Source organism: Mobula birostris, chromosome 1 (genome assembly GCF_030028105.1).
Source record: "Mobula birostris isolate sMobBir1 chromosome 1, sMobBir1.hap1, whole genome shotgun sequence".
Taxonomy (NCBI): Eukaryota; Metazoa; Chordata; class Chondrichthyes; order Myliobatiformes; family Myliobatidae; genus Mobula; species Mobula birostris.
The window spans coordinates 192,416,850-192,488,938 of NC_092370.1; positions in this window are offsets into that span (position 1 = coordinate 192,416,850).

The window sequence follows — 72,089 nt, forward strand, 5'->3', positions numbered from 1 at the left end:
TGTACTCCTAAGTGTCCTACTGTTCTCTGTGTAAGACCTGCCCTGGGTTGGTCCTCCCAATTTGCCCCACCTCATACTTCTCTATACTAAATTCTATCTACCATTTTATAGCTCATTTTTCCAGTTTTAATAGTCTTCTTCACTATTCACTACACACACAAACTTGGTGCCATCCACAAATTTGCTGATCCAGTTTACCCCACTATCATCCAATTGATACAGATGACAAACAGCAATGGATGCAACACCATTCCCTGTGGTACACCACTAATCACAGGCAGGGAGGGTCTCTGGCTTCTCCTCTGAACCAATGTCTAATCCAATTTACTTCTTCATCTTGAATGTCAAGTGACTGAACCTTCTTAAGCTACTGCCCATGCAGGACCTTGTCATATGCCTTGCTAATATTCATGTAGACAATGCCACGTTCATGTACAACTGCCTTTTAATCTGACAGGAACATACATACTGTACTCTCAGCATTTCAATTGTGAAGGCCTTCCATTTACCAAGTGCACCTTTGCCAGAAAGCAAATTATCCCAATCCACAATTGACAGATCCATTCTGATACCATCTAAATTGGCCTTTCTCTAATTTAGAATTTCAACCCAAGAACCAGAACCATCCTTTTCTGTTATTTCTTTGAATCTCTGAATTTCTATGATCACTAGATGCAAAGTGTTCCTCTATACCTTCCATCATCTGTCCTGTCTCTTCCCTAATAGATGTAGTATTGCACTGTCCCTAGTTGGGACTTCTATGCAGCTTCTCCTCGGAAGGACCTTCCCCCTGCCCCAGCAGTATCCATAGAGGTATTGAGAGAAATGGCCACAGAGGTATTCTGCACTGGCTACCTTTTCCCTTTCCCTCTCCTGACAGACACCCAGCTACTTGCCTCCTGCTTCCTAGGGCTAAAAATTTCCCTCTAGCTCCTAGTTATCCCCTCCTCATTCTCCCATATGAGCTGAAGGTCATCGAGCTGCAGCACCAGTTCCTTAACACAGTTTCCCCAAGGATCTGCAGTTCAATGCATTTCGTGCAGATGTAATTATAAGAGAGACTAGAGGTCTCCCAAAATTTCCACATCTCACTCAAGGGACATGCCAATAATTGGAAACATGCCAATAACTATGGACCATTTCTCATTGCATTAACTATGTACTATCAGACTTTTTTTAAAAAAATCACTGGAAACTTACTTAGAGCCTGCGTCTATACTTGCCCAAGCCTGCTGAGCTAAAACTGGGCTACCCTAGCACTGCCCTGCTCCGACAATGGCTACTCCACTGACACCTCATTTCTTTTTATTGGCTCAAGCAGTGACTCAGACCCGACGAGACTTGTAGTCAAATGGCTTCCATCCTGCAATATATCGCTTTCTCACTCGCTACTTCAGTGACTCACTCCCGACGAGACTTGTAGCCAAATGGCTCCCATCCTGCAATATATCGCTTTCTCACTCGCTACTTCAGTGACTCACTCCCGACGAGACTTGTAGTCAAATAGCTTCCATCCTGCAATATATCGCTGTCTCACTTGCTACTTCAGTGACTCACTCCCGACGAGACTTGCAGTTTCCAAATAGCCCCCACCCTGCAAAAGGTTGCTGTCTCACTTGCTACTTGAAACAGTGACTGGCTCCCGATGGGGCTTGCAGTTTTCAGATGGCTCCCACCCTGCAAGATGTCACTTTCTCACTTGCTACTTCAAACAGTCATAAGTTAAGAATGACAGACAGATAATACTATTTCATAACTTCATCTATTAAGAATGACAGACAAATAATACTAGAGGCTATCACAGTGATGGTATAGAGGTTTATATAATCACAAGAGGCATAGATAAGATGAACAGTGACAGTGTTTTTTTCCCATGGCATTGGAACCTAAAACTAGAGAACAGTTGTTTGAGATGTGAGGAGAAAGATTTAATGATGACCTAAGGGGCAGGTTTCTTCACACAGAGGGTGGTGTGTATGTGGAACAAGCTACCAATATAAATTGTAGACATGAATACATTGGCAATAAGTAAAAAACATTTAGACAGGTCTGTGAATAGGAAAGCTTCAGAGACAATGGAGCCTAATAGTGAGTTCTTTGTTTGCATTTTCAGAAACAGCTATATTTCCATCTTTAATATCTCTATTTCTCCCTTTCAGGGAGAGAGAGAGCCTGTGGTATGTTGAATACTGGGTGAAAGAGTAGTTTTGGGGGTACTGCAAGTCTGTGTCTTTGGTGTTGCTTTGCTGCTCAGTGGTGGGTGACAATGTTTTTTTTTGTTGGTGGGGGAGGGGGGATTGTTGCTTTGCTGCTGCTCACATGTGGGAGGGGGGAGCTGGAGGGGGCTGTGGGGTTCTAACATCTAACGTTCATTCATTCTTTGGGGAAACTCCTCTTTTTTCGTGGATGGTTGTGAAGAAAAAGCATTTCAGAATGTATATTTTATACATTTCTCTGACATTAAACGTATCTTTGAAGCCTTTGAATGATATGGAACAAAGGTGTGGCAGGACTTGTTTTGATTGGCATCTTGGTTAGCACTGATAAGTTGGGTTGAAAAGTCGATTTCCCCACTGCATAATTCTATGACTCTGTGAGTGTCAAGTATTTCTTAAACGGCGATAGTAAATACATCTGGCCACCTCTGAAATCTGGCTAAAGAATGGCTGCCATTGGGAGCTGAACGTGCAGGGATATATGGTGTACCAGAAAGTTAGGTTAGTAGGCAAAGGGGGCGGTGTAGCCCTGTGTATAAGAAATAATATTAAATCATTAGAAAGAGATGACATAGGATTGGAAGGTGTAGAGTCTCTATTAGTTCATTTAAGAAATGGCAAGGGTAAAAAGACCCTAATGGCAGTTGTATACAGGCCTCTAAACAGCAGCCGGGATGTGGATTACAAATTACAGCAGGAGATAGAAATGACATGTAAGAAAGGCAATATCATGATAAATTTGGGGATTTTAACATGAAAGTGGATTGGGAAAACCAGGTCAGTATTGGACCTCAAGAGCGAGAATTTGTAGAATGTCTAAGGGATGGCTTTTTAGAACAGCTTGTTGTTGAGCCCACTAGGGGATTGGCTGTGCTGGATTGGATGTTGTGGAATGATCCAGGGGTATTAAGAGAGTGTAAGGTTAAGGAACCCTTAGGGAACAGTGATCAGAATGTTGTATAATCAAGTTCACATTGAAATTTGAGAAAGAAAAAATAAGATCCAATGTGTTGGCATTTCAGTGGAATAAAGGAAATTACAATGGCATGAGGGAGGAACTGACTGAAGTTGATTGAAAAGGGTCATTTGCAGGAAGTACAGCAGAACAGCAATCGCTGGAGTTTCTGCGAAAAATGAGGGAAGTGCAAGACAGATATATTCCAAATAAGAAGAAATTTTCAAAGGGAAGAAGGACACTACCATGGCTGACAAGTGAAGTCACAGCCAAAGTAAAAGCGAAAGAGAGGGCATACAAGGAAGCCAGAGCTAGTGGGAAGATACAGGATTCGGAAGATTTTAAAAACTTGCAGAAGGAAACTAAGAAGGTCATTGGGAAGGAAAAGATGAATTATGAAAGGAAGCTGGTGACTAATATCAAGGAAGATAATAAAAGCTTTTTTCAGTATATAAGGGGTAAAAGAGAGTCGCGAGTAGATATAGGACCAATGCATAATGACGCTGAAGATATTGTAATGCGAGATGAAGAGATGGCAGAGGAAGTTGATGCGTATTTTGCAACAGTCTTCACAGTGGAGGACACCTGTAGTATACCAGATATTCAAGAGTGTCAGGGAAGTGAAGTTTGTGCAGTGAAAATTACGACTAAGAAAGTGCTCAGGAAGCTTAATGGTCTGAGGGTGGATAAATCTCCTGGATCTGATGGAATACACCTTTGAGTTCTAAAGGAAGTAGCTGGAGAGATCATGGAGGCATTAACAATGTTCTTTCAAGAATCAATAGTTTCTGGCATTGTACCGGATGACTGGAAAATTGTAAATGTTACTCTGTTATTTAAGAAGGGTGGGAGGCAGCAGAAAGGAAACTATCGACCTGTTAGCCTGACATCAGAAGTTAGGAAGTTGTTGGAATCAGTTGTTAGGGATGAGATTAGGAGGTACCGGGAGGCACATGACAAGATAGGCCAAAGCCTGCGTGGTTTCCTGAAAGGAAAATCCCGCCTGACAAACCTAGTGCAATTTTTTGAGGAAATTACAAGCAGGGTAGACAAAGGAGATGCAGTAGATGTGGTGGACTTGTATTTTCAGTGGCTTTGACAAGGTGCCGCACATGAGGCTGTTTAACAAGATAAGAGCCCATGGAATTACAGCAAAGTTACTAGCATGGGTGGAGCATTGGCAGGTCAGCAGAAAACAGAGAGTGGGAGTAAAGGGATCCTATTCTGGCTGGCTGCCGGTTACCACTGGAGTTCCATGGGGGTTGGTGTTGGGACCACTGTTTTTTACGATGTATATCATTTGGACTATGGGATTAATGGATTTGCAGCTACATTTGCCGATGATAGAAAGATAGGTGTAGGAGTGGGTAGTGTTGAGGAAACAGAGAGCCTGCAGAGGGACTTAGATAGTTTAGGGGAATTAGATTAGATTAGATTATGAGGACACTCAGTCTTCGTTTATTGTCATTTAGAAATGCATGCATTAAGAAATGATACAATGCTCCTCCAGAGTGATATCACAAAAAAAAGGACAAGCCAAAGACTAACATTGACAAGACCACATAATTATAACATATAGTTACAACAGTGCAAAGCAATACTATAATTTGATAGAGAGCAGTCCATGGGCACGGTAAAAAAAGTCTCAAAGTACTGATCGACTCCCAATATCCCGATAGCAGGCAGCAAAAGGGAGAAACTCTCCCTGCCATAGACCTCCGAGTGCCGACAACTGCCAATGCATTGGAAGCACCCGACCACAACCGACTCTGTGTCCATCCGAAAACTTCGAGCCTCTGACCAGCCCTCCGACACCGAGCACCAAGCACCACCCTCTGCCGAGCACTTCGACCGCACGCCACCAGCCGAGCTACAAGCAAAGCCGAGGACTCAGGACCTTCTTCTCCGGAGATTCTAGATCACACAGTAGCAGCGGCAGCGAAGGAGGCATTTTAGAAGTTCCTCCAGATGTTCCTCCGTACTGTCACATCTGTCTCCATCAAATCAGGATTGTGCATGGCACCCTACTTGACAAATAACAGACATCATTCACTGGAGTGGTCGCTGCGTCGCACCGCCATCTTCTCCTCCTCCATGGAAATGGGCAAAGAAGTGACAAATGAAATATAATGTTAGAAAGTGTATGGTCGTGCACGTTGGTGGAAGAAATAAATGGGCAGACTATTATTCAGATGGGGAAAGAGTTCAAAATGCAGGGATGCAAAGGGACTTCGGAGTCCTTGTGCAAGACCCTAAAAGTTAACCTCCAGGTTGAGTCGGTTATGAAGAAGGTGAACGCAATGTTGGCATTCATTTCTAGAGGTATAGAATATAAGATCAGGGATGTGATGTTGAGGCCCTATAAGGCACTCATGAGACCACACTTAGAGTATTATGTGCAGTTTTGGGCTTCATATTTTAGAAAGGATATACTGACGTTGGAGACGGTTCAGTGAAGATTCACAAGAATGATTCCAGGAGTGAAAGAGTTATTGTATGAAGAATGTCTGGGAGCTCTTGGGCTGTATTCTCTGGAGTTCAGAAGAATGAATGGGGATCACATAGAAACATTCTGAATGTTAAGAGGCCTGAACAGATTAGATATGGCTAAGTTATTTTCCATGGCAGGGGATTCTAGGACAAGAGGGCACAACTTTAGGATTGAAGGACGTCCATTTAGAACTGAGATGCGGAGAAATTACTTTAGTCAGAGGGTGGTAAATCTGTGGAATTTATTGCCACGAGTGGCTGTGGAGGCTAACTCTTTGGGTGTGTTTAAGGCAGAGATAGATAGGTTCTTCATTAGCCAGGGCATGAAAGGGTATGGGGTAAAGGCAGGAGAGTGGGGATGACTGGAAGAATTGGATCAGACCATGATTGAATGGTGCAGCAGACTCAATGGCCGAATGGCCTACTTCTGCTTCCATACCTTATGGTTATAATGTCTAAATAGCCAATAGTATGCTCCTGTCAATGGGGAAAGAAATAACAGGTAATACTGCAAAATAAATTTCCGATTTACTCTCATGTGATTTGTGCTGCCACCTAAGAAAAGCTTTATCTTCAGAATTTTTGGTGCAAATTATTTGTAGATAGTGATTTAAATGTTCAACATTCCTGACTGTCTGTGTAGATCTGTGTGCTAATATACTGTAACTAGAACTCAAACAACTGAGCCATCTTGCTGGAGGAACTCAGCAGGCCAGGCGGCCTCTTGGAAAAGAGTACAGTTGATGTTTTGGGCTGAAGCCCTTCGGCAGGACACTGATAGCCGTCTGTACTCTTTTCCTGGATGCTGCCTGACCTGCTGAGATCCTCCAGCACCTTGTGTGTGCTGCTCGGATTTCCAGCATCTGCAGATTATCTCTTGTCTGTAACTGAACCATCTTGTCAGACTCCAGTAAACAATGAATAGATGACATAACAATTGTCAGTATAGATAAAGAAAGTCAGATATGGTGATAGATTGTGAGCACAGTCATCTACTGTGATCAATTAATTTGATCACAGGGATGTTTGACATTCAGCTGAGGTAATTGCACCCAAATATCCCAAACTACTGTGGCTCATTGAAACCCAATATATTCAGATAATGGAGACACAAGAGACTAGAATCAGGAGCAAAATGTAAACTGTTGAAGAAGTCAACAGGTCAGCAGGATCTGTAGAGGCAAATGGACAGTTGCCATTTTGGTTCAAGATCCTGTGTTAGGACTGAGAGGGCACTACCTCAGCTGAATGTCAAACATGCTTTTGCCTTGGTGGATGCCGGTTGACCTACTGACTTCTTCCAACAATTTGTTTTCGTGCCCTGGTACTTCTCACTGTTTTTCAGGCTACAAAGGTTAAGGTAGCTTTGACAACAAATCTGAAGTAAGGACAGGGCAACCAGACACCAGCATGGGCCCGAGCACTCTCCTTACTGGCACCTACTTTGATTTTGTTACAAACACAATGGACTGTAGGATTCTTTGAATTATCATCCTTGCCCCAGCTTCCCCATGGCCAGATAAGAAGGATTCTGAGATAAAATTAATGCTTCTGTGTACAGTTGCTACTGAAGGTAGATGGAAGAAGAAATGTGTCCATTTTCCTGAATTGGGGACTGGGAAAAGATAGTTCTCTGAAAGGAAGCATAAATATTTGAACTGTAAAAAAATTAATCTGCTTTATTTGCTGGAAATTCAAGCAACACACATCAAGATTGCTGGTGAACGCAGCAGCCCAGGCAGCGGCTCTAGGAAGAGGTACAGTCGACGTTTCAGGCCGAGACCCTTCGTCAGGACTAACTCCTCATATTTGCGAATCTGCTTTATTTGTTTGCAGTGATGAATTTAGGAGCTTGATGATCAGATTTCATGAATCGGCAAACAGCAGATCCTAATATTAAATTTCCTGCTTTTTCTACTTTCAGATATTTAACATTTTCGCAGCATGACCACACTGTAAAGACAAATTTTGATGTACTGAGCATGTGCTGTTCCTTCAATCTCCTTTTATACAGTGGGGTTTGTGGCATTGCCAAGCACAAACACTGCCACCACCACCAGTAACCCCCTCCACTCCACACCCATCCTCTGACCACCACTACCAACGCTCCAAACAACCGATGCAACTAGTCTTACCACCGTCACCACCACACTCCCCATCACCTTAATCCCTCCCCCATTACAAACCCCACCCACACTGACATTCATATCCCCACACCCCACCACCACAACCTTGCCAACCTCCACCACCACTGATCCTCCTCCCCATCACCAAAACTATCCTTTATTGTAGGAATCTGAAGGGGGAATTTGCAGGTGGGTGTTCCCATTAACTTAGTTAAGAGTGTGAATTTGTTAGCTTCTTTTGAAGATTGTTTGGCAAAAACAATTGTAAAAAGAGTAATTATTTTCATAGGTAGTTGAGATTCTAATAAATTCAGCTGCTTTACTTTAGCTGAATGTTGTTGACCTTCTTAATTGGAGCTCCCCTAGGCAAGTCGACCATATTAGTGCATGTTTAGATTTCAAGGTCTTTTTTTCAGGCTGGTGATAATATAGACAGCTTCAGATCATTGAGCATCATAGAGACCAATGGGGCAATCACACATATCTTGCCTCAATTTATGAGATCAAAGGAATGATGAATAAACAGAAGAAAGTACATGAGTAAAATGGGTAAATTAAAGGTTAGATAAGGTACAGAAAGAGAAATTAGTTGGGAAAATACTGACTGCATTAATAGAGAAAGGAAAATGAGATAGAAAGAAAAATAAAGTAAATAAAATCTCTTAAATAATTCTTCACCTGAAAGAACAAATTTCCACATTTTCAGCTGTTTATATTTTAAGGAAGGAGTGAATTTATTAACATCATTAAACAGATATCCAATAGCCCTGATCAAAACACACAGGATGCTGAAGAAACTCAACAAGTCAGGCAACATCCATGGAAGGAAATGAACAGTTGCCTTTTGCAGACATCCCACCCTGCAAAAACTCATTTCAGGGAGGTAGCACCATCAATCTGTGGGAGACTTCCAGAACTTCCTGAAGAGGTGGGATGTCTGCAATAGAGTAGCTCCTTAGCAGCTAGCCAACTAGTTTAAATAACATCAACTATGCTAATGAACAAATGACACCTGTTAAACTCACCTCAACATGTCTTTTACAGTCTTAACCCACCATGGGCAATAGAAAAGTTGCAAACAGTGCAGCGAGCAACACTGTCATTATTTTTGACCCCTACTAGGGAGGGGTACACTTTAGGGTAGTCTGGGGTGACATATGTTTCATATTTTCTTTTTTTGGAACACTCTGCCATGGTGCGCTCTCTCTCTCTCTCTCTTTCGCGTGCGCGCTTGCTCTCTCTCTCTCTCTCTCGTGGTCGCTCTCGCGCTCGCTCTCTCGCTCTCTCTCTCTCTCTCTCGCTTGTTCTCAAAAAAATTGATTTCTTGGATATTGTATATAATTTGCGGGTATCAGGGAGCTACTATCAATATGTGGGAGACTCCCAGAACTTCCTGGAGAGGTGGGATGTCTGCTTTTGGGATGAGACTCTTCACCAGGACTGAATGAGTCCTGATGAAAGGTCTTGGCCTGAAACGTTTATTTCCCTGCATAGATGCTGCCTCAGTTGTTGAGTTCTTCTATCTTACTTTTTGTGTGTTGCTTTGAATTTCCAGAACTTGCAAAATCTCTTGTATTTATGCATTGTAAACAATAGGGTGATTAAGACACAATGCTGCGATCAAGAAACTATCTGCAGGCTTGTGTATATTAGCACCATACAACAATTCAGAATGCATGGATTATTTCCTCATAGTAAATTACTGGCTAAGTTACACCACTCAATGTTTGCAATATTAGTTTGTCAGCAAAATTCAACCAATGATATGTTTATGCCCCCATAACTCCTCAAACAGTATGGATGAATGCTGTGATATAACTAATTAGATTAAAGTACTACTATTAAGGGATTGATCTGAATGGTTTTAATTTATATTTCAGTAAGCTGTTTTGCTATGAACTTGTTCACAGTTGTATAAACTCTATTCAGAATTAGCTAGGAATGAAACACTTAAAAAATTGAGTGCAATAAATATATTGCAATGTTATTTAGCTGAATTCATTGTAGATTATATCGCTTTGTGCTTTAATGGATATTTAAATTTACCTAAGTGGTGTTTGGAAATGTAGCAATAAAAAGAGAAAATACTGGAAGCAGATGGCAGATCAGTCGAAATGAAGAGAGAATAAACATATTCAAATTTTAGTTGTGAATCAACAAAGTAATAGTTTTGAAAATGGTGACATATTTAATGTCTGTAATTTCTATTAATGTTTTATTCAGGGTATTGCAGAATGTTAAGGAGAAACATGAGGGACTTGGTTGAAAGAGTACAAATAACAATAAAAAATGTTGGAATTTCTGGTAATGATTAAGTGCCATTGTTACTTAATTGTCTCACCTATCCTTCCTTACTTGGTCTGGTACCAGAGGGCCTTCTTCTCAGCTTGGCACATATATGAGAGGAGATTGGGAGAGTTGAAAGAGAGTGCAAAAGACATAAGATAGTTACCAATTTCTCTCCCATCCATCTCTCTTGCTCACATTTTATAGGTCTGCTGTCAGCACTATGGTTGTAAGCTTCTTGAAGTTCCCCTAAATGTCCTGAGAGGCCAAAGAAAGGGTAAAATGATTCTGTTGGATTCTTTCTGAAGACACCATGTTTGTCATTGATCTAAACATTCATTGCATTCTAAATGACCTTTCAAGCTCAGTGTTGTGTAATGCTAGTTAAATACTTGCTTTCCTTAAACGCAGGCTCTGGAGAGAAATGTTCATCATTACACATAAGAATACCTCTGACCTCTGCTGTAGTGGTCTAAGCTAAAGCTTGGAAGGTTGAGGCAGACATGTTTATTTGCTCATCACACACAAAATGCTGAAGGAACTCAGCAGGCCAAGCAACATCTATGGAAATGAGTACAGTCAATGATTTGGGCCGAAATCCTTTGGCAGGAAGACATCTTTTCCATAGATGCTGCCTGGCCTGCTGAGTTCCTCCAGTATTTTGTGTGTGTGTTGCTCGGATTTCCAACATCTACAGATTTTCTCTTGTTTGATGTTTTATTTGCTGACAGAGGGTGACTTCAGTAGGTCTGGCCCATGGTATATTGATACAGACTACTAGATGCCAACCTCTCCAATAACACATCACATTGTATTGACCACATTGCTTCCATCTATCTGTATATATAGTGCTAAGGTATCTGGGGTTCCTTACTTTACCGAAACCACCCTGCTTCTCCATCTCTTGTTTCTGATCATTGCCCAGGAAATAATTCTGACAAATACCCATCGAGTATTCAGGCACAATCTTTGTGCGTATCTGAGAGGTGGGTGTTTAGGCTCTGCTCTTTCAGACATCCCACCTCTCCCGGAAGATCCGGGAGCCTCCCACATATTGATAGCGGCTCCCTGATGCCCGGAAATTATATATAATATCCCGCAAATCGATTTTTTTGAGAGTGAGAGGAAGAGGGAGAGCGAGGGAGAGGGAGAGGGAGAGTAAGAGCGAGTATCCTGATTGGTCTCTCATCGTGCTAAGTAGACCTATCAGTTTTCTCTGTGGGCGGGCTTCACAGTCAAGCTCAAAAATAATGACAGTGTTGCTCGCTGCACTGTTTGCAACAGTGACTTTTCTATTGCCCATGGTGGGTTAAAATGTAAAAGACATGTTGAGATGAGTTTAACAGGTGTCATTCGTTCATTAGCGTAGCTAACGTTATTTAAACTAGCTGGCTGGCTGCTAAGGAGCTACTCTATTGATGTCCTACATGATGAGGCCAAACTCCCTGTAGACTTGCTTAAAGTTGTAATAGAATAAACATGATAGCATAATATATGTACATATTTTAATGTCACATTTTCTGCATACATACACCCTTGGAGGTTGACCGGGGGTGGGGGGGATATGGTGTTGCAGGGGGCGGGGATGCTACCTCCCTGAAATGAATTTTTGCAGGGTGGGATGTCTGCTCTCTGCTTGAGAGCATCAACGACTGTGTGCATTTGAGTTACATGGGGGCATTCACAGTGAGCTTTCAGTGTTGAATGCATGCTGGCAGGCAGCTCCTCAGCTTTTGTGAGGTGATATTTGGGGGTGTGGGCAGTTGGAACTCGCATGCCTCCAGAACCTAAGTAACAGGAATATGGGGTGGGGGCAAAAGTTGAAAAATCAACAGAGTGTGAGATTCTTTCGGACCATGAGGAGGTGTATTGGTCTTCCTCAAACCACCACATGATATGGTTCATGTTAGGTTTTTGGAGCAGTCTGCTGTGGTTCTTTAGGTGATTTCTCCTCTTGTTGCTTGCATTTGAATATATGGGTTTTCCCTGTCCCAGCATTCTTGTCTATCAACCCTCTTTTCAGTAAAGTACCGGTAAACCGTTAACTTTTCCTTGGCTGCTGCCTTCAGTTTCCTGCTCCCAACCTCTGTCTCTGTCTACCGGTTTCTTGGCACTCTCAGCCCACCTCAGCTGGGGTGACACATACACACACAGAACTGCTGGTGGAAGTCCCCAGGTTATCCACCATCTTTGGAGGAGAATAAGCAGTTGACGTTCGCGCTGGAACCCTTCACCAGGGCAACTGGCTAGCTCTTTGCAACTGATGCCTGGGATCTGACATCTCACTGGGCTTGGTCTGCTGCATTAAGGGTGCTTTGCATGTACATTGCCTGCGATTAAAATTGAGACCTTAGTTCTCAAGTAGAAAAGGGCTAATGGAAAAGAAGCACAGTGATGTGGCTGTCACGTAAGCTGTAATATTCCCTCTTAAATAAACTGCGTTTATAGAAGCTTGTCAAATTTGTACAGGAATACCCTCTGGCATTCTCCAGTCTGTGAAATCTCAGAGCATGTGCTCTACAAATTAATAGAAGAGTTGACATGGATCTCTCCAGCTCTGACTGCATGACTTGGCATGCTTTTTTTTTCCCTCGGCTAACTAACTTGCTGAGCACTGGTCCAAACAGTTCTTTACTGAAGTGACATTTTTAATGACTGACAGGACATATATTTTCTTGGAATATGTGCCCATATATTTAACCATGATCTGGATCTACTAAGATGGAATATTTGATCTTTCAAGTCTGGTTTCTCTGCTGTCATTTACAAGTCCTCTGCACTGCGGCAAGCTGCACAGTGCAAAATCTCTTCATGGATTTTCTTTTATTTTGCCATGATTTCCAAAATTATTTCTGGAAGTGGGCATCTACACTATCTCAGTGAAACTTCTTTCGAAGACCACCAGGAAATTGCTTTCATATTTCTAGAGTGCTATTGAATTCCATATGGCTTAACCAATCAGGATGTTCCTTCATGATCAGATCAGCTGTAGATTTTGGTTTGAAAGGCCGTGGGTTAAAGTCCTATTCCAGGAACTGGACTGTGCAATCTAGGCTGACACTACCGTGCTGTAAAGAAGAAGGACTGCGTTTGTGCCTGTGCACAACTACATATCAATTAAATAAAAGCACACACACGGGAGATGGCTTTAACTGGCGTATTCAGGTGAGGCAGAGGGAGAGAGAATAGTGCACATGGGTAGACATTAGCACAATGCACAGACAGCAAATCAATATGTAGTGCTATAGGGTTGGTCATTGCTTTAAAAGAACTAGATCCATATATTACACTTTCTCCCCCTTTAGATTAATGCAACATAAAACTGTATGTGTACAAAACATTAAATTTCCCTTTAATAAACCCATATTCCAAATAAACAGTAACAGTCCGTAACTAATCTCACAGCTTTAAAGGTTCAGTCCTTTGGATGGCGCACTGTTTCTTTCAGGATAGCATCTCTGAACCCATGGTATGGCATCAGATTTGGCAGATGCAAACACGAGGAAATCTGCAGATGCTGGAATTTCAAGCAACACACAGAAAAGTTGCTGGTGAGCGCAGCAGGCCAGGCAGCATCTCTAGGAAGAGGTACAGTTGATGGTTCGGGCCGAGACCCTTCATCAGGACTAACTGAAAGGAAGAAGAGCTAGTAAGAGATTTGGAAGTGGGAGGGGGAGGGGGAGATCCAAAATGATAGGAGAAGACAGGAGGGGGAGGGATGGAGCCAAGAGCTGGACAGGTGATTGGCAAAAGGGATATGAGAGGATCATGAGACAGGAGGCCTAGGGAGAAAGAAAAGGGGGAGGAGGGAAACCAGAGGATGGGCAAGGCGTATAGTGAGGGGGACAGAGGAAGAAAAAGGAGAGAAAGAAAAAAAGAATGTGTGTATATAAATAAATAATGGAGGGGGTACGAGGGGGAGGTGGGGCATTAGCAAAAGTTTGAGAAGTCAGTGTTCATGCCATCAGGTTGGAGGCTACCCAGACGGAATATAAGGTGTTGTTCCTGCAATGTATGGATCTAATTCTTTTAAAGCAATGACCAACCCTGTAGCACTACATATTGATTTGCTGTCTGTGCATTGTGCTATCGTCTACCCATGTGCATTGTTCTTTCTCCCTCTGCCTCACCTGAATACACCAGTTATAAGGATTTGGCAGATGGCTTGTCTAAGACAACATTCTCGGTTTCCCGTGTCTCGTTGCTCCAGTGACATCATCTCTGAGGAGATAAGTCTAGTGACTGTGACGTGTCCGTCTTGTTGGATGCAGTCGACTCAGGTGTGTTCTTCAGTTGAGCATCCTGTATCTGGTCCACATGATATCTCCATGTCTGATCTCCACATCAGTGTTCCAGTTCTTGTAGCTATCCTACTGGATGTCCAATTTTCTTCTCAGTGATCACGCAATAAGACTTCCTGTCCAACCTTGAAACTCCTTGCTGCTTCACTTGGCAACTAGCTGAACTGTTTATTCTAAACTTCCCTCTGCAGGTCTGGTTTCAGGAGGTCTATGCGAGATTTCAGATTTCTGCTCATGAACAGCATTGCAAGTGTTTGATTTGTCTTTTCATAAACAGAGTTCCGATACACAAAAAGGAAGTTGTCCACCTTGTGCTGTAGAGAAATGTTCTCCTTGTCCATCACTTTAATGGACTGCTTGAAGTCTTGGATAAACCATTTTGCTAACCAATTTGTTACTGGGTGGCGAGGAGCTGACTAATGACATTTGTCTTCATGAATGGTCGGATTTCTTCTGACATGTATTGTGGTCTGTTGTCACTTACAATTTGTTCTGGTAAACCATTTCTGGCGATGATGGTCTTCAGGACAGAGTCTTTATTGAGGTGGTTGACGTCATTGGTATAACCACCAGCCACTTTGAATGAGTATCCACAGCAATCAGAAACATGGAGTCCATGAATGGCCTAGCAAAGTCAATATGTACTCTTTGTCATGGTGAAGATGGTCACTCTCATGGGTGTAACGGTGCCTTTGGAGGAGCATATGGAACTTTCTGGCATTCCGAACAGCTTTTGCACGGGTATTCAATCTGTTTATCTATTCCTAGCCACTACATGTAGCACTGGGAGAGACTCTTCAGCTTGACTGTACCCAGGTGTCCTTCAGGCAGATTCTATAACACTCTGGTGCACAGTATAGATTAGCAGATTAGATTAGATTTAGATTATGAGGACACGCAGTCCTCTTTTATTGTCATTTAGTAATGCATGCATTAAGAAATGATACAATGTTTCTCCAGTAAGATATCACAGAAACACAAGACAAACCAAGATTAAAAAACTGACAAAAACCACATAATTATAACATATAATTACAACAGTGCAAAGCAATACCGTAATTTGATGAAGAACAGACCATGGGCACGGTTAAAAAAAAGTCTCAAAGTCCCTCGAAAGTCCCATCATCTCACGTAGAGGACAAGGAAGAAAAACTTTCACTGCCATGAGCTTCCAGCGCCGCAAACTTGCCGATGCAGCATCGTGGAAGCACATAACCACAGCCGACTCTTGAGTCCGTCCGAAATCTTCGAGCCTCCGATCAGCCCCCCGACACTGAGCACCAAGCACCATTTCTGCGGAGTGCTTCGACCCCGGCTCCGGCCACAGGCAACAGGCAAAGCCAAGGATTTGGGGCCTTTCCCTCCGGAGATCCTCGATCGCACAGTTGCAGCGGCAGCGAAGTGGGCATTTCAGAAGTTTCTCCAGATGTTCCTCCGTGCTTCTCACATCTGTCTCCTTCAAATCAGGATTGTGCACGGCCCCTATTTAACAAATATGATATAATTTCGGAGCGGCCGCATATGCTGCGTAGCGCCGCCATCTTCTCCTCCCCTCCTTTAGAGGGAACCACAACACGAGATCCACACATCAGCATTCTTCGACATACCAACAGTTGGTCTCATCTCACTGAGAAGACCGGAAACATAGGGTTACCATAAGCTGGTCGTCCTTGTGTGGTGATTTCATAGACCTTTGACAATGACGGGTCATTCCTTGTCTCCCTTTACATTTCAGTATTTGATACCAGCAACTGGTCCATCAATGAGGTGTGGAACATTTCAGCTGGGTCCCAGTATGAAGACTTTTCTTCTTCAGTTGCCAATCGTGGAAGACCCGAGAAGTCATCGCCATTGCTGCATTGTTTGGTACCCTTGGACTCTATTCCATAGGAATGGGCTCCTAGGTATAATACAAATCATAAGAATTCTGGGTGTTTATGAAGAAAAATGACATCAGACATTCCATTCCCACTTTGCTCCTGTCTGTAACAGTGCATTCAATGGGTGCAGCCCTGTAGTAATGTTTGGGAGAAATCAGTGGTGGTAATTTACAAGGCCCAAGTATGTCCTAAGTTGTGACACATTTTCTGGTTTGGGTACCTGTAGCAATGCTTCAGTCTTCTATTGTGACTTCTGTAAGCCATGATTGTTAATGACATACATGAGATTCCATTCTTGAAAAACTCTCATCTCTTTCCCTTTGCACGCAGACCATACTCACTCAGCCTGGTAAGCCCCTTCCTAAGGTTCTGGAGGTGCTCTTCATCATTCTTGTCAGTCACAATGATGTCATCTAGGTAACATTGTGTTCCTGGGATATCTTGGAGCACTTGGTCAATTGATCTTTACCAAATTATTGGAGCTGATGCCATGCCAAAGATGAGACAATTATACTGGAACAGTACCTTGTGAGTGTCGATTGTGAGGAACTTCCTGCTTGACTCCTCAATCTCCATTTGCAGGTAGGTTTGTGGCAAGTCAATCTTTGAAAACCTCTCCCCACCAGCCAAAGATGTAAAAATGTCTTCTATTTCTGGACAGTATGCAGCACTAGGATGATGCTCAACCTGAAATGCTCACATGTGCGAATGGCTCCAGGCTTTCCTTGCTTGATCACTGGGACAATGGGCATGGCCCAATTGGTCCACTCAACCTCAGAGAGATTTCAAGATGCCTCCAAGTTCTGCAGTTCTGCATCCACTTTAGGACATAGTGAGTAAGGTATTGGAAGTGCTTTATGAGAACTTGGTGTTGCAGCTTTATCCAGTTCAGTTCTGGCCTTCATGCCTTTGATACCAATCCCCTTCTCAAATATATCCTCATTAGCAGCTGTGCCAGTCTCTGGTTAGTGCTACCATTTGGGCTGCTGTTGCCTGTTGATGTCATGCTGATAGCTTTGACTGAGTGCCAGTGTCGTTGGATTTTTCTCAACCATTCACATCTGAATAGTGCTGGCCTCCACTTCTCAACATACAAAGCTCTAACTGTTGTGTTTTGCTTCCATTCTTCACATTTACTTTCAGTTTGCCTTTTTTTGCCTGTGTAAGTCTATAGCACCACTGAGGTCTTCTCTAATGGTATCTTACAAAACAGTCTGCTATACTCAGCCTCTGGAATTGTGGACAAAGCTGATCCTGTATCCAGTTCCATTTTCAGTTTTACACCAGACACATTTGTCGTGATCCAGGTGAACTTATTAACTGCATTAGTTATACTATGTAGTCCTAGCCATGACAGTTCACCTTTGTCAGACCCTTTGCTGTCCAATTCTGTTTTGCATTTGGTAACTTTACGCATTTGCTTACTTTTTTGTTTGAGACTTCTCACTCGGTTGTGCTTTTCGTCTGCCTTGTACTCTCTCTCTATGTGACCTTGTCTGTGACACTTTCTGTTACCTCCTCATGATCTGTTCTGGAGGCTCTCACCATGTGGTTCTTCATGATGAGGAGCAGGCCTCATCTGACAGCCTGAAGCCTTAACCTCCAGACTCCCATGACAGTCTCTCACAGCTTGCTGTTGTCAAAGATACTGGTATTTAGGGCATCTAATGCATTTTAAAATGAAAGAAAATATCAATTATTTTAATAAGAACATAAGAACATAAGAAATAGGAGCAGGAGTAGGCCATCTGGCTTATTGAGCCTGCCCTTCCATTCAATAAGATCAAGGCTGATCTGTCCGTAAACTCAGCTCCATCTACCTGTCTTTTCTCCATAACCCTTAATTCCCCTACTATGTAAAAATCTATCTAACTGTTTATTAAGTAGATTTAGTGAAGAAGCCTCGACTGCTTCCCTGGGCAGAGAATTCCACAGATTCACCACTCTCTGGGAAAAACAGTTTTTCTTCATCTCCGTCCTAAATCTTCTCCCCTGAATCTTGAGGCAATGTCCCCTAGTTCTAGTCTCACCTACCAATGGAAATGATTGTTCATGGACTAAACTGTGAAGTATTAAAATCATAAGTATAAAATAAGAAGAAGAAAGCAAAAGAAAACATATCAAAAAGCAGATAGGGTGGTTAAGAAGGTATAAAGATTGTTGGCCTTCATTGGTCAAGGGATTGTGTCCAAGAGCCATGAGGTGATGTTTCAGCTCTGTAAACCTCTGGTTAGACCACACTTGGAGTATTGTGTTCAGTTCTGGTGGCCTCATCATAGGAACAATGCAGACATTTAAAAGTGGGTGCAGAGGAGCTTTACCAGGATGCTGCCTGCATTAGAAGATAGGTAGAACAAGCTAGGGCTATTCTTGTTGTGTCTTGCAAACACATATCAAATAATTAAAAGCACACACATAGGGCATGGCTTTAGCTGCTCTATTTTACATTGCAGCTAAAGACAGAGAACAATGCCCATGCGTAGACAACAGGTCATACATTGTGCTAAGGGGAGTCATTGCTTGAAAAGAAATAGAACCATACATTACACTCCTTCCCCCTTTAGGTGAATGTAATATAAAACTGTATATGCAGAAAACATTCAATTTCCATTTCACAATCTATATTCAAATAAACATGGTTTCACAATAACAATCCATAACTAACTTCACAGTTCTAAAGGTTCAGTCATTTGGGTACTGCTCTGCTTCTTTCAGGATAGTGGCTCTGGACCTGTGGAGAGGCATCAGAATTGGCCAGTGTCTTGACTCTGACAATGTTCTCAGTTGCTGGTGTCATGTTGCTGTGAGTGACATGATCATCACTGATAGGTAAGTCCAGTGACTGTAATGTATCTATCCTGTTGGATGCAGTCAACTCAGGTGCATTCTTCAGTTGAACATCCAGTATCTGGTCCACATGACATCACCATGTAGGATCTTCAACATCCACTGTGTACATCAGTGGTCCAGTTCATGTAGCTAACCTATCGGGGATCCACCTGTCTTCTCAGTAGTCACACGCTAGGACATCCTGTCCAATCTCAAAGCTCCTTGCTGATTCATTTGGAAACTGGATGAACTGTTTATTCTGTACAGGTCTGGTTTCAGGAGGTGTAAGCGACATCTCAGATTCCTGCTCATGAACGGCATTACTGGTGTTTGATTTGTCATCACATGAACAGAGTTCCGATACACAAAAGGGAAATTGTCCACCTAGAAAAATGTGACAGTCCCTGGTTAGAGCTACCATTTGGGCAGCAGTTGCCTGTTGATGCCACTTTGATTAAATGCCAATCTAGTTAGATTTTTCTCAAACATTCATGTCCAAAAAGTACTGTTCCTCCACTTCTCAATATATAAAGTTCTAAATGCTGTGTTTAGCCTCCATACATCACATTCTTGCACAGGAGTGCCCCTCATCAAGTGCTGTTATACACAGAAGTTTTCTGTTTTACTCCATGCATAGAAATTGTTTTACTTTTTGGGACTGACATATACTGTTATAAGCTGATCTAGAGAGCTACAGAACATGTCAATTACTTAAACTCAAACCCCAGTACTCTAACATGTCCAATTAAGGATTAAGGAGAAAAAATATTTCTTCAATCATTCATTTTTGGAACTGAATGTGGCTGACAAGGCAACCACTTTTTTTCCAGTGCTAATTATCCCTGCAAAGCATTGTTGAGCCACCGGTCTGAACAGCTTTAGTCCCTCTGTTGGGCAAGATTTAGACCTGGAGATGATATGTCAGGATGTTGTGTGATTTGGAGGTGAAAATTCAGGTTCCAGTGTCTCCATGCATCTGTTGCCTCTGTCCTTGAACGTAGATGGAACGGATTGACACAGAGTCCAGATTCACCTTCTGAACAAACTTTCTCTTTAATACAAGGTGACATCAAATAAGTCACTTGCTCTAGAATAAATGCTCCCTGATACAAATTCTTCATTTTTCTTACACTATTGCTTATCTACTTTTCCCCCACTATGTCTACCCAATATGCACTGTTTATACATAAAGTGGGCCAGGCCTTTGGCACTGACAAGCTTCAGTAATTCTGGTCCATGTGAGCTGTGTACAGATTTGATTTTGCCTTGCATTGCATTGTATTTGCACAGTGGCTGGATTCTGTCCTGGAGTTTATGAAGCCAACATTAGGCTAGGAGCCAGGCATAATTTAATCATAGTTCACCTTGGTGCTGTCCAAGTTGCATGCCATCTTGGACAATGTCTTCCATCCACTACATAATGGACTGGTTGAGCACAGGAGTACATTCAGCCAGAGACTCATTCCACCGAGATGCAACACTGAGTGTCATAGGAAGTCATTCCTGCCTGTGGCCATCAAACTTTACAACTCCTCCCTTGGAGGGTCAGACACCCTGAGACAATAGGCTGGTCCTGGACCTATTTCCTGGCATAATTTACATATTACTATTTAATTATTTATGGTTTTATTATTATTTAATTATTTATGGTGCAACTGTAACAAAAACCAATTTCCCTCGGGATCAATAAAGTATGACTATGACTATGACTATGACTGTGACTATGACTATGACTATGACTTTAGACTACAGTTTGTGGCTCAGGTTATTTGAACCTATTACATACAGCCTTTTACTACCTGGTACCAAGCCTGTAAGGGCTCCCTCTGTCTCTAATCTACATGTTCATCCTCCTATATCTCTCCACTGTGCTACTGAGCCAAGAATTTACTATTCCCTACATAGATATCTGGTGGTAGAGGTGACAGGTGGAAGCATTTGGAGATGCTTGAGTGAGGTAACTACAATCCTTTTCCTCTGCAGTGCATACTGAGCCTCTGTGCATTGGTGGTGGTGGGAGATGACCAGTTCAGGAGATTGCTAGCGTGACAATCAAGTGGGTTACTTTGTCTTTGTGTTAAGCGTTTGGAGAATTGTTAGAGCTGCACTCATCCAAGTAAGAGGAGAGCATTCCATCTTGATTTGTTTGTGTTTTGTGGATGGTAGATAAACTTTGGAGTGCCAGGAGATGAGTGATGCTGCAGGATGCTCAGCATCTGACTCTCTGATGGCCACAATATTTACATAGCAGGTCCAGTTGAATCTATAGTCAGGAGTAAGCCCCACCAATCCTCTATCCACAGGATATTGATGGTGGAAATTCTGTGACGGTAATGCCGTTAAATGTTATGTGAGTGATAAAGTTCTCTTTTGTTGTCTAGCTAGTAGTTTTGTATATTAAACATTACCTGCCATTGATCAGTTTATGCCTGAATTTTGTTTAGGTCTTGCAGCACACAAACATTGTCTACTTCATTTCCTGAGGTATTGAACTTTCCACTTGATCACCAGCAAACATCCCACTTCAGAAAGAATACTGCAGGAGATCATCGATGAGGCTGGAAAAAAGTGGATTGACTTACAACATGGCCAAAAGATCTCTGTCTCAGAGGATGACATCAGGTTGTCTTTCAGGACGGTGAACCCTCGCAAGGTGCAGGTATCGATGGAGTACCTGATAACTTGTGCCAACTAACTGGTGAATATATTCAAAGACATTTTCTACCTCTTACTGCTATTGTGGGAAATTCCCACCTGCTGCAAAGGAGCAATAATTTTACTAGTGCCCAAGAAGAAAAGTGTGAAGTGCCTTAAGGACTGTTGTCCAGTAGCACTCACGTCTATGGTGATGAAATGCTTTGAGAAGTTGGTCATGGCTAGAATCAACTCCCGCCTCAGCAAGAACCAGGACCCACTGCAGTTTGCCTGTTGCCACAATAGGTCTACAGCAGATGTAATCTCAATGGCTCTCCACGTGGTCTTTGATCACCTGGACAATGCATGCAAGCACCTATGTCAGGATGTTGTTCCTTGACTATAGCACCAGCATTCCTACAGTCCTGATTGGAAAGATATGGAACCTGAGTCTTTGTACCTCCCTCTGCAATTGGATCCTTGACTTTCTAACCTGTGTGGATTGGTAATAACATCTCCTCCTTGCTGACGATCAATACTGGTGCACATCAGGGATGCGTGCTTAGCCCATTGCTCTATTCTCTCTTCACCCATCTCTGCGTGGCTGAAAACAGCTCAGATGCCATCTATAAATTTGTTGATGATGCGACCATTGTTGACAAAACTTCAGATGGAGACTAGAGGGTGTACAGAAGCGAGATATACCAGCTAGTTGAGTGGTTTCTCTGCAACAACGTTGTACTCAACATTAGTAAGACAAAAGAGTTGATTATAGACTACAGGAAGGGTAAGACAAGGGAACAGAAGTGGGGAGACTGAGGAATTTCAAGTCCCTGGGTGTCAATATCTCTGAGGATCTAACCTGTCTCAACATATTAATGCAGCTATAAAGAAAACAGTGGCTCTACTTCTTCAGGAGTTTGAGATTTGGTTTATCACCTAAAACACTCGAAAACTTCTACAGATGTCATTAGAGAGCATTCTGGCTGGCTACATCACTGTCTGGGATGGGGGGGAGGGGCTGCTGCACAGGATTGAAAGAAACTACAGAAAGTTGCAAGAGTAGTCAGCTCCATCATTGGTACTAGCCTCCATAGTATCCAAGACATCTGCAAGGAGCAGTGCCTCAGAAAGGTGATGCCTATTATTAAGGACCCCTATCACCCAGGGCATGCCCTGTTCCCATTGTTATTGTCAGGAAGGAGGTGCATAAGCCTGAAGACACACACTCAGTGTTTTAGGAACAGATTTTTCCCCTCTGCCATCCAGTTCCTAAATGGACATTGAACCAGTGAACACTACCTCACTTTTTAAAAATATTATTTCTGTTTTTGCACTGTTATTTTTAATTGAACTATTTAGTATAGTTCAATTAATTACTGTAATTAATTATTATTTGTCTATCTTTATTATGTACTGTATTGTACTGCTGCCACTGTTAATGGATATCACAGCATATGCTGATGTTGAACCTGATTCTGATGAACCCCTGCAATGTTATTTTGAGGCCAGAATGAATAACATCTGAGAACCATAAAGACCGTCCTTTGAGTGATGTGGCAACCAGCCATTGGAGTGTTTTTTCCTTGATGCCCATTGTCTACAGCTCTTGATGTCATATTTGATCAAATGCTGCCTTGATGTGAAGAGCAGCAACTGTCACCTCACCTCCAGAGTTCAGATCTCTGGAACTATATTTGGACCAATCCTGTGATGTAGTCTTGGTGCAACCCAAACTTGAAATTTTTTTATTAGATAATCAGTGACTAAGTACCTCTTAAGACCATAGTTGATGAGAACTTCCATCTTTTGACAATGGTTGAAAGGTAGATTAATTCAGCAGTCATTAGTTTAGACCATAAGACACAGCAGCAGAATTAAGCCATTCAGTTCATCGAGTCTGCTGTGCCATTCAATCATAGCTGATTTATTTTTCCTCCCCTATCTTTTCCCTTGTAACCTTTGCCCCCCTTACTAATCAAGTACCTATCGAACTCCACTTTAAATATACCTTAAATATATAGCAGTTGTGCTTGATTTGTCCTGCTTTGGTGAACAAATAGACAGGGTCTGATTCAGTTTTGACCTCAAGGCTTTGTGTGTGGGAAGTCATGTCCAAGAAATTTGTTGGACATCTTCGAGGAAGAAACTAACAGGGTAAATGAGGATAGGACAGCAGATGTTGTATTTTAGTAAGACTTTTGATGAGGCCCCTCATTCCAGTGGCTAATCTGGAAGGTTAGATCATAGGTGATCCAGGGATAAATAACAGATTGGATTCTTAATTGGTTCAGTGTGAGGAAAGTAAATGGTGATGATTGGACAGAAGACCCGCACTCAGTGTTGCGTCTCGGAGGATGGTGGGACCTTTGCAATTTATAATTTATATAAACATTTTGAACACAGAAACTAATAAAGTGGCAGCTGAGTGTACATTTGTGGTCTTCTGCTGCTGTAGCCCATCCACTTCAAGGCAGCATCCTGGTAAATCTCCTCTGCACTTTCTCTCTGAAGCTTTGACAGCTTTCCTATAGTTTGGCAACCACAACTGAACACAATACTTCAAGTGTGGTCCCACCAGTTTCATAGAGCTGCAGCATTACCTTACCTTGCCATGCAGCTCTTGAACTCAGTCTTCTGAGTAATGGAGGCCAACACATCATACACCTCCTTAACAACCTTATCAACTTGTGCAGTAATTTTGAGAATATATGGATGTGGACCCTAAAATTCCCCTATTCCTCCACATTGCTAAGAAAGCTTGTACTTTGCTTTCATGATGATCTTCCAAAGTGTATGCTTCACACTTTGAACTCCATCTGCCACTTCTCCACCCAGCTCTACATCCTTTCTATATTCCACTGTAACCTACAATTGTCTTCTACACTATCTACAGCACTACAAACCTTACTAACCTGCCCTTTCACTTCCTCCCCCAATTTATTTATAAAAATCATGACGATCAGGTGTCCCAGAACTTATCCCTGCAGAATACCACTAATCACTGACCTCCAGAAATCTACATCTACAACTCCATCTACAACTGCCCTCTGATTTCTATGGGCAGAATCTTCCAATTCCAAATCCACACAGCCAAGTTTCCATGGATCCCATGCCTCTTGGCTTTCAGGATGAGCCTCCCATGGGGAACCTTGTCAATGGCTTACGAAAATCTGCCTTTATCAAATTGCTTTGTCACATACTTGAAAAACATCTGATGTATGACCTGCCCCTCACAAAGCCATGATGATTACCCCCAATATGACTATACTTTCCAAAGTTCATAAATCCTGTCCTTAAGAGTCATTTCCCACCACTGATAAAAGACTCACTGGTCTGATTCCTAGGATTATCTCGATTATCTTGCTTGAACAATGCCACAATATTTGTCATCCTCAAATTCTTTGGTACTACTCCTGTGTCCAGGAATGATGCAAATATAACAGTCAATGGCCCAGAAATCTCCTCCTTGCTTCCCATAGTAACCTGTGGAATATTCCAACTGACCCCAGGGTCTTGTCTGTCCTAATTGTTTTCAGAAACTCTAACACTGCCTCTTTCTTAACCTCAGCATACTCCAGTATATTAGCCTATTTACATTGAACTCATATTCATTGAACTCCCTCTTCTTCATGTGCACTGAAGCAGAGTATTTATTAAAAACATCCCCCCTATCTCCTTCGACTGCAGTTCCTCTTCTATCTCTTATTGGCCCTACACTTTCTCTAGGCATCCTCATGTTCTTCACATATGCGTAAAATGTCTCAGGTTTTCCTTAATTCTACTTACCAAGGCCTTCTCATGTCCCATTCTGGTTCTCCTAATTCCATTCTTACTCCAAGAGGACTACAAACTTATCGTTGAGCTTGGAGACTTGCGTGCCTCAATGACCTGGAGAGCTATGTTGGTTGGAGTCAGGGCTTTATGCTTTGGCTCCTGGTAGGGTCACCCATACCAAATAGGTTGAAGGTTAAAGGCGGATCACAGGGCCTCCAGGTTCGGAGGTTCAGCTCAGGGCTAACAACCCTGACTGGTAAAACAAAATTGTGAGGGAAACAGCAATGAAGAATCCTTCTACAGCTGAGTGTGACAGTATTCCTGAGTCTCCACCCGGGACCTGCATGACTGACAATAGTGAAAACCAAAAGGAAGCTACTGACATGACGAAGGAACTCCTGAACACTGCCAGAGATGGAGGACCTTTGTTGCTGCCCTAAATGCCAGTGGTGTAATGGGCAGAAAGTAAGTCCATCTTAAACTCCTTCCTGGCTATCTTGGTACTATAGGATTGGAGGATGGCAAATGTACCATTGGTCCAGAAATTTAATAGGGATAAACTTGGCAATCATAGGCCAGTGAGTTTTACATTAGTAATGGCCTCTTTTGTCACCATGTTTCCTTCACACTACCATCGTTTCCCTGTGTCAATGGGACAAATCTATCTAGAACCACACGCAAGTTATTCCTAACCAACCTCCACGTTTATGCTATGCATTTCCCTGAGAACATCTGTTCCTAATTTATACTCCCAACTTCCTACCTCATGCCATCTTACATATCCCCCTCCCAATTGAATACTTTCCCATACAGTCTGCTCCTATCTAAATGATGGTTATGCTGTTCAGGGAGTTGCTCAGAATCAGAATCAGAATCAGGTTTATTATCAATGGCATGTGACGTGTAATGTGTTAACTCTGAAGTTCTCAACCACAGAGAGGACAACCAGTGTCTTGTGCCACTCCAGAAGGGTCTATCTTTATCTCATCCTGTCCACGTACTCTGCCAGGAATCCTTCCTGAACACACTAACTAATTCTGCCCCATCTAAACTTTTAGCAGAAGGAGTTGCCTATCATTATGAGGGAAGTCGAAATCACCCATGATATCAACCCTGTTATTTTTGCACCTTTCAAAATTATGAATGCTTATCTGCTCCTCAATGTCCCGGTATCTATAGGGGGCCCATAGAACAACAGAATCTGAATCAGGTTAAATATCACCAGCGTATGTTGTGAAATTCATTGATTTTGCAGCAGCAGTACAATGCAAAGTATAATAATAGGGTGATTGCTCTCTTTTTGTTCCTGAATTCCAGCCACACAGACTCAATAAATGGATCTCTCTGCAAAGCCAACGGGTCTGTTTGCATATTATATGACTGTGACTTTATGAATCAAAATCATATTTGTCCAGTTTACCTTATCGCCAGGTACAGTATATTCCTCTGTTGGATGTGGATGGGAACTACTTGGGTCTAAAATGAAAGCTCATATTAACAAGAGGGACTTCCTCCTATTGAAGGTACTTCCATGGCATTTTAGGTCTTTTCCCCTTTCATTCTAAAGGAGCAATCAGCATGGTAAGGTTGGTGATTTGTAGGGGGTCATGCAGCAGCGATGCTCCCTTGCGCACAAGATGTGAGAATTCAGGTGTGGGACATGAAATTATGTTCACATCTTATGCAAAATAAATTACTCAGAACATATGATTAATATCTATACCACAACAACATGAACATCATGAAATTTTAGACCTCTTGAATTTTGCTTAATCCCAAAGCAGTCATTTTGGGGCTTTTCAGTTGAAGTGAAATATTGGAAATTACACTTACTGACTGGCCTCAAAGTCGTCATTACCTTGCAAATATAAAATTGAAAATATGCTGAATGCAAATACATTAAGCATACCTCATTGCATATGTGCATAAGTTATAAAGAACTCAGACAGTTCTCTGAATCACATTAAGAAGATTTCATTTATATCAATGAAGAAATGTTCTTATTCCTTCAATTCAAATTCTCTGATTCTGGTGATGCGAAGAAAATGGGGTTAAAATTTACAATAGTACATTTGGTGATTTAATAAGACCTGACTGTACATGTATTAATTAGTTAGTGAACACATGGCTAAGGAAGAAGTGTTATCACCAAGGCATTGCCGATTGTAATCAGTGATCACTCCATAACCGAATAATGAAAAATCAAACAGTGACTTCTGTAGTTAAAAAAAAATCACAGCAAGCAACATAACTCAGCTTCTATCATCACTAAAAGAGCAGAAACAGGTCTGACTTAAAATAATTTTGGAGATATACTGTTATTCAGTATGAAGAAGAAAACATGGCAAAGATGAAAACAGATCAGTGACTGCCCTTGGTTGTTTTTTCTTACAATTGAAATTAGTTGAAGAAAATCCAAAAGATCTTTAAAGGTGTGGAAACACCCATTACCAGTCTTCCATTCTACTCTGAAGAAGTGAGGCGTCATGCTGAGGTAATATGGATGAGTCTTTGCTCTCAATGCTCTCAGTGGTTCCATCATTTTCATTTGGGAGTTGTTTAGCATCACACCGCTGAAGGCTAACTAGAGGTGGTCCTCAGGTAAACAATGGCTTCCACTACTGTCTGAATTTCAATTATGGCTATTGCCAGAAAGGAACTCTCACCAGAAAATATACTGTAAACTTACGCTATGATTCTGGCATAGCTCAAGGTTGAGATGGAAAAATTACAGATATAACTTCTACCCACAAAACTCAGTGAAATTGATGTACCATAGTTGTATTGTCCTCAAATCAATCTTGCATTCTACAGGAAGTAACGTATTATAGCAGTGCTATTTCCACATATTAAAAGGCCATTTTTCTCAGTGATGCTCCTTTCATGTAAACCAGAATTGAAACCACTCAGCATCAAGTATTTTGTTTTGAATCAAAGATCAAAGTTTCAGTAACTAGAAATGGCTCCTCTATCTAGCATATTTATCCAAAATCCATTAACTTCATGTTACTTATGTGATTATGGATTACTTATAGATATCTATTTGAAAAATAACATTATCTGGAATTTTGAGGATACAGACTGATACAATTCAGTTACTCTTTCAAGTGGATGATTAAATCTGACAGAAGTTAACACTTCCTGAATTTCTTTCAGCCACATCCTTACTGAAGAGACAGCCTTGTTTCAGGTAAATGGATGATCTGCCAATAGGGAGGCTTCTGGAAGCTCTTATGTCGCCTTGACTTATCTTTCTTCTCAAGGAATTATTGATGAAATGGCTGAGGCAGTGAAGATCCAGGATTACAAAAAAACATTCAGCTTCAGGGAAGTTGTTTTTTTTTTCCCTTTGAGCTATTTATAGCACAACTGGGAAGAGATTTAGCAGAGAGCACATTTACCATTTTCCTACCGATTGTGAAGAGAAAAATGATCCCCATTTATCTGCTAAAAAGGAATTACTATAATTTCTTTCTCAAGCACCTCTGGGTCTGTAACAATGATAAATTTGTGATTTTCGTTGATTTGGATTATCTTGTTATGGTAACAATTCTGCATAATTGCAAACTGGTGTTTTATCAAGACTTGCTTTATTGGTTAACGTTGATTGATGCATCAGCTGGGAATGACTGACATGTTTAAAGTTGTTCTCTGTGAGGGATTAAGCAAAGTTTTCATAATTGATTTATGAAGACAGCATGAATGTGTGAATCTTTATCTCCTAGATTTACATACACTAGAGGTGATCTACCTCTCCTGGGCTCTGAATTTGCATTTGCATTCCTTTACTACATTGACAATTACTGCTTCATCTGTTATGGTTCAAAATGTATTGATTTTCTGAAGGAACAGTGCAAATTTAAATTATCATTGAGAATTAAGTTTTATTTTAACCTTTGAAATAATGTAGGACTAATCTATCCGATTTAAGTCCAAAGGGAATAATGACATGTGCTGGGTCTGGGCTGGGTTGGCTCAGTACTCCATCCAGCTGAGGATGTTTTGCTTGGCTTCATAGCAAGTGTCATCTATTCTTCATTGATGTGGTTGTGCATATACATCTACATTGGGTATGAAAAAAATTGTATCTTCTTAGACGGAGCTGAGGAGGGTTAATGGCACCTAACGGCGACTCCTTTACTTGCATCTTCGGAAACAGCTCTATTTCCATCTTTAATATCTCTATTTTTCTCTTTCAGGGTTCTTTTGAAGACCCTAACCTGGAGTTACACACTGACTACGGTTCATTGTGAGAATGGGACCCACTCTCAGGGTTTCACAACCGGCCGTTGTTGTTCGGCACACCAAAGGCTCAGCCAAAGAATCCGGCTTGGATTTGGAAGCCTAGGATCTCGGGGCTCTGGAGACAGGCAGATCGAGTGTCAGTGTCATGACAGGAGACCCATGTGTCATCGAGGGAGTCAGAATATCTGCAGCTGTGTGCCCAGTTTTTTGGGTACAAAGCTCGAAAAAAGCGATGTGACGGACTTTTAACTTCGTAAAGCAACAAGTTGTTTGTTATGTCTCCTCACTCGCTGGGAAAATGAAGACAACTCTTTCTCCCTTAACAGGGAGAGAGAGAACCTGTGGTATGTCGAATACCAGGTGAAACGTGAAGTCTTTGGGGTAACTGCAAGTTTATGTCGTTGCTGCTGCTTTGCTCACACTTGAGAGCTCGGTGCTGGTGCGGATGCATTTTTTTTTGCCAGTGGAGGAAGAGGGGATTGTTGCTTGCTGCCGCTTACGCACAGGAGGGGAAAGCTTGGGGGGGGACTTTGGGGTTCTAACAGTTAACTGCAATTCATTCTTTGGGGAACTCTTCCGTTTTCATGGATGGTTGCGAAGAGAAAGCATTTCAGGATGTATATAATTTACATTTCTTTGCCATTAAATTGTACCTTTGAAACTTTGTATCAGCTGAGTGTACATTGTTTGGACTACTTTGGATTCAGTCTAGTGAGCCCCATGTAATATAATAGGGATTATATTGGGTAGAGCTAATCTGAGATTGTGTTGTTTTTGGACTGTTTTAGTTTGTGTTGGGTTCTGATCAGTCAGGATGGAGTCACATTTAGATTAGTGGGGTTCTGGGTTTGGATTACGTTGTGCAGGGTTCTGATAAACTGGGATTATTTTGCTTTTAGATTAGTAGGGAATGGATTGAGCTTGGATTGGGCTTTAATTTTCTATCTGACTGGTCTATCAATGCAGAGATCTAAACTCCAACAGTTGGGAGCTACAGAGTTTTAATTTCCTAGGCTCACCCAGCAAAGTCATGCCCAACCCTGATAAAAACAGATATCTGGCTGGAATGACAAGTGGCTTTCTAGTCCCACCAGAGGTTCTGGAATTCATGGATGTGATTGGGAGCTGGTTTGAGAATGTCCTATGATTGAGGAAAGTACAGATGAATTGTACAAGCTTGAACCTTCCACTCAATAAACTTAATATTTTTAGTACCTTGCCTTCTTTACTCCACTGGTGGTAAAAACCTCAAGAGCTTCTGCACTGAACTTCTGATTACAGCAGTGACAAGCCATGTAATTGGAGGCCAGTCAGTATGCAGTGTTTGGTTGCACTTCTTCCCATCATCTGATTAATCAGCTGCTGACATCCTAAAATAAAATTCTTCTTGAAGTAATCTGCAGATGTCCTCAGTATCTATCCCAAAATTCTTTGATCTTTAATTATCTGTTGTCTACATATTGGCAATACTGGCAAAGCAACATCCTACCTGAGAAGATGATGGAGTTATCCGTGAACTGCTTTCATCTTTGAGATGATTTGAGAGGGGCTCGGATTTTCACCTTGAGCCATGAGCAAACAGAGGCATGCAATACCACACCAAACAGTCAGACGTCTGAAGGAAATTATGTTTAAAAATTATACTTCCTTGATGTTGCCTCTGACAAAATGACTAGAAAATGGCTTTGCTTCTGATAGTCTCTGCCCTAGAAAGTACTGATGAGAATGACCACTGCATTATTATTGATGAGAAGTTACATCAAAATTTCCATCATTATCTGTGGTGCTACTACTGTGAAAAATAGAATGGATTCATACTTAATTAATACCTCAAAGATGGCATTATAAGATGTGGTGAGCTAACAGAAGCAGGAGAATTATATTTCACTCCAATCTGTAACTCAAGGCCTGCCTTATCCTTAATTATATCATCATAAACAAACCGGGGGACCAAACCTCTTACAGTAAGGTGGGTAAAAGAGCATGTTGAAGCATAATTTATACTGAAGGATAATGTCTTTATAGGTAATCACTTAGCCGTTGAAGATAACTTATTTCTACTCTGGTTTTGTGGATTCAGAGGTGACTAAAGAAGGCAAGGAGGGAGACTGGACCCTTCCATGGATGAGGCAAGGTGTGGCTGACAGGGTAGGCTGGTGGATGGATTGTGAGATGCTTTGAACCTTCTGGCACTTATGTAGGGCTTCCACGTGCTCCCAGTTCATTAAACAGATGTGAAGCCCTTGAGAGGGTGAGCCTTATATACAAGATGGTGCTGGAGATATATGATGACTTCTGTGGGCAGCTCCCAAAATTACTAGATATTATACTAGATTTACTTCTTCCGAACTATGATCACTATAGTATGCACCCTGTAATTTCTCTTTAAGAAGCAAACTTTTGAACTGTCTAAAAAAGTTAGCTATTTTACGAGCTGCTGAAGGATTTGGTGAACTTGACTCTCAGGAATACAGATACAGCATCTTGAAGAGGAAAGTCAGGTATTGCTGGGCTCGATTTCAAGCTGGATTAAAGCATCAAGGCCTGAGAATGGAAAATAAACTGCTGTTCAACCCTACTACTTCAGGCCAGCCAAGATCCCTCACCAGAGCCTATTCTGTCTGCCTGCATTTGACCCATCTCCCTCTTCTCTTGCTATTACCATTGGGCAGGAGGTGCAGGAGCCTTGGGTCCCTCACTGCCAGGTTTGGGAACAGCTGTTGTCCTGAAGCCATTGGGCTCCTGAACTGGTGTGATTGGTTTCACGCACCTCAATGCTGAACTAACTCCACAGCCTGTACACACACTTTCAGGAGCTCTGCCTTGTTATGTATAGATTGTCATGAATTCTACTATATTTCTTTATTTTCCTGTGAATGCCTGCAAGAAAATTAATCTCAGGGTTGCATATTATATACCTAATTTCGATAATAAATTTATTTTGAACTTTTGAATCTTTGAAAGTAGGTTCTCCAACAACCTGCTCCTACTACAACCTACTGTTTTCCCTCAATGTTAGGCCTTGAAAACATGGACTACTTTCCATATTTCAGCAGCAAGCTTCTCAGCAAAGACAGTCACCGATGATGAAATTCCCTTCAATGTATTACCACGGCCTTTGGTCGATTGAGGAACTCTAGGGTATGAACCCAGTGAACTTACAAATTGGGGCCATGGGCAGTCAAAACCTTAGGTGTAGCAACCAATAAATACAACTAAGAAATACCACAGCCAATAATTCAATTAAAGCTCTATAATGTTGTCACATCCAGCTGTGAATGGTGATGGATAATTAAACAACTAAATGGAGGAACAGGCTCCATAAACATCATAATTACAGATCCCAGCATGTGAGTGAAAAAGGCAAAGCTGGTGTTTGCTTCCATGTTCTGCCAGAAGAGACAACTGGATCATCTTCTGGGGTCACCCCATTGCATCCACTCCACATGACATCATGAAATGCTTGATCGTACCTCTTAAACAAAAGTTATAAACCACAAAACCTGTCTGGCTGCCTGATGAAAGTTTGTGCTTCTGAATAAGCCACGTCGCTAATTAAATTGTTCTAGCATAGTTGCATCACTAAGATCTACTGACCAAAGTAGTGCACTCTAAAGTTGTATCATGCTTTAAGAATGAGCAGTATTTAATTATTTACGTATTGCACTATTTTGTAACTTAAAGTGATTTTTATATTTTGCATCATTCTGCTACACATTAAACAACAAATTTTATGACATATGTCAGTGATAATGTAAAATGAAATCCACACTAACTAGTTACTCTGCCACCAGTCTACTCTTAAATATCAGTTGTTCAGGAAAAGTTGTCAATGGCAATGTATCAGATACCACATTCACCAACAAACTAATTACCGAAACTTTAATTTGGATCGTAGCTGTACCAATTCAGCTTTAAATTCTCCATGGCTGGCATATTTCCCAAAACAGGGGAACATTTCTTTTGCTCAATGGGAGAGAACAGAAGAGGAATTGTCTAAGGTGGTTGGGGTCTTTGATTATGTTGTCTGCTTTACTGAGGCAGAAAAAACTATAGACAGAGTCCTGGTTGGTTCCTGCTGTGTGATCTGTGCCCACAATTCTCTTGCAGTTTCTTGTTGTCATGTGCAGAGCAGTTGCCTTACCAAGCCGTTATGAATCCAGTCAGAATGTTTTTGATGGGTGTATTGATAAGAGTGGTAATGAAACAAGGTCTTGTTAAATTGTGATATAACATCCAAGCTCCTATAGTTAATGCCTTGACTGATGAAGACCAGTGTTTCAGATGCTTACTCTTCACCATCCAGTCTACCTGAGAAGCCACTTCCAGCAAACTCGAGACTACTGTTCCTGGGTCCCTCTGTGCCACAATAACCTGCTGGGCCTGACCATACTCTATGTAAATCCTGCTATAGTTTAACTTCCTAAAATGCAACACCTCTCAATTATCTGAATTGAATATTGTTTGCCAATCCTCAGCCCACCTCTGTAAACTTTGATAAACTTCTTCATTGTCTACAATACCATCTATTTTAGTATCATCCACAATTCTACTAATCAAACTTTGCACATGTATATGTAAATTGCTTATAAGACCATAAGACTATATAGCATAGGAGCAGAATTAGGTCATTCAAGTCTGTTCTGCCATTTCATCATGGCAGATCTATTTCCCGCTCATCCCCATTCTCCTGCCTTCTCCCCATAACCTTTCATGCCCTGACTAAACAAGAACCTATCTGAATGCACCCAATGACCTGGCTTCCACAGCCGCCTGTGGCAACGAATTTCACAGATTCACCACCCTCTGGCTAAGGAAATTCCTCGTCATCTCCTTTCTAGATGAACATCCCTCTATTCTGAGGCTCTGCCCTCTGTTCTTAGACTCCCCCCAATAGGAAACATCCTCTCCCATATTCACCCTATCTAGGCCTTTCAACATTTGATAGGTTTTGATGACATACTCCTCATTCTTCTAAATTCCAGTGAGTACAACCCCAGAGTCATCAATGCTCTTCATTCTTATTCTTGTGAACCTCCTGTGAAGTCTCTCCAATACCAGCACATCCTTTCTTAGATAAGAGGCTCAAAACTGCTCATAGTACTCCAAGTGAGGCACGCCAGTGCCTTATAAAGTCTCAATGTTACAACTTTGCTTTTATTTTCTATTCACTTTGAAATGAATGATAACTTGTCTTTCTCATCACTGACTCAACCTGCAAGATAACCTTTAGGGAATCCTCAGCTATGCCTCCTAAATCGCTTTGCACTTTGCACTTTTGAATTTTCTCCCCAATTAGAAACTAGTCTACACTTCTTTTCCTTCTACTAAAGTGCATGCTATATTCCATCTGCCACCTCTTTCTCCATTCTCCTAATCTGGCTAAGCCCTTTTGCAGACTCCCTGCTTCTTCAACACAACCAGTCCCTCCACCTATCTTCATACGGTCTGCAAACTTGGCCACAAAGCTATCAATTCCATCATATAAATCATTGACATTTAACAGAAAAAGAAGCTGTTCCAACACAGACACCTGTGAAACACCACTAGTCACAGGCAGCCAATCAGAAAGGGCTCTCTTTATTCTCACTCTTTGCTTCCTGCCTATCAGCCAATGCTCTATCCATACTAGTACCTTTTCTCTAATAGAATGGGCTTTTATCTTGCTGAGCAGCCTGATATGTAGCTCCTTGTTGAAGGCCTTATGAAAATCCAAGTACACAACATCCACCATTTGTGCTTTGTCTATCTTACTTATATTCTTAAAGAATTTCAACACATTTGTCAGGCAAGGTTTTCCCTTAAGGAACCCATGCTGATTTTGGCCTATTTTATCATGTGCCTCCAAGTACCCCAAAACCTCATCCTCTACTCCAACATACCCTGATACTCTTCAACCACTGGCATACTGCTAGTGTCTTCCACAATGATGTAAAATATTTATTCAGTTCATCCACAATTTCCTTGTCCCCCATTAATACCCCTACATTGTAATTTTCCAATGGTTTGACATCTAAACTTGCCTCTCTTTTACTCTTTATATATCTGAAGACAACTTTTTATATCCTATTTGACAATCTTGGCTAGATTACCTTCATATTTCACCTTTTCTCTCTTTATTGCTTTTTAGTTGCCATCTGTTGGTTTTTAATAGCTTCCCAATCCTCTAACTTCCACTAATTTTTGCTATTTTATATGCTCTCCCTTCTGATTCTATGTTATCTTTGATTTCCCTTGTCAGTCAAGGTTGTCTCATTTTCCCTTTAAGATGCTGCTTCGTCTTTGGCATGAGTTTATCTTGCACTCTCAGAAGTGCTCCCAAAAGGTTCAGCCATTGCTGTTCTGCGATTTTCCCTGCTAGTGTCCCTTTTGAATCAACTTTGGCCAGCATCTCCCTCATGCCTCTGTAGTTCCCTATATTCCGCTGTAATACTGATACATCTGATTTCTGCCTCTTCCTCTCAAACTACAGGGTGCATTCTCTCATATTATGAACACTACTTGTAAGAATGGGGCAGTTAGTATATCATTAGTCCTCCTTGGGTTCAGGTGTAACCCATCCTTTTTATACAGTCATTCCTCCCCCAGAGGAGATCCCAGCGATCAAAAAATCTGAAACCCTTCTCCATGCACAAATTCCTCAGCCACACATTTGCCTGCAAAATCATCTTAATTTTACCCACACTGGCACTTGGCACAGGTAATAATCCAGTTACCACTATCCTTAAGGTCCTGCTTTTCAGCTGTCTGCATAGCTTCCTATATTCTCTCTTCAGGACATCGTACCTTCTCCTACCTATGCCATTAGTGCTGATGTGTGCCATGGATTCTGGCTGTTTACCCTTCCCCTTTAGAATGCTGTGGACCTGATTGCAGAAATCCCTGACTCTAGTACCCTGGAGGCAGCATACCATATGAGTGTCTCTTTAATGTCCACAAAACCTCCTGTCTGCTCCTCTATGGAATCCCCTATCACTACTGCAGTCCTCTTCTCTGCCTTCCCTTCTGAGCCATAGAACCAGACTCATTGGGAGAGATCTGGTCACTGTAGCTACCCCCTGGTAGCTCATCCCTCCCCATAATATGCTTATTATTGAAGGAAACACTCACAGGCCTCTGCATTGTCTGTCTGTTTCCTTTCCATATGCTGATACGCATCTACCTGCCTCTGCAACTTAGAGGCAACTACATCTCTGTAGCTCCTATCCATCACCTCCTCTGTCTTCAGTATGATCTGAAGGTCATCCAGCTGCAGCTCCAGTTCCTTAAAATGGCTTATAAGGGGCTGCAGCTGGACACACCTCATGTAGATGTAGTTAGCAGGGAGACGGTGGTCCCTCAGAGTTCCCACATCTCACAGGTTTGTCTTTATATTCACAATATAATGGATAATTTAATATCAATACAGATAAAATGTGATCTGTACTCTGTACATCAAAAACTTCTGAGTTCATGCCCTGCTGCTGTTATATGAAGTTAGGACTATTATCAAGGAAAGCACTGGGAGTTTAACACTCTCAAATGTGTTAACCTTTAGAGGAAGTATCTATGTCAGTCTCCTGGATGCATTTAACAGATCAATTAAATTATTTATTTTGTTTGCATTATTATTTGTCCCTCATAATGTAACTAGATCGTCACAACACTTTTTTTGGGGGTTGCTGTGTGAAATTTGGCAAGTTCATTTCACACATTTCAACTGTGACTACATATGCAAAATGTTTCCATGGTTGGAATGGCTTTGGGGCATCCTGCTACTCAGATATTTCTTTATGTATGTTTTCAAGCTGTCAGATAAAGGCAGTTACTGCAATGTTCAGAAATTTATTGCAAGCGTTCACAGGAGAACAAAGGAAAACAATGGAATCTATGCAAAACTGCACACAAAGACTGATAATCAATGAGAAAATGAAGATAAACTGTGCAAGTAAATAAACAAACAGACGAACAATCAAATAAATAAATAATACTGAAAACATAAACTGAGGAGTCCTTGAAAGTGAGTCCATAGGTTGCAGAACCAGTTCAGAGCTGAGTTGAGTGAAATGATCCATGTTGGTTCAGGAGCCTAGAGTTGAAGGGTAATAACTGCTAGAACCTCATGGTGTATCTCCATCCCAATGGCAGCAGTGAGAAGAGCACATGGCATGGAAGATGAGATTCCTTGATGATAGGTGCAATTTTTTCTGACAGTGCTCTTTGTAGATGGGCTCAATGGTGGCGAGAGCTTTGCCTGTGTCCACCATATTTTGTAGGCTTTTCATGGACATTAGTGTTTACATACCAGATCATGATGCAACCAGTCAAGACGCTCTCCACTCTACATCTGTAGAAGTTTGCCAAAATTTTAGATCACATGCCAATCTGTGCACACTTCTAAAACAGTAGAGCAGTTGTGCCTTCTTTGTGATGTCAATTACAGGACGTGATGGTCCCAAGACAGATCTTTTGATATGATAATGCCAAGGAATTTAAAGCTATTGATTGTCTCCTCCATGAGGACTGGCTCATGAACTTCAGTTCCTTCCTTCTGTAATCAATAATCAATTATACTGCATTAAAGTACCATATGTTCTAGCCAACGAAAATTGTACATTTTGTATTGGCTAACAAATATAATTTGTCAGCTGTTTGCACATAACTGAACGTAAAAAAATACTTCTGAGCACAGAGAATAAACTTGTGACCTCACAATTGAACGTAACAACATTGAATTTATGCAGATTCCTCCCTCTGATTTCCTACTGCATGCCTAATTAGAGATTATTAGATTAGGTACCATCAAGTGGGTAAATTATTTTGTCAGTATTTCAATACGTGAAATCTTGCTTTGTTAAAAATGGCTGCATTTCCTACAGTGCAACAGTAATTACACTTTAATTTTACAGCATTTTAATTTATCTTGAATTTAAATCATCCTAGAACTGTGAAAGGAGTTGTATTCTTTTTGTAAAGAATGCTCAGCATAAAGACACCCTGCATTCTTGTTCATTGTTCTGCTTTTCACTGCCATCTGGCTCAGATCTCAATGAAAATTCATCCAATTCCTGAAGCTTGTCTGTAACAGGCATAGGTTTCCAACTTGCAAATTATAATTGGGTCGGCAAAGGACATGATTATTTCAAAGGAGTACAGAGCAGTGCATTGGTAGGTCCAGGCTTCTATGATGTTACTTAAATAAGTGCATTGTAAAAGATTGAAGGTTCGAAGCAAAAGGAAGGAATATCTTCATTAGGCCTATTCTCATATTACAATTGCCACAGCAACAGAGCCACATAAAAGAGAAAGTTTAACTTAGTTCTCATCAAAGCAATTATATTGATTGATGCATAAAAGCTAATAAAAATCCAGCAAGAATTGGAAAAGGATGTGAAAATAATAGCAGAAACACATCTGTGAATAAAATATCTTGAACATGATATGTGGAGTGCAAACATGCTGATCATTATTAGCCTATGAAAAGTTGGAGATTGTGGACTAGGATGAATAAGATTTTCACATCATTTGATTAATGATCACAACAGTGTTTCTGGCAAAGCTATAACTAGGATTTCAAATTTGCAAAATAAGATGTATGCTTCTATGTGATGGACATTGAAGGACTCAATGATGGCACTGGCCTTATTCCTGACTTTTAATCCATTTGTATAGCTTTTAATTCATTCTTGGAATGTGGGCATCAGAGGTGTTGTTGAAGTTTACTGGTCATCCCTCAATGAACTGCTGCAATGTGTGTGCTGAGCATGAATGCAGCATCATATTAGGTGGGACATCACACAAAGAGACTGTGTGTTCTTTATTGTTAGATTATTGTCTTTGGTTTCGATCAACCTGATTTCAGCTCTGATTGAGATTGTACCGGGGCACATGAAGACTTCCCCAACTCACTCTCCTAGTTGTGCAATTCAATGGGTCAAAGGGCTACATACAACATGGAATCCAGGCCTCTTGGCCAACTTGTCCATGCTAACCAAATTGCCTAACTGAGCTAGTTTGCGTGCATAGGCCCATGTGTCTCTAAATCTTTCCTGTCCATGTACCAAACTTATCTTTGTCCCTGGTAATATTATTCCAGGACTTGGTGGGAATGGCACAGAAAATTATCTTACAGGACCATGAGTTTATTGGGTGACATATTGACTTGTGCTGCATACTTTTCTTACAGTAAGTGAAAAAAGCTTTAAAAAAAATGTGGAACTCCAAAATAAAACAAGTAATGTTGGAAACATTCAACAGGTCATGGTAACTGTGGAATGAGAAGCAGTTAATGTTTCAGGTCTGAGGCCATTTGTCAGAACTGGTGAAGAGAGAAAGCAAGTTACTTTTCCACGGGATGGAGGATCAGAAAGCATCTGTAGGTTGAAGAAAACATCATTGATAAGGTGAGATCAGATAACAATTAGAAATATATCAAGTTTCAAGGAGTGATGCCTCAAAAAGGCAGCATCCATCATTAAGGAGCCCATTCCCTAGGACATGTCCTCTTCTCATTGTTACCATCAAGGAGGAGGTACAAGAGCCTGAAGGCACACTCAATGATTCGGGAATATTTCCTTCCCCTCTGCCATCAGATTTCTGAATGGACATTGAACCCATGAGCACTACCTCAGTACCTCTTTTGCTCTATTTGCCCAGGTTATTTAATTTAACATTTTAATATATATATACTATATTATATATCACTGTACTGATCACTGTATTTTTCAGTTTTTATTATTGCGTATTGCAATGTACTGCTGCTGCGTAATAACAAATTTCATGACATATGCCAGTGATATTAAACCTAATCCTGATTCTTTATATTTCATGTGGTTAATAACAAGACTATTGAATATACTCAGTAGACAAGACTATACTAAAATAAAATTAAAAATACTGTGTCAAAAATGATGACAGACAGGAATGTCCAGTTCTGTAACAGACAGAAAGAATAAGTGAGTAACCTAAACTTGGAGAATTTGATATTGAGGCAGGAAGGCTGCATCATGCCCAGACAGAAGAACAGTAAAGAAGGAAAGGCCCTGATTCCTGGTTTAAGGATTGGAATGGCAAAGCACATGGCAAAGGAGGTGTGGAATAGGTATCAATGTATTGCCGTTAATGTGCTGTAAACACAAAAGCTACAGTGTCAAAATACACCAGAAGCCTCACTGAGAATAGTTTCCTGTCAGGATGCTTTGATTCTATCCAACAGGTGCTGTTTTCCTGTACTATTTGCAACATTTATTGCAATCTTTCCATGAAGAGCCCTGCATGCTTTCATCCAACTTAATTTTCAAGCATCCATTTTTTGCAGCTAAAACACATCCAAGATAATCTAAAATGCTTTCTCTCAGGTAGGAGACTTCTTGAACTGTTGCAATGATTCCCAACATAAGCCTGAGGAACAACACCTCAATTTCTGTTACAGGATATATCAACTCTCTGGGTTCAGCTGTGACTTAACTGATGCAGAAGAATGAAATGCTGGGGTTTACAGTGGGGTTCTGATTGGTGACCTTTCATAGTTGCCAACATAAAACATCATTGTCCTGGGGTAGCAGCTCAGTTTCTCTCTCCACCTATTCTGCCTTGGTTCCTGAGAGTCTCTAGCATTTTCTGTGTTTACTTTGGAATTCTTTACTTTAATACATGGTCATTTCTATTGTAAAACATATTTCTGTCTCCACAGGTACTGCCTGACCTTCTGGGCTTTCCCAAAATAATCCTTTATTTCAGATTTCCATCAACTGCTATTATCGGTATCTCAAAGTTTCAATATTGTATTTTCTTTCTCTCTTCTCTGTTTTTCCCTATAGTTGCATTCCTTCTCAAGAAATTAGTTGCTTTTCCAATTCTTCATTCTTTTTAGGTTAATACTAATCTGTATCTTCCATTTTCTCTTGGTCTCCATGTCATTCTTTGCTCCCTCACCTCTGACTGCTTTCTAACTTTACCAATGAGCACCAAACTGAAATATTCACATTAAATAATTTATTTATTAAGAATTATTTATTTTCTCTCCCAAGATATGGCTTGGACTGCTGAATGTCTCCAGCAATTTCTTTTTAAATTGTACTTTGATTTTACTACACAATTCCCACTGACCTAGAAAGATGCACAAGATTATTTTAGATGGTAGTTCTGTAAAGATTCTGAGCTTATTAAATCTTTGTTGAATTTAGAGTCACCACAGATTCATGAATGAAAGAATAACTGTAATCCATGATCCTGAAGAAACTGTCCCTTAGGTCTTAAGGATGAATAAAGACTGCTAAATAGAAAATCTGTAAAAACAAGAGATTCTGCAGATGCTGGAAATCCAGAGCCAGGCACACAAAATTGTGGAGGAGCTTAGCAGGTCATGCTGCATCTATGGAAATGAATGAACAGTCAAAGTTTTGGGACAAGATCCTTCTTCAGGGCTGGAAAGGAAAGGGGAAGATGTCAGAATAAAAAAGCTGGGAGGAGATAAAGGAGGACTAGCTAGAAGGTGATAGGTGAAACCAGGTGGGGGCAGGAACTGAAGGAATCTGAGACGAGATTGAATCTGAAAGAAGAAGAAGAGGACAGTGGACCACAGGAGAAAGGCAAGAAGGTGAGGCACCAGGTGAAAGTGATAAGCAGTTGAGGAGAAGAGGTAAGAGACAATTTTGGGGAATAGAAGAAGAGGAAAGGGGGAGGGAATCAATTTTTTTACCAGAAAGAGAAATGAATGATCATGCCCTCAGGTTGGAGGCTGCCTAGATGGAATATGAGGTATTGCTGCTTAAATCAGGTTGGAGGCCTCTCAGATTCCTTCTTCTCCAGCCCTTCCTTGTTCTCACCCACATGGCTTCACCTATCACCTTCTAACAAGTCCTCATTCCATGTCTCCCCCAGCATTTTATTCTGGCATTTTTCACCTTTCTTCCCACTTAGAAAGAAGGGCCTAAGCCTAAAACACTGAATCATTATTCATTTCCATAGGTTCCTCTTGAAAAAATGATAAAAGATTAGAGTAAATCTGCATACAAAATTTTGGGTCCAAAGTTCTCAATCTATCGTTAATTTGAATCTGAAGTTTGAACAATGATGGACAGTTAAAGGAAATCTGTGCCCTACCCTACAATACTGTGATGCCTTAGATAGTGTAATTTATGTTTATAGAATAAATAACCCTGAGGGAGGAAATGATAATGAATTCAAGGTGGGGTGGGGGATGGAATTTGGGGATTTTTTTCAACCTTAATTGGTTGCTGAAATACGTCTCAGAAATAACCCTGAATATTCAGAAATGCCTGGGATTTGGAGGAAATGATAAATTGTCCTAGATAAAAACGGATTCCCCTCTTGCTCAAATCAATTAATTGAATTAGCCTTCACTACATAAGATGTTCTGGAGAACAGTTCCACTGAAGTTCACACCTGGGTCCAGTTAATTTAAAATCATAATCACTAGTTATTCCAAATCAGATTAATTATACTGAAAAATCAATTGTGCAGCACACTGTTAATCTCTGCATCATTTTATTATTTTACAAATATTGGCATTTAATATATATATATATATAGAGAGAGAGAGAGAGAGAGAGAGAATAGAAGAGAAAAAATATTGTTGCTTTCTCCCGTCAGTGGGAAATTTGATTTAATCATTTGCTCTGAGGAACTAGGTAAGGTTAAGATCCCACGCAGTCCTTGGAAAGTGTCTAAGGCAAACTGGTAAGACAGCCATAGCTTTGCTTGGTAATATTGTGTCTGACCTAGACAATGAATGAAGAGTAAGGTCTTTCACTGCCTTTGTGACAAATTAAAGCCTGCAAAGGCACTCTCAGGCTTTAAATCTGAGGAAGATTAATTTAAAGGAGAAATATCAGGTTTTTTTTTTCACTTTAAGACAAGAACATGCAGAATTCCAGAACTAAATATTTATTTCATTTCCCTCACCCAAATAAGCCAAGCAAAGTGGAATGCCAAAAGGCAGATTAACATTTTGTACTGTCTTTGACTGCAACTCTGCCATTTTCTAATCAGGACTCTCGTCATGTTTCATGCTCATGCTCTTATCTTTTCCACAGCCTTCTACTTACCCCTCTCACCACTGCTGCTTGTTTCTGCTCAACATCCTACACATTAGTGAAGCTCCTACGCTCCCACTAAATCCCATTATTTTTTCTGCCAAAAGCATCATTTTCAAGCATCACTGTATACTGTGGGCAGAAATTCGTGATTTTGGGAGAATTGCTGCCCAGCGCATGCAGTGAGTTCAATCACTTCTGCTTACAAGAGAAACTGGAACCCCCACCCCAGTGTTTTCTTATTGTAGTTTAATTCATGATGTCCAAGTCCAAATACTCTTCAGGGCTAATGAATCCTTCCTAAAGTGTGGTGCATTAAGTTGAAGACAGTAATCGAGATGTGTTTTAAACAGGATCTTTTGTTCCCTGATTAGATTGTAGCACCTTGTCTTCCATTCTTTAAAATGTGAAGGCCAGTATTCTATTAACCTTTTCGATCTTTTATCTGCTCAAGATATTTTACTGATCTATGTACAAGGAGACCTAATCCCATTTGACCTCCACAGCTTCGAACTCTTTAGCAGTTAGCAATTTTATTATTCCGCCCACTTAAGGCCTAGACTAAATCTCAGATCAGTCCAGAAGGTAATCCGATTGCTAGAGTTTTGTCCATTGCTCTACCGATTAATACCAGTAATTCCACCCAGACAGTTTAAATTTCCGTATTACTTTCCATCATCAGCAAACATGGAAACAGGGCTTTCTGTACAATCATCAAAATTCTTTCTGCTGAATAGTAGTTGAACTGACACAGACTTTTAATGGGCTCAATGACGAGGCTCCAGTTTATTATTTTTTCCTTCTTTAGGGAGCTCATGGTTATTTATTCTACAAATATAAATGACAACACACAAGACACTATAATTCACCTAATAATTTGAGGAGCAACCCTTTATCCTTCCTTTGTTATTTGCCCCCAAGTCAGTTTAAGTTTCATATCTGGGTCAATTATTTGCCTAAGTTATAGAAGCACATATCACTTTGCACCTCTTGAAAGACCAGAGTAGAAAATATTCTTTGGATCACTGCGTTTATGAGATTCAATGTAGCAAACTTCTGCTGGACTTGTAAATTATGCAGTTTTTTAATATATATATATGAAGAGTTGGTAATACAAGGAGAGCGATTCCAGATGCAAGAGTATTTGTTAATGAGCACATCAATGCTGAGGTGAAGGTTATAGTCACACTTTCCACAGGTAAGGCCAAGAATTGGTGAAGCACTCAACATGGTAGAGTTCCTGCTGGGCTTCATGGCTGTAAGTCATTGTTAACTACTTGTAGCCCAGGAGCTAACAAAATAAGAAAGGAGACTTCACGGCAACGGAGAACTCCAGCAGCAATAGACTGCCGGTGGGGAATGGTGGGATTGACAATGGGAGGGAAGTGGTTGAAAATGAAAAGGAGGAGAGGTTAGCTTTCAGAGCACCAGGGAAGAAACTCAGCTTCGCCTTCCAGAGAAGGGGTTTGGAGAGGGATTTGTGGAGGGTGGAGTTTTGAGGAAGGCTGAAATTCTGAACAAAATTGAGCCAGAAGCTCTCATCTAGAAGTAGAATTAGTTATTATGTACCATGGTGGCATAGAGGCTAGTGTGACCCTATTACAGCTTGGGGCGTTGGGTTTTCGAGTTCAACTTCGGCGATGTCTGTAAGTAGTTTGTATGTTCTCCCCGTGACTGCGTGGGATTCCTCCCACAGTCCAAAGATGTACCAGTTAGTAGATCACTTGGTTTTTGTAAATTGTCCTGTGTTCAGGCTAGGGTTAAGATTGGTGAATTGCCAGGCAGCACAGTTCATTGGGCTAGAAAGGCCTGTTCCATGTTTATCTCAAAAAAATGTAAATTATTGTCACATGTACTGAGGTACAGTGAAAAACTTTGGTTTGTGCGTCATCTAGACAGTCCACATCAAGATAGTGAAAAGGAAAATGTAATGCAGAATATAGTGTTACAGTTACAGAAGAAGTGCAGTGCATGTACATCCAGCTCAATTTCATGCTGGGTTTTCCAGTCCTCTGCAAAGCTACAATAAAGTTCAAACCTACATTTTAAATGTACAGTGGGAGCCTTTCCATAGTGAACACCATGCCTTCTCCAATACCCACTGAATAATATGTGGTAAACTTGGAACACGCTCAGTGCATTTAATGTTTCACCTGTACTCCCCTCTGTTCCCACAGCTGAGATCTCACTGCTGGTCATAGGGCTGTGAGATAAAAATAACAATAGGTTATTCAGACTTGGCATGTTACCAAAAACTTTGACAAATTTCTATAGATGCACAGTGGAGAGTGACAGTTCTGGCTGCATTGCAGCCTGTTATGGAAGCACCAATGAACAGATACAGAAATGGCTACAGAAAGTGGTGAACGCAGACCAGTCCATCACAGACAAAGCACTCCTCACCATTGAGTACATTTATATGGTGCACTGCCACAAGAAAACAGTATCCATCATCAAAGACCCTCACCATCCAGGCCATACCCTCTTCTTACTACTACCACTGGAAGGAGACTACTTGGGTCCCATACCACCAGTTCGAGGGAACAGTTGTTACCCTACAAATATCCGGCTCCTGAACTGAACTGAATTGACTTTATTACTTACATCCTTCATATACAACGTTTGTACATGAGGAGTAAAAAATCTTCATGTTACGTCTACATCTAAATGTGTAATGTGCAATTTATAGTAAATTATAATAAATAGTATGTATAACAGGATAGTCAATATAACATAGAAATACAGTTGTGTCAGCATGAGTTAATCAGTCTGATGGCCTGGTAGAAGAAGCTGTCCTGAAGCCTGTTGGTCCTGGCTTTTATGCTGTGGTACTGTTTCCCGGATGGTAATAGCTGAAGCAGTTTGTGGTTGGAGTGATTCAGGTCCCCAATGATCCTTTGGGCCCTTTTTACACACCCGTCTTTGTAAACGTCCTGAATAGTGGGAAGTTCACATCTACAGGTGCGCTGGGCTGCCCGCACCATTCTCTGCAGAGTCCTGCGATTGAGGGAAGTACAGTTCCCATACCAGGCAGTGATACAGCCAGTCAGGATACTCTCAATTGTGCCCCGATAGACAATTCTTAGGATTTGGGGACCCATGCCAAACTTCTTCAACCATCTGAAGTGAGAGAAGCACTGTTGTGCCTTTTTCACCACACAGCCGGTATGTACAGACCAAGTGAGATCCTCGGTGATGATTATGCCGAAGAACTTAAAACTGTTCACCCTCTCAACTCCAGATATATTGATGTCAACAGAGGCTAGCCCATCTCCATTCTTCCTGTAGTCCACAACCAGCTCCTGACACAGTGGTGTCAAGAAAACAACCTCTCCCTCAATGTAACACACATCAAAGTTGCTGGTGAATGCAGCAGGCCAGGCAGCATCTATAGGAAGAGGTACAGTCAACATTTTGGGCCGAGACCCTTCGTCAGGACTTCCTCAATGTGTCGGGGTGGTGACTTCTTCTCTGTAGGCTGCCTCATTATTATTTGAGATTAGGCCAATCAGTGTAATGTCGTCAGCAAATTTAATTTGCAGATTGGAGCTGTGGGTGGCGACACAGTCATGGGTATACAGAGTATAAAGGGGGGGCTTAGGACACAGCCCTGAGGGACATCTGTGTTGAGGGTTAGAGGGGCAGAGGTGAGGGAGCCTACTCTTACCTCCTGCCAGCAATCTGACAGGAAGGCATGGACTGTGATGGTTAACTTTAAATACGACTACTCTGCCTTAACTAATTTGACAGGGGGTTGGGAAACTGAGGGATAGGGGTGAGAGTCAGGCAGTTGGTATACAAGAAGAGGCAATGTGCAGTATTACTGTCAGGAAGGACAGGGAGACGACTGGGTAAAATTGCTCAGTGGAATAAGTTGCAGTATACCAGGGAACATTGAAAAGGGTGATGAGGAGTGGTCTGAAGGTGTTATATTTGAATATACACAGTATACAGGATAAAGTAGATGATCTTACGCACAGTTAGAGATTGGTAGGTATGATGTTATGGACACTAGCTTTAACTTACTGACTCAAACATGAAAAAGTTATTACTGTCAATGCTCCATATGTCTGTCAATGCTAAATAATTAGCTTTTGGTCAATAAGTTCTCCAAAGAAAATAGCACTTCATTCCATTTATATTTTTTGCCTTTGTTTTACTTGTGACCATGAGGCTTATTCTGTAAACCAGTGCTAATGAGCAAGCTTAAGTATTTAATGTTACATCACTGTCACTTTTATCAGTCATGTATTACTACGTGTACAATGTGGGAAAAGTTGACTCATTTAAATTCATCCAGTCTGTTTGGTAATAAAAGACTTAATTTTTGCTTTGCTCATTGTGCAGAGTGTTCAACAGTGCAGAAAATGCAAGTTTGTGATAATTAGCTAAAGGCAGAGTTACTATTGACTATTCAGTGATACGTGATAACTAGGCAATGGGGTAATTCTTATGACAGGTGTTTAATATTTATTTCTGTGCCTTTCCTTCAGATACTTGAGATGACAAGAGAAGTGAATTGCCATTTTCTTTTCTGTTAGTCAGTGCGCATGGCTGTTTGGGATTGTTAGGATCTTTGTATTCCACATGACCACAGCAACATATTTGATTCTTAGGTTGTTTTAAGGCAACATTAAAACACGTAATTAAAGTTGTAATTTTTGCAATGTAGTCTATTCGATGGCCTGCTGGTGGATGCACTTTAGTGTTGAGATTAAAACTGCTGAATTGCATTTCGTGTTCACAAAGCCGTTCACCTTAAGTTGGAGAAACCAAATGCAGTTGGTGAACACCTACAGTACTCAGTACTCCGAGGTGATCCTGAGCTTCCATTGCCTGCCACGTAAATACCCCATGCTGCTCTCACTCTGATCTATTGGTATTGGTTTGCGGCCTTCTGTGCTGTGACAATGAGCGCCAATGTAAACTTGAAAAACAACACCTCATTTTCTGTCTTGGTGCATTGCAGACTTTTTGATTCAACACTAACATCAGTAGTAAGTAAATTATAAGAGGGAATTTTGCAGGAAAGATTCTATCAGCATTTGGATAGACAGAGAGTGATTAAAGTGAGTCAGCATGGCTTTGTGTATGGTAAGTTGTACTTGCCAAATATTTTAGAGAGTTTTGAGAGGCAACCAAACAGGTAGATGAGCATAGTGCAGTGGATGTTGTTTATTTGGACATTAGCAAGGTTGTCAACAAGGTCCCATTTGGTCAGCTGGTCTGGAATGTCTGATTTCATAGAACCCATGGAGAGCCACTTTGGTGGAGGCTGGAAGCAGAGGGTAATGATTTTTCAGAATCAAGGCCGTCGACCCGTGTGCTGCAGGAGTTGATTTTCAAAGTTCAAAGAAAATTTATTTTCAAGATACATATTTGTCATCATATACAACCCTGAGATTTGTTTTCTTACAGTCATACTCAGTAAATCCAATAACCATAATAGAAATAGGTTTCAAGACCTTGGCATCAATACCTCCTTGTACAATTGGACCCTTGATTTCCTCATTTGCAGATACCAGTCCTTCACAATTTCCATCAGGCCAGGTGCTTGCCTCCCTGCACTATTCACTTTACGCTTCACGGTGAGGCTAAGCAGAGCCCCAATGCTATATTGAAGTGTGCTCATGACACCACTGCTGTAATCAAATCAAAGGTGGCGATGAATCAGCATTCAGGAGGGAGATTGGAAAAGTGGCTGAGTGGTGCCACAACAACCTCTTACATTAGGTCTATGGTAAACGTGATAACAATGGCTCTCCATGTGGCCTTGGATCACCTGAACATTATAGAAACATAGAAAATAGGTGCAGGAGTAGGCCATTCGGCCCTTCGAACCTGCACCGCCATTTATTATGATCATGGCTGATCATCCAACTCAGAACCCCGCCCCAGCCTTCCCTCCATACCCCCTGACCCCCGTAGCCACAAGGGCCATATCTAACTCCCTCTTAAATATAGCCAATGAACTGGCCTCAACTGTTTCCTGTGGCAGAGAATTCCACAGATTCACCACTCTCTGTGTGAAGAAGTTTTTCCTAATCTCGGTCCTAAAAGGCTTCCCCTTTATCCTCAAACTCTGACCCCTTGTTCTGGACTTCCCCAACATCGGGAACAATCTTCCTGCATCTAGCCTGTCCAATCCCTTTAGGATTTTATACATTTCAATCAGATCCCCCCCTCAATCTTCTAAATTCCAACGAGTACAAGCCCAGTTCATCCGGTCTTTCTTCATATGAAAGTCCTGCCATCCCAGGAATCAATCTGGTGAACCTTCTTTGTACTCCCTCTATGGCAAGGATGTCTTTCCTCAGATTAGGGGACCAAAACTGCACACAATACTCCAGATGTGGTCTCACCAAGGCCTTGTACAACTGCAGTAGTACCTCCCTGCTCCTGTACTCAAATCCTCTCGCTATAAATGCCAGCATACCATTCACCTTTTTCACCGCCTGCTGTACCTGCATGCCCACTTTCAATGACTGGTGTATGATGACACCCAGGTCTCGTTGCACCTCCCCTTTTCCTAATCGGCCACCATTCAGATAATAATCTGTTTTCCTATTTTTGCCACCAAACTGGATAACTTCACATTTATCCACATTAAATTGCATCTGCCATGAATTTGCCCACTCACCCAACCTATCCAAGTCACTCTGCATCCTCTTAGCATCCTCCTCACAGCTAACACTGCCACCCAGCTTCGTGTCATCTGCAAACTTGGAGATGCTGCATTTAGTTCCCTCATCCAAGTCATTAATATATATTGTAAACAACTGGGGTCCCAGCACTGAGCCTTGCGGTACCCCACTAGTCACCGCCTGCCATTCTGAAAACGTCCCGTTTATTCCCACTCTTTGCTTCCTGTCTGCTAACCAATTCTCCATCCACATCAATACCTTACCCCCAATACCGTGTGCTTTAAGTTTGCACACTAATCTCCTGTGTGGGACTTTGTCAAAAGCCTTTTGAAAATCCAAATATACCACATCCACTGGCTCTCCCCTATCCACTCTACTGGTTACATCCTCAAAAAATTCTATGAGATTCGTCAGACATGATTTTCCTTTCACAAATCCATGCTGACTTTGTCCGATGATTTCACCGCTTTCCAAATGTGCTGTTATCACATCTTTGATAACTGACTCCAGCAGTTTCCCCACCACCAACGTTAGGCTAACCGGTCTATAATTCCCCGGTTTCTCTCTCCCTCCTTTTTTAAAAAGTGGGGTTACATTAGCCACCCTCCAATCCTCAGGAACTAGTCCAGAATCTAACGAGTTTTGAAAAATTATCACTAATGCATCCACTATTTCTTGGGCTACTTCCTTAAGCACTCTAGGATGCAGACCATCTGGCCCTGGGGATTTATCTGCCTTCAATCCCTTCAACCTCTTCCCTACTAACACCACTTCCCTACTAACAAGTATTTCGCTCAGTTCCTCCATCTCACTGGACCCTCTGTCCCCTACTATTTCTGGAAGATTATTTATGTCCTCCTTAGTGAAGACAGAACCAAAGTAATTATTCAATTGGTCTGCCATGTCCTTGCTCCCCATAATCAATTCACCTGTTTCTGTCTGTAGGGGATCTACATTAGTCTTTACCAGTCTTTTCCTTTTTACATATCTATAAAAGCTTTTAAAGTCAGTTTTTTTGTTCCCTGCCAGTTTTCTCTCATAATCTTTTTCCCCTTCCTAATTAAGCCCTTTGTCCTCCTCTGCTGAACTCTGAATTTCTCCCAGTCCTCAGGTGAGCCACTTTCTCTGGCTAATTTGTATGCTTCTTCTTTGGAATTGATACGTATGTCATGATGAGAGGCCAGCGTCAGGCATTTTCATGCCTTACAATGTGCAGATCGGAAGGCTGTGTGGACTGCCACTCCTCGCACAGACATTTTGCAATATTTTTCTTTTATTTTTACGAGGTCGAGTTGCGAGCTCAGTACTCAACCCGGAACGGATGGAAAGCGTACTTGGGAGTGGCCCGACTGGATTCGAACCCAGGAACCTCCGTTCTGGAGTCCGGCGCTGATGTCACTGCGCCACCAGCTGATGTCACTGTGCCACCAGTCGATGTCAGGATGCTGTTTATCGACCATAGCTCAGTGTTCAACACCATCATTCTTACAGATCTGATTGAAAAGTTACAGAACTTGGGCCTCTGCACCTCCCTCTGCAACTGGATCCCCGACTTCCTAACCAGAAGGCCATGATCTGTGCTGATTGGAAATAACATCTCCATCCAGCTGACAGTCAACACTGGCACACCACAGGGATGTGTGCTTAGCCCACTGCTCCACTCTCTCTACACCCATGAATATGTGGCTAGGCATAGCTCAAATGCCATGTATACATTTTGTGATGATACAACCATTGCTGGAAGAATCTCAGACGGTGGCGAGAGGGTGTACAGGAGCGAGATATACCTGCAGATGGAGTGGTGTCGCAGCAACAACTTGCACTTAATGTTGATAAGTCCAAAGAGCTGATTGTGGACTTCGGAAAGAATAGAACGAGGGAACCCAAACTAAGTCCCATAAAGGGATCAGAAGTAGAGAGAGTGAACAATTTCATGCTCCTGGATGTCAATATCTCTGAGGACCTAACATAGTCGCAAAATAATGATGCAGCTGTAAAGAAGGAAAGACAGTGGCTTTATTTCATCAGGAGATTGAGGAGAATTGGTGTCTCACCAAAAACACTTGCAATTTCTACAGATGTACAGCAGAGAGCTTTCTGACTGGCTGCTTCTGTCTGGGATGGACGGCTACTGCACAGGATCAAAGTAAGTTGCAGAAAGTTGTAAAATAGGCTCCATCATGGGAACTAGCCTCTGTAGTATCAAATACATCTTCAAGGAGCGGTGCCTCGGGAAGGCGGCGTCCATTTAAGGATCTAGGGCATGCCCTCTTCTCATTGTTACTGTCGGGAAGGAAATAGAAAAGCTTGAAGGCACACACTCAGCGATTCAGAAACAGCTTCTTCCCCTCTGCCATCCGATTCTAAATGGACATTGAACCCATGAACACGACCTCACTACTTTTTTAAAATATATTTCTGTTTATGTACTACTTATTTTAACTTTACTATTTAATATATATATATATATATATATATATATACACACATATACACACTTACTGTAATTCTGATTTTTCCTATATTTATCATGTATTGCATTGTACTGCTGCTACAAAGTTAACAAGCATATGCCTGTTCTGATTCTGATTCTTACTCAATGTCAGCAAGACCAAGGAGCTGATTATTGATTTCAGGGGGAGGAAAACAGAGGTCCATGAGCCAGTCCTCATTGGAGAATTAGAGGTGGAGAGGGTCAGCAACTTTAAATTCTTTACTGTTATCATTTCAGAGGATCTGTCCTGGGCCCAGCACGTAAGTGCATTTACGAACAAAGCACACTAACTTCCTTAGGAGTTAGCAAAGATTCAGCATGACATCTAAAACTTTGACAAACTTTTATGATATAAAAGAATAAATTCTTTTAGAATATATTCACTGGCTACATCACAGCCTGATATGGAAGGACCAATGCCCTTGAGCAGAAAACCCTACAAGCCATAGTGGATATGGTCCAGTCCATCACAGGTAAAGACCTCCCCAACATTGAGCACATCTACCTGGAGCGATATCCTACCACAAAGGTCATGCGCTTTTCTTGCTGCTGCCATCAGGAAGAAGGTACAGGATCCTCAGGACTCATACCACCAGTTTCAAGGACAGTTACTTTAAATATTCAACCACTCAACCATCACGCTCTTGAACCAAAGGGAATCAGGTCACTCATCTTCACTTGCCCCATCACTGAAATGTTTCCAGAACCTATGTACTCATTTTCAGGGATTTTTCATTTCATGGTTTCCATATTTGTTCTTTCTTTATTTATTATTATCTTTTCTTTCTTTTTGTGGTTGGAATGTTCTCTTTTGCATATTGACAGAATGCCCAAGTTAGTGCACTCTTTCATTGATTCTATTATAGTTATTATTCCAATATGGATTTAATGAATATGTTCACAAGAAAATGAATCTCAGGGTTGTATATTGCGACATACATGTACTTTGATAATGAACTTGAACTTTCTATCAACAAAAGACAACATCTACAGGGCAGACAACCAGTGTGCAAACGACAACTTACTATACAAATGTCATAACGGGGGCGCTGAGAGGTGGACCCAAATGCAAGACACAGACACTGAAGTAATAGGAACAGGACTTGACTAGAGAGCTGGGTTAGGGACGTGACTGGATGCAGACTAGGAGCAGGGACAAGAACACAGACTTGGGCCAGGACTTGACTAGAAAAGTGGGACCTGGACAAGGAACTAGGAGCCTGGACAAGGACTCCAAGCCAGAGACTGGACAAGGACCCAAAATCTGGGTCTTAACTTGGGCTCGGATCCCGGATCCAGGTGAAGACATAACGAGGCTTAGGTTCCTCGAGGCGCAAGGGTACTTCAAGGCTTGGGTATGGGCTCCAAGCCAGAGACTGGGCAAGGACCCAGAACCTGGGACTTGACTTGGGCTCGGACTCCAGAACTAGGCGAGGACAAGACGTGGCTACAGGATGAGGAGTAGCAACGGGACTGGACGAGGCAGGAACGCAGAGCCTTGGTCGAGGGGGAGACAGGAATGCAGAGCCTTGGTCGAGGGGGAGGCAGGAACATGGAAGACTGAGCCAGGACTCCTCCTTGGAAACAGGACATAGGGCCAGGATTCATTATACAGAATGCAGAATACGATGAGACGGTTCCCAACACAAGGTAGCGGCAGACAGCTAGACCTACCTAGTGAAGGCATGGACACAGACAGTTCCCAACACTAGGTAGCAGCAAATGACCAGGCCTACCTAGCAAAGGTGAGGACACAAAGACAGATCCCAACACTAGGTAGCAGCAAACAGCCAGACCTACCTAGTGAAGGCATGGACACAGAGACAGTTCAAAACAACAATAGACAGTTCCTTATCTTGCTTCAGCAATAGAACTTGACAGCAGTGCAGGCAAAGGTTGCAGGCAAGGGTTACAGGCAAGGCAAGGCTCCAGGCCAGGCGAGGCGAGGCAAGGCGAGGCGAGGCTCCAGGCACAGGTTGCAGTGGCATGGCAAAACTTCAGGAGCAAGGGACAGAGAAGGGATTTAGATAGGGGGTTAGGGCAGGAACAATCCAGCAGCCAAGCTCTAGTCTCCGGAGGTATTTATGTGTCTGCCCAAACGAGAATCATGTGCCTTAATTAGAGCACCCAAAAGAACAATGGAAAACCAGAAAACCTGGAATACAGATCGACGGACAGGACCGTGAACCGGAATGCGGATTTCATGGACCAGACCATGACAACAAATGCAAAAGGAGAAAAAACAGAAATAATAATAATGCACAAAGAAGCAATAAATATCGAGAACATGAGATGAAAAGTCCTTGAAAGTGAGTCCGTCAGTTGTGGGAACAGTTCAGTGATAGGGCAACTGAAGTTGAGTGAAGTAATGGTTGAAGGGCAACAACTGTTCCTGAACCTGGTGGTGAGAGTACCAAGGCTCCTGAAACTACTTCTTCATGGCAGCAGCAAGAAGAAGGCAAGCTCTTGGCAGTGAGATCCCTGATGATGGATGCTGCTTTCCTGTGACAGCGCTCCATGTAGAAATGCTCACTGGTGGGTTGGCCTTTGCCTGTGGTGGACTGGGCAGTATCCATTACTTTTTGTAGGAATTCCATGCAAGGGTATTGGTGTTTCCATACCAGGCTGTGATACAATCAGCCAATATACTCTCATAGCACACACCTATAGAAGTTTGTCAAAGTTTTTGATACCATGTTGAATCTTCACAAACTCCTAAGGAAGTAGAGGTGCTGCCATATTTTCTTTGTAATTTCATTATCTATTGGGCCGGGACAGGTTCTCTGAAATGATAACGCTAAAAAATTTAACATTGCTGACCCTCTCTACCTATGGTCCCCTGATGACAACTGGCTCTAATCCTCTAATTCCCTCCTCCCAAAGTTAATAATCAGTTATTTAGTCTTGCTGATGTTGAGAGAGAGGTTGCTGTTGTGGCACCACTCAGTCAGACTTTAAATCTCCATCATTCATCTCTACCTTTGATTTGGCCAAAGACAGTGGTGTCATCAGCAACCTGAAATATGACATTAGAGCAATGCTGGGCCATGCCGTCATGTGTAAGGTGAGCAGAGCAGGGGGCTAAGTACACAGCCTTATGGTGCACCAGTGCTGGTGGAGATTGTGGAGGAGATGTTGTTGCTAATCCCAACTGATTGTGGTCTGCACGTGAGGAAATTGAGGATGCAATTGTACAAGGCAGTACCAAGGCCCAGACTTTGAGGATTATTGATTAGTTTTGAGTGGATGAAAGTATTAAATGCGGTGCTGTCATCAATAAAGAGCATAGTGATGTATGTATCTTTGCTCAGATATTTTTGTCCAGATGTTCCAGGGTTGCGTAAATGAAATCTGTTGTGTATCTAGCGTGCTAGTAGACAAATTAGAATGGATCCAAAATGCTTCTCAGGCAGTTGATGTGATTTGTCACCAACCTCTCAAAACACTTCATTACAGTGGATGTAAGTGCTATTGTGTTCTTAGGCACTGATTTAACAAAGCCTGCTTGAAGCAGATGTGTACCTTGGCTACCAAACCAAGAGGGTAAGGATTTTGGTGAACACTCCTGCCAGTTGATCAGCAAAGGTCTTCAATGCTCAGTCAGCTACCCCATTTGGGATGGATGCTTTCTGAGGGTTCACCCTCCTGAAGGATGCTCTCACATCGGCCTCTGAGACTGAAATCTCAGGGTTAAAGGGGGCTGTGGGATTTCATGAAGATTCCTCCATGTTTTGATGGTCGCAGTGGGAATAGAAGTCACGGAACTCATCTGAGAAGGAAGCCTTGTTGTCACCTATGTCACTTGATTTCACTTTGTAAGAGGTAATAGGATTCAAGCCCTGCATAACTGTTGAGCATCCTTCATTGATTCAAGTTTAGTCCAGAATTGCCACTTTGCTGTTGAGGTGGCCTTCTGGATTTAGAAAGATATGGCCAAGACTAGAAAGCCTGAGTTATTGCTAGAGGTTAGGAAGGATATGCCTTTATCCCTCACAGCATAGGAGAATGAGGTGTGACCTTACAGAGGTTTATAAAATTGTGAGGGGTAGAGATAAGGAGACAGTGATAGTCTTTTCCCCAGGGTACAGGAATCTTAAATGGGGGCATAGATTTAGGATGAGAGGGGCAAAATTTAAAAGAGACCAAAGGGACAACTTTTTTTACACAGAGTGTGGTGAGTGTGTGGAACGAGCTGCCAGAAATAAATATGTGAGGCAGGTAGAATAGTAACACTTAAGAAGAAGCACTGGAATAAGTTGATGGAGGCAGAGTTTAGAGGGATATGGGCTGGATGCAGGAAATTGGGAATAGATAAGTGGTTATCATGATCAGTACAGACGCTCTGAGCCGATCATCCTGTATAGTTCTGTGACTCTAGTAGAAGTGGAGGACATGACCATTCTGACCTGCTCTGCATTTCAAAACTCTTACATGATTTTGCCTGTGTTCTCACTCTCTAAGTGTTCTCATTCACTGATAATAAAATAAATTTCTTTTACAGTTTATTCTAAAAGGTAGCCCAGTTTCATCTCTTCAGGGACATCCCACTCTCCAACCCTCCCTGCAGGTTTACAATTTGCTTCTTTTGTTTTTACTTTTGAGCTCTGACTAACTCCATTTCTGCCCCTCTGTACCAGACTAACCTGCAGAGTATTTCCGGTATTTTCTGCTGTATTTGTAGTGTTACAATAGGTCACCTAGGATTTCTGCTTTCTCACTTCTACTCATAAACCAGGATATTAAAAAATGATGGAATTCAGCTGGAGGGAATGTTTGCTGAGATTTTGCACAAGTTAAACATGATGACGATGAGTGCCACCTGTTAGAAAACATTGAGAGTTCCAGTGTGGATTAACTAGGCTGACATTGAGAAGCTAGGCATGCAACTTGAGATATTGGGACAGATAGCAATGAAGGCAAATTGTGGAGTAAATACCGAAGGCTTACCAATGTAAACATTTCAATAGGGAAGATCTACTTTCTCTGACAAGTGCCATCAATTTTATGTCGCGGCTAAGTGAGGATAGAGATCTGAAGAATTTTCTTAATACCCTGATAAATGTGGAATACCTAACCACAGAAACTGGCTGACGCACATACAATTGAATACAATGCCTGAAGATTTTGGCATAATCTATAGTTTTGGGATGCTTTGAAATACAAATATTTTCAATGATGTTTTACCATTTTAAGTACACTAATATTTTATCTAAATCTATGTAGTAAAAGCCATTTGGAATATTTAAGGACATGTACATTTCTCTTTTGTATTTTATAATGCAATAATCAAAGTCAAGCAAACCTTCATTTATTTTTACAAATTTCTTTCACTCATTTTGACATTTTAACATTAGAATAAGGAATGTAGCTGATTAAAGATTTAATGTAGTGAAGACATTCTGACTGCACATCATTTGGGTATTGTTGGCTCACTGATGAGAACTTCACTTCTGCTATCAATCACTGTCAGTCGACTGAGGTCATGTTAAAAGTTCTGATTAGCTGACTAAACCCATCTCTGTATAAATTAAAATTTAGCAAAAATCCTTTGACAGTAAATTTAGCAAGTGGAACTAGTCACCACAATCAAGACCATATCTAATTAACCTTGATGACATTCCTCTCCTTAAGTGTCTGGTTCAGCATTGAGGTTTTGAGAAGAGCCTATTTTCAGTCAGAGCTTCTCCATCTATGTTTTGTTTTTTTGTTTTTCATCCTTATTTTTAGATTGCAATTTTTACTCAAACATAACTGAAGGTGCAAAAACTGCTTGATTCACTGAAGGACGTGATACCCTATTGCCTCTGCATTCCATCCGTGCTGAAAGGTATGGGGCATCTATAAGAAAAATAAGAAACAATTGGACAGATTTACTTCTTGGGGATGTTCAGTCCAAACCTCAGACCTAACATGAAAAGTGAAAGATTAATAGAGCAGGGCACTTGGACCCAGCACACCGTCGAGCTTCAATGCCTGTGGTATATGCCTTCTTACATTTATTTATTTATTTATTGAGATACAGTGAAGAATAGGCCCTTCCAGCCACACCACCCAGCAACCCCCGATTTAGCCTTAGCCTAATACCTACCAACTGGTATCTCTTTGGACTGTGGGAGGAAACCAGAGCACCTGGAGGAAACCCAGACAGTCACAGGGAGCATGTGCAAACTCCTTGCAGTCAGTGGTGGGAACTGAACCCAGGTCTTTGGTTCTGTAAAGCGTTGTGCTATCCATTACACTATCTGATACAGGGAGCTGACCCTGCAGTGAGATGAAGTAACTTCAAACGGCAGGCAGGTGTCAGGGATTGTGTATTAAGGCTCCACCTTCAGAATGAACTGACTTGCTAGTTTGTTAGCTCACTGGACTCAATGGTAAATCCATTGACAGTCAAATGGGCTAGCAACTGATCTGATCTCCTGTGTAGCTTGGACTTCTGCTTCTCTCTCTCGCCCTCCCTCTCTCTCTCTCTCTCTCTCTCTCTCTCACACACACACACACACACACACACACACACACACACACACACGTTAAGATCACCATTATGAACATTCAAGCCCTCAAGTGTACATTCAAGTGTAACATATGAATATTGAATACAGGCTGGACTGTGCTATGGTTCTCATGACCAAATGGTAATGGTTTGAAAACTATGCAATGTACATTACAGATTCTTACAGAACTTGAGTGTGCCTAATGGGTGTGCAGGAGAGAGGAGTACTGGGGTGTCAGTGGCCAGTTTGGCCAATGGACCTCTGCCAAACACTTTGTTATATCTGAGGCTTGAGGCCCAAGACCTCCAGCACAATAGGTGAGGTTTTGCATTAATTATTCCTGAAAAAATACTGCCAGATGCTCCTTTTCAGAGGCCAAGCAGTGGATTAGAGGCTGCAGGCCTTTGCTGTAACTGGAGGAGGAAAATGGGACAGGGAATAGCTGACCTCAGAGCCCTGAAGTTGATCAGAAATGAAGGCTGGCACGTGGTGTTTGAGGAGATCAGGGATGACCAGCACATGATGAAGTTATAGTTGGATTGAGAGTGAGCGGAATAAAAGCTCTTGTAGTGGTTGGGGTTGGGGGGTGGGGTTCAGAAGTCGGGCACTTAATTTTGGGAGGGAAGAAAGAAGAGGTGTTGGAGAAGATCAGAGAGAGATCAGCTTTTTATATTCATGTAATTAAAGACTCTAACAACCCCAAATCTTCTCTTTTCTTCCACCGCCCACAAATCAGGCAGAAGATACAAAAGCCTGAAGGCACATTCCACCAGACTCAAGGACAGCTTCTACACCACTGTTATAAGACGATTGTATGGTTTCCAAGTACAAAAGGTGGATTCTTGACCTTACACTCTACTCGATATTATCTTGCACCTTATTGTTTATCTACGTTGCATTTTCTTTGTAGCGGCTAATTTTTATTTTGCATTCTGTTACTGTTTTACCTTGTTCTACTTCAATGCACGGTGAAATGATTTGCTCTGTCTGAAAATATAAAAGACAAACCTTTCACTGTATCTTGTACATGTGACAATAATAAACCAAATCCAATTCCAATTCCAGTAGCGTGTCAGTGTGGGCGTGATGGTAAAGTGGGATTAAGAGGGATATAAATGAGTTGGCCATGAGATGGGCTGGAGCTCTGGCAACTGAGGAAGAGATATGGGCTGTTCTAGTTACAAGTGTAGTTTTAGTTTTGAATTGTAGGCAAGCATTGTCCTGGTAAAACCATGTTAACCTTGGGAAACCCAATAGCTTGCACTCTAAGAGAAGGCCTTATTGCTCTGTGATGTATTGTGTGTAATGAGTGAAATCCATAGTAATAGTAAAATATAGAAAATAGGAGCAACAATAAACCATTGATCACTTCAGACCTACTCCACCATTCAATATGAACTTAGCTGTTCATTCAAATTCAGCCCTCTGGTCCATTTTGCTTTCCATATGCCATGATCACTCTAAGAACAATAACTAACTCCATCCCCAAGAACAATTTTAATTTTTTCAACCTTTGACTTTGAATGCATGGTAGCTTTTGTTAATTTTCGATAAGGAGTTGAACTTTTCTGAAGCCCCTGGTATGATTGACTCTCAGTAGATCCAGACTACTGGCTCACACATCTCTTCTCAATTCACCACAATTGGTGTTACTGATAGTTCAAAAAAAATCAAGCATTCTGATCGGCTCAGAAACAAAAGAGGCACGTCTGAAGATGGGCATTGATTGTTAGTGATTGATGGCATTGACCACAAAAGCAAAAAATTCTGCAGCTGGGGAAATAGAAATTTCCCAGTCCTGATGAAAAGATCTCGGCCCGAAATATCAACTGCTCACTCTTTTCCATGGATGCTGCCTGGCCACTGAGTTCCTCCAGCATTTCTGTGTGTTGCTTGGATCTTCAGAAGCTGCAGATTTTCTTGTGATTGTGACTTTCCTTCAACCATTTGTTTCTTCAACCATCTGGCAAAACCTTAATCACCAGTACAGTTTAGCAGCACTATGACCACTCCGATATCTTTGCATTAAAATTAGCTTTTTTTCTAATTGTCATTTTTTTCTGTAATATTGTATATAATCTGTTTTCTTTGTTTTTCTTGTGAATGCTGCTGCAAGTTCTGAATTGCACCGATGCATACATGTACTCGTGCATGTGACAATAAACTCAACTTTGATTTTGACCTTGACAGTGAAAATTAAAAAAGACAGCAGCAGTTGGTTGTATTGTGAGCCAAAGAAACTCAGAAAAGCACAGGAGTATTAAAGTCTGATGAATAGTGCAGGGAAGCCCAGAGTACAGCCGTTACTGGTTAAACAAGAAAGAGGGTGAGAGACTACACACATGATGTGGGGGAAGGTGAAGAGAAATACAATAGAGCATGGAATCCAGAGAATTAGTGAGATCTTAAAAATAATTTTCTGTAGGTAATATTTTAAAAGTCAATGATCACACTGAAAATATACAGGTGGTAAATACTGTCACTAGTCCTGCCTGATCTAAGTTGTAGGTAGGAGGGAGTAGCCCAGGAGTTAACAGCATTGTTTTACATCCCTTGAAGTCTCATGGCATCAGATGAAATATGGGCATGGACACCTTCTAAATCTATCAACCATACCACCAGCTGATGAATCAGTGGCACACCACATTGAATAACGCTTGGAAGAAACACTGGAAGTAGCAAAGTGACTAAATGCACTATGAGTGGGGCATCTCTGTCACCAAGAATGGCTTAGTAGCACCATCACACACCAAGCTAGCCAAGGCTTGAAGGAGTCATTGAGTAACTAAACCTACTTGCCTATCACCGCTCGCTGGTTCCCCTCCTCCTTCTCTTTCTCCTATGGTCCATCTCTCATCTCCAACCCTTTATATTTCCAACTCACCTGGCTTCACCTATCAGTTTCCAGCTATCCTTCTTCCCTCGCCCAACTTCTTACTCTAGTGTCTTCCCCCTTCCTTCCCAGTCCTGAAGAAGTGCCTCGGCCTGCAGGGTTGGCTGTTTTGAGAAGATGGTGATGAAATTATCTATTTCTCCCTGAGAAGCGACTTGGATCTGCTTCAATTTGCCTACCAAAGTGACAGGTCCACAGTGGATGCCACCTTATTGGCTCTTCACTCAACCCTGGAACATATGGACAACAAATATGTATACATCAGGATGCTCTTTATTGACTACAGATGAGCATTCAGTAGCATGATTCCCTCAAAAATAATGTCCAAGACCTTGGCCTCAATATCTTTTTGTGCTATTGGATCTTCTATTTCCCCACTTGCAGACCCCAGTCAGTTTGGATTGACAACAACACCTCCTCGTCTATCACCATCAGCACGGGTAAACCATGTGCCTTGTGATTAGCCCTTGCTCTACTCACTTCATACTTATGACTTTCTGAGTATGCACAGCTCCAGTGCCATTTGCTGATGATATCTCTGTCAAATCAAAGGTGATGATGAAGTGGTGTATAGGAGGGAGATTGAAAATCTGGCTATGTGGTGCCATAACAACAGCCTCTTACTCAATGTCAGCAAGACCAATGACTTCAGGAGAAGAAACCAGATGTCCATGAGGCATCACTCTTCGTTGGAGGATCAGAGGTGGAGATGGTCAGTAACTTTAAATTCCTCGGTGTTATTATTTTGGAGGACCTGTCCTGGGACCAGCTTGTAAGTGCATTTATAATATTAACACAACAGCTCTTCTACTTCCTTCATGAGTCTGCGGAAATTCGGCAAACTTTGGCAAACTTTTATGGATGTGTAGGGACTGGTTGCATCACAACCTGGTATGGAAACAGCAATGACCCTGAGCTGTAAAATCCTTAAAAAGGTAGTGGATACACCCCAACATCATCATAATTAAAGCCCTCACTGTCATTGAGCACATCTATAATAAAAGCTCTTGCTGTTTCTACCATTAGAGATCCCCACCCCCACCATCCAGGGCATGCTCACTTCTCACTGCTGCCATCATGTGGAAGGTATAGGAGCCTCAGGACTCACACCACTTGGCTCAGACATGGTTAAGACCCCTCAACAATTTGGCTTTTGAATCAGATGGCCACCAGAGGGAGGCAAAGATGACAAAGCCAACCCCTTCTTGTTACTCATCTTCATGTAAGGCTAATTATTAGTTCATTGTTATCTCTTGTACCTTATTTTGGAGTTATCTTTTGTAACTGAGGCTTTGCTTTTGATTGTAGGAATCTCTAGTTCTAGTTAATGTTCTTTGGAGTTTGACTATGCCTGTGAGTTTTTTTTGGACCCTCTGTCTGTACTGTGCCCGTTGAGGAATCCAGTAATGCCTTGTTGGATTTTTTTCCTCTAACTTTGTGTGACTTTCTCTGCAATTGGGTTCACCACTACTCAGTACAAGAGAATTTAACACTGAAGAAGTTACCTAGTCAGCTGTGATAGCAAGAATAAGCCATCAAAGGGACCTAGCAGAGAAGGAACAACTCTGCACTGCTGTTGCTAAACAGGGAGCCTTGCTTGCTACACATCAAGGACAACTACACCAGCTTTTGGATGCTGTTAGCAGAATCTCTTCAGCAGTTACATACATGCCTTCCTGAAGATCCTTGTCCTGGTGCAATGCCAATGCCTGCACTGGTTCTGCCTCCTGGGACAGTGCCACCTGCAAATGTGCCAGCCAAAGAACCCAAGATCCATTCTTCCCAGTGTTCTGATGGCAATCCTGGTAGTTGCAAAGGCTTTCTGACTTGGTGTGCTCTTGTCTTTGGGCACCAGCCCTCAGCCATTCAGTCTGATACATCCAAGATTGCCTGAATTATATCTCCACTTCTGCACAAGAGTGGGCAACTGCTCCATGGTTCTGGCAATCTCCAATTTGCAGTGATCTAAAGGTGTTCACAGACTCCCTTGAACAGGTTTTTGATCACCCAAAGAGTGGCTGGGAGATCTGCACCAAGGGGCCTGATCTGTTGCAGAATTTGCAGTAGAATTCCAGTCATTGTCAAGAGCCAGTTGTAGAGGAGGGTGGGGGGGGGCATTGTCACATCTGAAACTGGCCACCAGAGGGTGGCAGAGATGACGAGGCCAAACCTTCCTGTTCACCTAACACACATCAAAGTTGCTGGTGAACGCAGCAGGCCAGGCAGCATCTCTAGGAAGAGGTACGGTCGACGTTTCAGGCCGAGACCCTTCGTCAGGACTAACTGAAGGAAGAGCTAGTAAGAGATTTGAAAGTGGGAGGGGGAGGGATGGAGCCAAGAGCTGGACAGGTGATTGGCAAAGGGGATATGAGAGGATCATGGGACAGGAGGCCCAGGGAGAAGGAAAAGTGGGGGTGGGGGGGGAGAAAAAAAAACCCAGAGGATGGGCAGGGGGTATAGTCAGAGGGACAGAGGGAAAAAAAGGAGAATGAGAGAAAGAATGTGTGTATATAAATAAATAATGGATGAGGTACGGGAGGAGGTGGGGCATTAGCGGAAGTTAGAGAAGTCAATGTTCATGCCATCAGGTTGGAGGCTACCCAGACGGAATATAAGGTGTTGTTCCTCTAACCTGAGCGTGGTTTCATCTTGACAGTAGAGAAGGCCGTGGATAGACATATCAGAATGGGAATGGGATGTGGAATTAAAATGTGTGGCCACTGGGAGATCCTGCTTTCTCCAGCGGACAGAGCGTAGGTGTTCAGCAAAATGATCTCCCAGTCTGTGTCGGGTCTCGCCAATATGTAGAAGGCCACATCGGGAGCACCGGATGCAGTATATCACCCCAGCCGACTCACAGGTGAAGTGTCGCCTCACCTGGAAGGACTGCCTGGGGCCCTGAATGGTGGTAAGGGAGGAAGTGTAAGGGCATGTGTAGCACTTGTTCCGCTTACAAGGATAAGTGCCAGGAGGGAGATCAGTGGGGAGGGATGGGGGGGACAAATGGACAAGGGAGTCACGTAGGGAGCAATCCCTGTGGAAAGCAGAGACGGCGGGGAGGGAACAGCGCTCAGGTTGGAGGAACAACACCTTATATTCCGTCTGGGTAGCCTCCAACCTGATGGCATGAACATTGACTTCTCTAACTTCCATTAATGCCCCACCTCCCTTTCGTACCCCATCTGTTATTTATTTATTATTATTATTAACTTTTATTTTCTCTCTCTCCTTTTTCTCCCTCTGTCCCTCTCACTATACTTCTTGCCCATCCTCTGGGCTTCCCCCTCCCCTTTTCTTTCTCCCTAGGCCTCCTGTCCCATGATCCTCTCATATCCCTTTTGCCAATCAACTGTCCAGCTCTTGACTCCATCCCTCCCCCTCCTGTCTTCTCCTATCATTTCAGATCCCCTCCTCCCCCTCCCACTTTCAATTCGCTTACTAGCTCTTCTTTCCGTTCGTCCTGACAAAGGGTCTCGGCCTGAAACGTCGACTGTACCTCTTCCTAGAGATGCTGCATGGCCTGCTGTGTTCGCCAGCAACTTTGATGTGTGTTGCTTGAAATTCAGGCATCTGCGGAATTCCTCGTGTTTGTGCTTCCTGTTCACCTGCCTATTAGGCTACATATTAGTTCATTGTTATCACCTTTGTCTTGTTTGTAGCCCTACACAGGTTCCCCGTCCCTCATTTTTTGCTTATTCTTGGAGTCATCTTTCGTAAGCAGAGCCTTTCCTCTGTTTGGAGGAATCTCTAGTTCTTGTCAATGATTTTGGATTTTGACTTTGCCTGTGCTAAGGAGTTCGGTAAAGCCTTGTTGAATTTTTTTCTCTACAGTTTGTGTGAATTTTCTCTGCAATTGGATCCACCCCTACTCAGTGTGAGGAAAGTTAAAATTGAAGCTATCTCGTCAGTTGTGACACCAAAGGGGATATCAACCCAACTTCATGTGCCTTGCCATTGAAATGTTCTCACAACCTATGGATTCACCTCAAAGACGCTTCATCTCATGTTCTCTATTTATTGCTTGTTTACTGTTATTATTCCTTTCTTGTATTTGCAGTTTGTTGTTTTTTATGCAAACTGGTTGAATGCTCAAGTTGGTATGTTCTTTCATTGATTCTGTTATGGTTACTGTTCTATGGGTTTTTGAGTATGCCTGCAAGACAATAAATTTCAAAGTTTGTATATGGTGATATGCTTAGTTGTAGGGGGATGGGAATCAGAGTGCCAGAATAGTTAGTGGAGAGGTGGTGGACACAGATCTTGGTAAGGCATCAGGCTACGTTAGGAATTATAAGGTTGAGCATGGTGCGACTAGTGTCCTGAGTTGCATACATTCAAAGCTAGAAGTATTACAGGAAAGACAGATAATAGTGCTGAAGATGAGGTAGCTGATTTACAAACAGAGGTAATGTGTAGAGAGGAGAGGCTGTTGACAGGGCAAAATTACAGTCTACAGGTTGCGTTGTAACGCAAAAGGTGGACAAAATCAAAAAAGGTGAATACAGGACTGGAGGTGTTATACTTGAATGTGTGCATTATACGGAATAAGGTCAATGAACTTGCAGCACAGTTGCAGACTCTCTTATATGATGTTGTAGACATCACTGAATCATGGCTGAAAGAAGATTATAGCTGAGAGCTTAATGTACAAAAGCATATATTGTATCGAAAAGATAGGCAGGAAGACGGGGTGTGGGTGGTTTTACTCAGTTGGTATGAAATCAAATCATTAGAAAGAGGTGATATTGGGTCAGAAGGTGATGAATCATTGTGGATAGAGCTAAGGAATGGTATGGGTAGAAAAGATTCTGATGGGAGTTGTACACAGACCCCAAACAGTAAGCATGTGAATTATAAACTACAATGGGAGATAGAAAATGTATGCTAAAAGAGCAATATTACAAAAGTCATGGGGGACATCAATATGCAGGTTGACTGGGGGAAATTAAGGCTGGTGCTGGATTCCGGGAGGGAACATTTCTGGAGTACTTTTGAGATTAGGATTTTAGAGCAGCTTGTGGTTGACTCTACAAGGAGATAAACTTCATGATGCTGTTTTGGATTGGTGTTGTGCAATGAACCAGAATTGATCAGAGAGCTTCAGGTAAAATCACCCCTGGGGACAAATGATCACAGTATGATCGAATTAACTCTGAAATTTGAGAAGGAGAAGCTAAAGACAGACGTATCAACATTATAGTGGAATAAAGGGAATTGCAGAAGCATGAGAGAGGAGTTGGCCAGAATTGATTGGAAAAGAACACTGGCAGGGATGATGGCAGAGCAGCTATGGCTGGAATTTCTGGAAGCAATTCCAAGGGCACAAAATATATACATTCCAAAGAGGAGGAAGCATTCTGAAGAAGAGAATGACACAACTCTGGATAAAGAGGATTCAAGGCTACCATAAAGTCAAAGAAGGCATATAATGAGCTAAAAATTAGTGGGAAGTTAGAAGATTGGGATGCCTTTACAAACCAACAGAGGAAACTAGAAAAATCATTAGGGTAAAGATGGAATATGAAAATAAGCTAGCCAATAAGAGGATAGGAAAAGTTTCTTCAGATACATAGTGTAAAAAAAGGCAAGAGTGGACTTCATTCCACTGGAGAACTTTTCTAGAGAGGTAGTGATGGTGGACCAACGGAATAAGTATTTTGCATCAGTTTCACTGTGGAAGACACCAACAGTATGGTGGGAGTCCCAGGTGTCAAGGACCATGAAGCTACCAGAACTAGAGAGAAGGTTCTTGAGAAACCAAAAAGTCTAAAGGTAGATAAATAACTTGGACCAAATGGTGTACACCACAAGGTACTGAAAGAAGTAGCTGAAGAGATTGTGGAGGCATTAGTAATGATTTTTCAAGAGTCACTAGATTCTGGAATAGTTAGAAACATAGAAAACCAACAGCACAATACAGGCCTTTCGGCCCACAAAGTTGTGCCGAACATGTCCCTACCTTAGAAATTATTAGGGTTACCCATAGCCCTCTATTTTTTTAAGCTCCATGTACCTATCCAAAAGTCTCATAAAAGACCCTATCATATCCATCTCCACCACCATTGCCAGCAGCCCATTCCACACACTCACCACTCTTTGCATAAAAAAAAACTTACCCATGACATCTCCTCTGTATCTACTCCCAAGCACCTTAAACCTGTGCCCTCTTGTGGCAGCCATTTCAGCCCTGGGAAAAAGCCTCTGACTACCCACATGATCAATCTCATCATCTTATACACCTCTATCAGGTCACCTCTCGTCCTCCTTTACTCCAAGGAGAAAAGGCCAAGTTCCAGAAGACTGGAAAATTAAAAATGTCACTCCATTCTTCAAGGAGGGAGAGGAGCATAAGGAAACTGTAGGCCAGCTAGTCTGACTTTAGTAGTTGGGATGATGTTGGAGTCGATTTATTAAGGATGAGATATCAGGGTACTTGAAGGCATATGTTAAAATAGGCTGTCATCAGCATGGTTAACTGGAGAGAGCATCTTGCCTGACAATTCTGCTTGAATTCTTTGAAGAAGTAACAAGCAGGATAGACAAAGGTGAATCGGTTGATGCTGTGCACTTGGATTTTCAGAAGGTCTTTGACAAGGTGCAATACATGAGGCTGCTTAACAAGCTTTGAGCCCATGGTATTACAGGAAATATTCTAGCATGGATAAAACAGTGGCTGATTGGCAGATGGCAAAGAGTGGGAGGGGAGGAAGGAGCCTCTTTTGGTTGGCTGCTGTTGACTAGTGCTTTTCCACGAGGATCTGTGTTGCGACAGATTCTTTTTGCATTATGTCAGTGATTTGGATGATGTAATTAATGGCTTTGTTGTAAAGTTTGTAGATGATATGAAGATAGGTGGAGGGTAGGTAGTTTTGAGGTAGTAGAGGGGCTACAGAAGGACATGGAGAGATTATGAGAATGGGCAAACCAATGGCAGACAGAATGCAGTGTTGAGACATATGGTGATGCACTTTGGTAGAAGAAATGAAAGGCTTGACTGTTTTCCAAATAGTGCCTCAGTTTTTTTGTATTTTTCTCTCAGTGACTTGGGAGTCCTTGTGCAGGATTTCCTAAAGATTAATTTGTAGGTTGAGTCTGCGGTGAGGAAGTCAAGTGCAATGTTAGTATTCATTTCAAGAGGACTAGAATATAAAAGCAAGAATGTAATGTTGAGTCTTTATGAAGCACTGAAGAGGCCTCACAGAGTATTGCAAGCAATTTTAGGCCCTTTACCTTAGAAAGGATGTGCTGAAACTGGCAAGTGTTCAAAGGAGTTTCACAAAAATGATTCCAGGATTGAATGGCTTGTCATGTGAAGAGTGTTTGGTTTTGGTCCTGTATTCACTGGAATTCAGAAGAATGAGGGGGCGACCTCACTGAAATCTATCAAATGGTGAAATGTCTCCACAGTGCATGTGAAGAGAATGTTTCCTATGGTGGGAGAGTCCAAGACCAGACGGGCATCATTTTAGGATGGAGATGAGGAGGAATTTCTTTAGTCAGAGAGTGTTGAATCTGTGGAATTTGTTGCCACTGGCAGCTGCAATGGCCAAGTCCTTATTGATGGAGACCTGGAAAGATGCAGTACTAACCGAGGAAGCATGGGAAAAGAGCTGGGCTGCTGGTCAGATTGAAGCTGAGGGGCTTCAGGGTCCCTATGCCTACCATCCTACTGCTAATGTGCAAGCCATAGAGAACAAGGTGGATGATCTTAAACGGAGACTCACTTACTGCAGGGAGAATCAGAACTGCTGTGTACTCTGTTTCACCTAGACCTGGCTCTCCCCTGCCACCCCCAACTGTGCCATCTGACCGGAGGGATTTTCGATCCATTGGATGGACCACACGGCGTCTTCGGGCAAGACGAGGGGAGGTGGTGTCTGCCTACTGATGAACACTAGGTGGTGCTCGGACACAATGGCACTGACAAGCTCCTGCAGCCCGGACCTGGAACACCTGTTGGTGAAGTGTCATCCCTACTATCTGCCACGGGAATTCACCTCGATCATACTGACACCTGTCTACATTCCGTCTCAGGCGGACGTGGAGTGTGCTCTGAACATACTGTATGTCAACATCAGTGAACTTGAGACCAGGTATCCGGAGGCTTTTCTCATTACAGCTGGGGAATTTAACCAGGCCAACCTCAGAAAGGCACTGCCAAAGTTATACCAACACTCAAGGATGCCGACTGTTCCATCCCACGACCTCACTTCGGAAAATCGGACCATCAGGCCGTACTTCTCGACCCGGCTTACAAACAGAAACTGAAGCGGGAGGTCACTGTGTCAAAAGCAGTGTCGTGTTGGACAGAGGAAACAGATGAGGTCCTCCGTGACAGCTTTGAATCGGTGGACTGGTTAGTATTCAAGGACTCGGCAGCTAACCTCAATGAGTATGCCTCAGCTGTTACCGACTTTATTTGGAAATGCACGGAGCACTGTGTGTCTTGCAAGACAATCCGGGTATTCCCTAACCGGAAACCTTGATGAATTATGAGGTCAAGCCCCTTTTAAAGGCTAGAGCTGCGGCTTTTAGGTCTGGGGATACCAGTCGCTACACGGAATCCAGGAGTGAACTCTGGAAAGCCATTATGGGCACCAAGAGGCAATATCGAGCCAAGTTGGAAGCCCAGGCTAACCAAAGGGACGCCAGTAGACTATGGCAGGGTTTAAATGAGACTACTGGGAGCAAAGAAAAGGCTGGGAATATCAATAACTGTGGCGCTTCTCTTCCTGACAAACTTAACGTATTCTACGCAAGATTCGAACAGAAGAGAAGCATCCCGCTTCCTCCAGATGAACAGGGCCTGGTGGCATCGAGATTCATTGTCACCACGGAGGGCGTTAGGAGGGCCTTCCTGAAGATAAATCCAAGGAAGGCAACGGGCCCAGATGGCATCCCAGGTCGGGTTCTCCGGGCCTGTGCAAGCGAGCTAGCTGGAGTGTTTGCTGACATCTTCTCTGCTCCTTGCTTCGGTCTAAGATCCTCTTGTGTTTTAAGAAGGCAATCATAATCCCAGTGCCGAAGAAGAGCAAGGTGGCATGCCTGAATGACTATCCACCTGTGGCTCTGACATCAACTGCTATGAAGTGCTTCGAGAGATTGGTTATGGCACACATCAACCACAGCCTACCGGTCAACCTCGACGCTTTGCAAATCGTCTACCGGAGCAACAGGTCAATGGCAGATGCCATCTCTCTGGCCCGACGTTCCTCCTTAGAAAACCTAGAGAATAAAGATGCATACGTAAGGCTCCTTTTCATTGACTACAGCTCTGCCTTTAATACCATCATTCCAAATAAACTGATTCCTAAGCTCCGAAACCTGGGCCTTAGCACTCAGATCTGCAGCTGGATCTTCAACTTCCTCACAGACAGGACCCAGGCTGTAAAAATAGGGGCAAAGCTCTCCTCTACAATCACTCTGAGCACCGGTGCCCCACAAGGCTGTGTACTCAGCCCCCTGCTGTACTCACTGTACACCCATGATTGTGTAGCCAAGTTTCCATCAAACTCAATATATAAGTTTGCTGATGACACAGCAATTGTAGGCCATATCTCTGGTAATGATGAGTTTGAGTACAGAGAGGAAATTAAGAATCTGGTGGCATGGTGCAAAGACAATAACCTATCCCTCAACGTCAGCAAGACGAAGGAATTGGTTATTGACTTCAGAAGGAGTAGTGGACCACACAACCCAATTTACATCGGTGGTGCACAAGTGGAACAGGTCAAACGTTTTACGTTCCTCGGGGTCAATATCACAAATGACCTGACTTGGTCCAACCAA